We start from the raw sequence: 69,495 nt of genomic DNA on the forward strand, positions 1-69,495 counted from the left end.
ATTATTAAAAAAAAAAAAAAAAAGCACCTGTCTGACAGGCAGCAGTACTGCTTGTCAGTGAAAATATTTATTCACAGGCACCAGATCTTTAGACTTAAGTGTCTCGTGGTGTCAGCTTGGAACAGAATTTCAACAATTCTGTCTTGTTTCTGCAGGTGTATTCTTACACAAAATCATGTACATCTTTATGTTTAGACTGACATTTCTAAAATGTGTCCATTTTACTGTTGCATGTTTGTTATGGAATAAGGTTATATATGCAGAATAAGGTTATGTTATGCATAAGATTATGTAACCTTATGCCTGTTTGGTTTAGTAAGTCAGCCAGGTGATTTTGAAGGACAAAATTGAATTCTCCACTGCAGGAGACTTTTCTTGTGCAGTGTTTAAAAAGACTGAAGGAACTGTACCCTGCTCCTGTAATATGGTCACATAAGGCAAGTTCTTACAGGGAAACTCTTCAAATAATGAAAATCAATGTGCATCCAAAAATAAGAAGATTTTGATTGTTTAAAAGAGACATTTTTTAGTAACTTTGTGAGTCATGTTTTCTTTAAGGCTGTTGTGACTGTCTGAATTGTACTGGTGGTTATTTCTTCCACTTCATTCTAATTCCTAGCTGAAACTTCATTGACTTATTTCTATATTTCATTTAACAACCTGATTTACTTTATTTGTAAGTTTGTCTTCTAAAGGAAAAAGGGGTACCCACATAAGCAAGATTGTGGCTCTTGCTTCAGCTGTTATTGCCTGGAAGCTTTTTACAAAACATATATGATTAAACATGACTTATTAACATAAGTCATTAACATAACTCATAATATTACTGTTTACTTTCTTAGAATTGCAAGACAAGAAGCAATAGGGGCCTTTTTCCCTGTCAGGATTTACTGTCCACGTTCTCTGTATACCTCTGAAGCCATGTGCAAGTATCAACTCTTGAAAAGAGTTGGAAAAAAGCATAAGTATTGGAAATTAATTATAAAAACTGTCAGCTTTTCTGTGTGTCTTTTTTCAAAGTATTAGATACTGATCGCTGGAAAAGCCTGGTTAATCTGCTGAGTGAGATCAAAAGGAAAAATAAGCTTAAGTTTAATTTAGTGTTGCCTGAGATTTATGGATCCTGTGCTGCTCATTTGGCTCGTGTCAGTTTTTTAACCTGTAATTGTAGAATTTGGCAGGCTATTTTCTCCATAGATGTCTGCTTGCTGTCTGCTGAAACATAATTTGGGCAGCAATAAAGTAGATGGAAAAGTAGAAGTGCAATTTCCCTTTTTTAGTTTCTTTTCTATACAAAATGATAAAAAAGAAACTCCCAGTAAAAGAAGTGTTAAATGAAACAAGGGATATTTGAAGTCCACCTCAGACTGGGAGAACTCTGAAATGTGGTGTGTGTCCTCTTTGCAATATTAGTGTGTGTAGTTTTTTTTTCTCCTGTGGAAAGACTACTGGCTCAATTACATGTGGGTGTGTTTTGAGTTTAAGGCTCTTATTACTGAAGATCTTCCTCTTTTAGTAAGGGCCTGTGTTTTGGAGCACAATATGCTTTGTGCACAGCTGGTCTCTATGAAATAATTGACAGTTCTATAGCCCAATTGTTACATTACTGTTTCCTGAAAGAGACAGATTGGGTTCACCAGCTTAATCCTCAAACATGTGGTCTATATTCAAATATGAAATGAGGCGTAACTGTGAACAAGCTTTATGTTTCGTTGGATTTATTTTGGTGTATGCCAAATATATATACCATGCAAGTGCATCCCGTGGGTTCTCTTCATAAGTTGCTACCGCGACCCTTTCCATCGGACCGGTATCTCAATTCCTCTTATTAGGAATGTGTTCTATACTGGGCTAAACCTTAAGCTTCAAGCGGATTCCACTGAGAGACAGCATGTATGAAAAGACAAATAAAAACGGTTTGACTGTTTTCCTTACTCATCTGTTGTTTCTGCTTTCTGTGAATCATCAACTTTCAGAGAAAAAAGTAAATGTTAATGGCAAAGAGTTCATTTCTGATTAATGATTGAAATTATTTTCTTCATGTTCTGTGTATCATATGAAATCTGTAAAAAGGATTTTTATTATATATTCTAATAGCCTCTACAGCTCAGCAAAGAATGAGAAATTGTATTAAAATTAATTTACAGTTATCTATTTGGTGTAGGGTGATTTAGGATGGATTCAGGAAGCTCATCAATAAAACTATGTAGATTAAATTAAAACCAAATCCACATGTTTTAGTCTGTAAATGCAGACATTTATAAAATAAATTGGTATATCATGTTACTTTTGTTTTTCTTTAAGATGACTTCATGTGAATTAGACTCAACTGTGGAGTTACGAGATGTGTTGGAACATGTTGAAAAGTACTAGCCTTACACACAACATCACCTCTTTTGAGTTGAGTAGATAGGCAGACTGGGGTCTTGTGAGTTGTTTCTGTTATGGGATAAGCTGATGAAAGCAGCAGATATTTCTTGTCATAGTCTAGTTTCTTTATCCATGCAAAATCTGATTTCTTTTCCTGAATAAAGCATAAAGCAAGCAATTTCTTTGCTCGCTGTTCCAAGCCTTGTAGGTTTTTCTACAGGTTCTTGCAGTTCTATCTGCAGCTTTTGGATCCTGCCCAAGGGTCTTCCACAGGGTGATTTCCATCACCTTGCCTCCCCCGCCCCTCCTCTCTTTCTCTGTCCTCCTGTTGCTTCAGTTACCTATTCCATACTGAAACTTGAATATAGTTTGGTTTTGCTGCATAGAGATTTCAGCAGTCTGCACCTGAACAGTGTCTGGGCATTTTTGGCGTGGAATGTCTGCACAGGAAGCTGACAGCATATGTAGCAGCAGAGCTGAATTTTAATCTTCTTTTATCTTTGAATCTTTCTTTCATAATTCTACTTGTGATTAATTTTCTTTTTTCCCAGAGGACACTGATGTTTTACCTTTTCAAACACAAAAAGAAAAATTTGTATTCTGTTTCCTAGTGATGCTCTTTGATCAGAAGATTGTGTTAACAATTTCTTTTTTATTTTGAGACCAAGAGAGAAATGCCGAAGGGTGACATAAATCATCTATGAGTTCCAAGAGCCTTTCTTTTAAGTAAATTTTCTCCTTACAGGATTGAAACTTGTGATCTGTCATCAGATCTTGACTTACTATTTGAGATTTTAGCACCACGTTCTGTCTTTTGCTGAATTTAGGGGAAGCTATTTACTCCTCTTAACTAAGGGCTAAATATGTAGCCAGGCTTTTCATTTTTAGATGAAAATTTAAAAACCTCATGGTTTTGCTCACTGATAGCAACTACTAACAAAACAACTTCAGATATTTGCCAATATTCAGAAGCACAGCAGCTTAAGGAGATTGCTTGATTTTACTGACAGAATGCACAAGCCCTTTTTTTTAAAGCTTTTTTAAAGTACAAATCAAGGTGTATTGGGTCTGGCTGGGGTGGAGTTAACTTTCCCCACAGCAGCCTGTATAGTGCTGTGCTTTGTATTTGTAGCTGGAAGGGTATTGATAACACGCCGGTGTTTTGGGTGTTGCTGAGCAGTGATCCCACCGCACCAAGGCTGTCTCTGCAACTGCCCTCGCCCCCAGACCAGTAGGCTGGGGGTGGGCAAGAGTTTGGGAGGGGACACAGCCAGGACAGCTGACCCCAACTGACCAGAGGGATATTCCTATGGTGTTGTGTCATGGTCAGCAATAAAAGCTAAGAGAAAGGAAGAGGGGGGGCATTTGTTATTAAGGCATTTGTCTTCCAAAGCAGACACCGTGCTTACTGAGGCCTCACTTCCCAGGAAGCGGCTGGACATTGCCTTCTGATGGGAAGCAGAGAATAAATCTCCTTTTTTTTTTTTTTTTTTTTTTTTTAAATTTGCTTTTGTGTGCAGTCTTTGCTCTTTTTTTCATTAAACTGCCTTTATCTTGACCCATGAGTTTTTCATCTTATTTTCTCCCCCTGTCCTGCTGAGGAGGGGGAGTGAGAGAGCGGCTTGGTGGGCACCTGGCAGCCAGCCCAGGTCAGCCCACCACACAATGTCTGGACTGCCTTGTAGTTGTAGGACACAGGCCAATGTGTTGCAGGACAATTTATCTTGTTTATGAAAAGCAACAACAATGGCAAAGTAATATGCTGTAAAAATCTCATACTTTGCTCCAACTGTTGAAAATGAATTATAGTACAGGCCCACATAGTAGCATATAATACATTTCTATTTTTCTGCAATTACTTTAAAGCTGCAGGGTTCATTTGCGGTCCAAGGGCTCATTTAGGAGCAGTGCGGCATTGACTGGATTGACTGAAACTGGTTTTGAAACTGCACACTCAGGAAGAGCTTCAAACGTAAACATAAAAGTTCTTAGTTTTCTCTTGCATTAGAAAAAACCTTGCTTTCATGTTTCTGTCAAGAGAATGGTTTATTTCAACGAAATATTTAAAACAAAAAGGACATTCTTGACAAGATTATGGTTTTTAATATGAAATAGATTTTGGATTTTAACTTCCGTTGCTATTTTAAATATTGACATTTAAAATTGTTGTTGGATTTGTGAAGCAGCTGCAATGCTAAGGATATCTTCTGATTACAGCTGGCTAATGAGAAATTATGTTGAATTGGAGAATAGCAATTGCTTATGTTGTTATTCTTAGTAAGTTAAGAGAAGAAATTATGTCTAGAACAATTTAGAACAACAAGACTATGGTGACAACAGGTGATAATACTGAAAAAATCACTTAGTGAAACACTAAGATGCTGTCAAAACTATGCATTGTTTGATTTAAACAAAAAGAACATTGACCCAGACCTTTTTTCATAAAGGGAAGGAATGAAATGCATGACATATGCTTAAAAAGCAAACCTTTGTATCAATGTTCATCACTGGAAAAACTTCACCTGAGATTTTAAAAGTTGCCACCCTGTGAAAATAACATCTATTAAAACACAGCAATCCAAGAGGAACATGTTTCTATGTACCCATTCTTCTTTCATAGTACTTCTGACTTAAAATATTTAGTTTAGTACCGTAAACATTGAGATTCATTTTTAGTAAACGTCTACTGAAGCTAGAGTAATTTGCAATTTCTATAAAGTTTCATCATTAGGAAATGCATGGTTTGTAGGAAGGAAGCATGATGTTTTTTAACTTGAGTAAGTTGATTTGAATCAATGATAGCTATCCTTGTAATCTTTTGTGTGGCTCAAAAGATAAACTAACCCCTCAAGGTACATATCTTTTTATTTGAAATAAAAAATTGTTAACTAATTCCATAACTTATAGTTTGTATTAATGTACTTCTGCCAAAAATACTTAGATCATAAATACGCTATTTTCTTTGAGCTACAATGAACATTTTGTTATCAAAAGATATAATTAGCTTTCTAAGATTTATCAAAAGAAAGGATGAGGTTTGAATCATTTGTCATGGCATTGATCTTAAAAGTTTCCTTTTATTTATTTATTTCAATTTGTGTGAAGGGGTGATAGGTCTCATGTTGCAGCAGAAATGAGATAATCCAGGTCTGATAGTTGTTGTACAGCATACGTATTATGTTATTTTGAGCTGTTTGACTGTTAGACTGGGAAATATTTAAACAGAATGCGAGGACCAGAACAGCTGTGACAGCATAGGAAGTTTCAAGTTTTCTCCTTTTTTTCTTTTATTCTTTTTTTTTCTTTTCTTGAAGGCCTTGTTATTTTCCTATCCTTTTCTTTCAAAAGACAGCTTGTTTATTTTATGTTCCCTAAAGTAAAACTGTAAGACACACCCTTCCTTCATTTAATGAAAGTTCCAAGTATAAGAAGGAATATTTGAATTTAAGTGTTATGTGAAAGGCAGACTGCTGTCTGCTGCCATGCCATCAGTGATCCCACGGTGAGTTGATGTGGGAGCAGGCACTTGAGAGAAGATGATGGGATGGGGGGCCAGCGGGGCTCGGTGGAATAAGCAGGGCAGATGCTAAGGGGAGGGATGTGCAGAAATTTGTCTGGACTGATAGCTTGGAAGTTGGAAACTCTACAACTTGGAACTTGAGAATAAGCCCAGCCTGTCACAGAAATATCAAAAGTAGTATGATAAGGCTGAGTAAAACTTGTCCAGCCATCTTTTGATGGTGATAAAATAAAAGTGTCTGATATTTTGCTCTGTGTGTGTGAAAATGGGAGTTTTTTTAATTGCAGCTGTGCTTTAAAATATTTATACTTTCTTAAAGTCTTTCAGATACACTCTTGATGTCCGAATGACCTGGTGTTTGGACAAGCCATTTTAGAAGGCCTCATAAATCAGCAGAAATGCCTTCCGTTCTGGGTATGTTGATGAGGAGTTTTATCCCAGGTCAGAGTTTTATCCCATTCAAAGATGAATTAAGTTTGCTGACTCATTGATCTGATTGGAAGCCGTGTGTCCAGGCTTGGCATGGCACTACGCCTGAACTAACATACCTCCTCTTTCCGAGAGAGCTTATGTCTGCCTGCAAAAGATCTTGTAGATATGTCAGAAATGTATTATGGGTCAGAAGGTATAAACATTACATCCAGTTATGCACGGGATGCAGTAATTCTACTGAAGTCAGCGAAGGTAGTCTATATTTTCACTGATATAAGTGGAAACAGAAACATCTTCCGTTTAACTTAAAATACTGTACAGCAGCTTTGTGTAATTTTTTAACTTTACATTTTGCAGATACTGTATATAAACCTGGTTTATGTCTTTTCTAAGTGGCAGTTGGTATAAACATAGTATCATTGTATAGAATGAAACATGTGAGAAGTTTCCCCTTGGAAATGAAGGGAAGAGGTTATTAGAAATAACCTAATTCAATTTAAAGTGCCTGAAGTGTCACACTTGCTTCAGTGCTAAAAAGTTGGCACACCTGGTGCAGGGAAGCAGCTAAAGCGTGTGTATGGGTTAAAGTAAGTGTACTTCCCCGATTTCCTCCGGTACTTCTATTAAAAGGGGGGTGTGTGTCTCATCCTGGAGGATATTTTCTTTCCTCATCCTCCATGGCCGTCGTACAGTACAAATAGCAGCAAGAACATACAGCACCATATTCTCTAGTTTTTCTTAGAATTAAGATTTCTCACATCTCAGTGAAGTAGAAAAATAAATTGAAATTTTAACTGAACAGGACATCTTTTCATGTTCCACGAGCTTTAAAGAGCTGATGTCTTCTCTTCATTTTCATTAGCAAGCTGGAACACTTGCCAGTCAGTATTATTTGCATATTTAGAAATGATGTTGCTGAGTTTGAAGGTTTGCTGAGTTTGAACAGAGAACTGCTGTTGGGGTTCCCCCTTTCTTCTTTGGCTGGTACCTCGGTGACCAGTTGTTGCACTAACACAGGCTATATTTCATAGGTCCAGCATTGCTGTCATTTTTCACAGGGTGTTGGTTGAAGCATGCCAGAATAACAAGTCCTGAAGGTATTATACCTCATTAGTTTTATGGTCTTTTGGCAGTTTTTGAAGGGGAAGAATATGTTTATTATCATGAAACTCGGTGCATGGCTAAAATCCTTCAGCTGTTTTTGGAAGATCACAGCTTGCAGTTCTTTCGATGAATTCAAATGAGTAAAGAAGACTTGTTGCTTGTAGAGAAGATATGAGTAACCTTCACAACATAAATGTAGCTTTTATAGATGAATTGGCATATTTTTCAAGATCCATTTTTCTTTTTAAAAAGCTGCTTTTTTTCTTCTTAGAATTTTGCTGGGGCACAATAACACGTGTGCATGTGTGAAAAATTGCTGTTCGTAAGTGTCTCAACCTAGCTAAATATTTAAACATATGCAGCTTGCCTATGTATATGCTACTAAAGCAATGGTTTCCTGAATCGGAATTTAACAGATAATTTCTGAGGTTATGCTGGTTTTGGAACTTAGACCCCATTACTGCAATATGTGGATCCTTCTGGTTCTATAATTTATTTTTACATAGGATTTCCCTGTGAAGTGGTGCAATTTTGAGAAGGGCAGAGATCCCCACTTCCAAAAAGAAGTTATGGTGCTTATGTTGGGTATTATTAAAGCAAACACAGGAGTCTAATTCCCAGTGTGTTAGATTTGCCGAGTTTCTTATGCAATGCGGAGAAGATTATAGGTGTTTCTGAACTGGATTCAGAACAGCCAGAATTGCCTGAGCTGGCCAAGAGGAACTCGAACTGAATGTGTTCAGGGATACTGCCGAGCAGGGCTGCCTTAATTCTAGCAAGTGCTTTTTTTGGATCTTGCACAGGGACTCAGGGCTTCAGGTTTAGAAATCATTTATGTTGTTAATTAGAAGCTTAATTTCTCATAGATTTCAGTGGATATCTAGAGTCAAAATAGTAGTTAGAAGTCATAATGTCTTAATGCAACCAATATGAAGAATAGTAAACATTTTATAAGAAATAGGAATAAGTATTGTTGATATATTGATTGTGCTTAATACAAAGCTAAGTTAGATAAAGCCTTATTGGGAGATCTGATTAACGCTCTTACTCTTTTTATTTTTTTGTTATGCTGGCATTGTACTTGAGCTTCAAAGTTACAGTTGTTTGTCACCATGAATTGTTCACCATGCAGAGAAACTCTTTTCTAATAATTTGCATCAACGATTATTAGAAAAAAATGTAGAGAAAACTTTGCAGAAAGTTCCTCTTGGATTGCTGTGTTTTATCTTGCTTTATTTTTTTACAAGTAGCATGTTCAAATGTTCATGACTAATTTCATAGAGTTTTGGGAAAATTATCAAAGATTTTATCTAAATTTTACAAAGTAATGACAGGGAAATTAGGATTATTAAATATTTTTAAACAGTATTTCTAAGATGCATTGTTATTGTGCTTTTGTGTTTTACACTACCTTTTTTCAGAGATTTGAAACCTCATTTAAATCTTAATCATTTTTAGCAGGATGTGTGTGACAAACAAAGGTGTTTATGTTGAGTGACCCCTGAAACTTTCAAAGATATAAATCAGAAGAGTTACTTAGTAGATCCTTCCCATCTGGTGCTATAACCATATTTGGTTTTCAGTATAGCCAAAACTGCTGTTCTGTTTTCAAATTTTACATTAAGTGTGATTCTAGCATCTGTTTTCTCCACTGATCTTCAGCTTTTTGACGGCTGAAAAATCAACATTGTCTTTTCTGATTCGGTTGGCTTCTTTTAGATAGTTATTAATATTTTTTCTTTGAATTATAGCAAGAGCCTTTTTGCTGCCTTGTTTCTACGATGCCATTACTATTTACTAATAATACATGCCGAGTGCCAGATCGTACATGTCTACTATCCTTTTAGGTGTAAATATTTCTGCAGGACAGGATAAGGAAAAGGTATTTAAAAAGAATGTAAAAAATCTTTTTCATATGTGTAGCAGAATTTACTTCCTCTTAATTCTTTGAACATCTTGGTTTCACTTTGCTTATTATCAGATTCGCATAGCATACTGAAGGATGTTTTTAGAGATGATTTCTTATTACAGAAATTCATTTAATCAATTTGAGGATAATTATAATAGTCTGATTATAGGAATGTATGGATACATGAGGCTTAGGTGGATATTCACCAATTTAAAGATGCTTACCTGAGCCAGTGAGTTTAGAAGCCTCATTCTCTAGGAGCTCCACTGTATTCATTAGAGATGGCAGCAGAGATCTTAGATGAGTTGAGTTGCTCCATGGTAGAAATTCTTTATGGTAGGGAGGACCCGTATTGCCTAGGCTGCTTGCTTATACATCTCTGATTTAGGTTGAATCTGGGCCCTAATCCTGGTTCTTTATTGTTGATTTGTATTGTTCTAATTGGAGCATAGGTGCCTTGAAGCTAATTCATGCCAGCCTCCACTTGGACGATCTTAAGCTATTTATTACCTTCTTTCTGATAATTGAATTCTTGAGACTTTGAAAATATTTTAACATGCTGGATAGATTGAATGACTGACTGACTGAATAGTAACTAATTCAAACCAGTGACAGGGAATGCCAGGTTTAGACAGAACTTAACATAGGAATGAATGTCAGGAGTGATGCATACTTAGAGCCCAATTTCAGAGATATATGACATGACCTTCAAACTACCCATGCTATGAAAGTTTTGGTTATAGAGTAGGCAGTCACAAATAAAAGGAAATGTTGATCAGATTGTTGGCTGGGAGGCAGTGAAAGAGCCTACAAAATCAAATCCCACATATAAACCCATCAACAAGTTATTAGGGAGGCTGAAACAAGAGAATGCAGATAGGAGGGAAAAGCTTTGTAGTACTCTCAGCTCTGTTTTTTCTCAGACTTTTCCAAGTTGATGGGCGCTTAATTTTTATTTCTGCATATTCTCAGGATTGGTTGAGGTCTTTCCAGTTTTGTCTTCTGCACTGTTGAAAAACAAACTGTTGTAACAGATCACTGGGTTCTTGACATGTATTGGGTCCCTTTCATTATCAAAAATGTATGTGTGTGTAAAAACTTTTGCTGAGGTATTGGGTTTTTTTTTTTCCCCTTAGTTAGTATATATCATTATGAGAAAGTGTATTGTGGGGGAAAAGATTTGAAACAGCGTGCAGAAGGCTAGTATTAGGCCATTTATATAAAACAAAACTCTGAGAAGAGTTTCATTTCCCCCCCGTGAAATATGTTGCATTACTGTTTCTTGCACTAGCAGTGAAATTTATTTTTCTAAAATAATTACATAATTGATTTTTATTTTCTGTCTTTTCTTTGTTCTCCCATTCACAATTTTGAAGTGATACAGAATGCAAATCAAACGCTTTCGGAGCACTGGAATGCATTTGGAACTTTGATACCCCCCAAAGACTTGTGATATGATGGAAGACATGAGGGAGAGATTTAGGGTAAAGTTTACTTTGATTTCCTGAAGAAAACATTCTACTATTGCAGTTGTTAATCAAATAATCAGAATCTGTAGTCTAAGATCTGATCTAGTTTTTCTCTTTTTATGTACTCTAAATGTTAAAAGCCTATAGGGGAAAAAAAACACACAAAAGAAATACCATTTGTATTGAAATAAATACAGCAAGTTTGCATGAATATTTAATACTTCTCCTGTGGATGTTTTGCATGTACATTAGCACAGGGCTAAACTTTGCAAATTCAAAAGTGATCTCCTTACCTACAATTCTATGCTTGTTTAGAAGATGCTTGTATTTCTTTCATTTAACTGAGGTTCATATATCCCCCCACTTCCAAGTTGCATGCAACTTTTATAACATGAACATTCATTTGAAAAGGAGAATCAGTGAACATTAGTAGGTAGGATATGTTATGCTTTTGGATAAACCTGAACACTCACAAATATTTCATGTTTCTCTCTCAAAATACCTGCATTTTAAAATTTGCTGAAGTTGAGATTTGCCAGGAGATTTATTCACATATCAGTTGAACATTAATTTTAGAAGGTGGTATGTGGAAAAGTTTCATGTGTTGCTTTTTATGTGAATTAGTTTTCTTCTTTACTAGCAAGTTTTAGAGAAGCAAACAACTGATTGCTTTGTTAATTGTGGACATAACATCATCCGCTTTAAAAGGCAGGATAGTCTTTTTTTTTTTGCTACACACCATGTAGGGAGATGAAATTGGAGGAGACATCATCTGGAAGATGGGTAGGAAAGGAGAAGATTAGTAAAATGCTCAGCCAACAGCAGCATATACTTCCCCGGAGCTGGCACTTACCACTGAAGCAGGAGATGTTCCTCAGAGGTAACAGTTTGAATTCAAAGAAAAGAGGATTTTCCAGACCATTGCAGGGCTAGCATGATTATCTTCATGCTGTATATGTTGTTATCTGTTAAATATTATTTAATAAGTTACAAACATAGCTGATGTTTTTATAGGCAGAAAATTAATAATACTTACTTTCAAATAATCTTCTGAACACTACAGATTTGATAACTCTCTATAAGAGTAGAATTGTCCTATCATTGCAAAAAGGACATTGAAGTCATCTTTTGTTTTTCATAGATCTTTGAAATGAAAATCGCTGTGTAAATATATATTTTGTTGTAATAACTTAGAATATTTCAGTTATGTTACCTTCATTTGGGTACAGTCTCAAAATCTGAAAGACCTATTCAGTCTTCATCTTGCGAAAATACTAAAGGACATGTCCAAAAGTCAAATGGAAACATCATTTTTAAGACTTACTACATGAGCTCTGGTCAGTGTTGCTTCCCAGCAGATTTCTTGTTTGTTCTAACCACAATTTAGTATTTGCTAATAAGACTTTAAGCATATTGTTTTCTTTCTTTTGTGGTAAAAGCTCAGCATAAACAGCAAGCCAAGTAGACAACCTCTTGGTGGAGAATGCTTCGTATTACTGGATGGAGTAATTCTTCTATTGTAAATACTTGACTCTTTAAATACTGGAAACTCTCCAAGAATTAGAGAGACTTGTTAAGGCATGGATGTTACAAAGACCACTTTTAGCAGCTTACAGACAAGAAAAAAAGATGTAAGACATGCTAAAATCATACAGGCTATTCCATTTGCATGCATCTATTCTTTTGGTTTCAGCAGTAGGTTAATTCATCGTCATTAGTAGATGAAAGCTCTGAAAAAGACTAGAAGAATGGCGCTTGCTACTGGGTTTTACTAGGAGCATTCAACTACAAAAAAAGAGATATTCAGCAGTATAGTAAGCTCTCAATTATCCAGCACAATAAGGCTGGCATGGGCTAGCTCGCATAAAGCAAAACCACAGCTAATTCAATACATATGTATTAGACTATAAACCTAAAGTTAATATATTTACCTTTGGAAAATTTGTAAACAGATTTCCTTTCAGCAGCAGATTAAAAAAGAAAAAAAAAGAGCTAGATAGAGTGCAGCCTGATATGGTAAGTCTTTACCCTGCATTTCATTCTTTGTGGTGCTCTGTTGTAGCCAGACATGTCAGGAGGAGGTGATGCCATGTTAATACACACCCTCTTACTCATTTCAGATGGTGGTTTCACATCCAACAGTGTAGAGACTTGATATTAAAATTTTTTATAAGATAGGGACTACTGTTTGTATAGAATTTTATGGTTTGGTGTAGTGATCAAACAGCTATAAAAAGGACTATCATGTTTTTCTTAAAGTGAATGGCCTGGTGAAAAGCACTAAGAATGTAATAAACTGTGAGGGACAAGGGAGTTCATTACAGCAGTTCAAACAAATCCAACTTTTTTCTCTGGGCACTACTGCTCTCCCAGCTTTCCTCCCATTACTGTCTTCTGCTTACATCATGAGAACTGGAAGTGTTGGGATGTAGGGAAGTGGGGAGCAGGGATTTGTATGAGGGATTCATGCATTATGTCCCTCAAGATTTAGGTATGCTTTAGAAAGTATTAAAATATACTGTAAATGTTTTAATGAACATTTTTTCTTTTCGATCTGCGTAAAAAGATAAAGCAAAAAGCAAACATCAGCTTTTCATGTAATAACATTTATGTCTTGGTTAACCTTCTGGGTTTTCAGGAAAACAGCCTATGTATGAAAGTGAACACTTTCAAGTGTTATTATTTAGCCTATATAACTAAGATTCTAATAACTTTGAATGCAGAATTATTATTTTTTTAATATTTATGTATATTCTGGCACTCCATAAATCATGTAATACTTTGTTACGAAGGTATTCTATACTATGCTATTGACTGGCTGCACCTTTGAATAGACTTAAGACTTTTTACATATATTTCAAAAAAGTTAACTGTCAATCATACAGTGGCTGTATAGGTAAAAGTATCAAACATAAATTATTATTATTACTACAGTTTGTACAGATTTGATCATTGGACTGTATTTGTGTGGAAGATTGACCAAAAAGAGAGAGATATCCCTTAACTTTTTTATATAAAACCCTTTTTTTTATTAGTATCTTAATTTGAATCTCAATTAAGTTTTGAAATGTTGGACGGGATTCTACTCAGAGGTGTAAGAGAACATCTCTGCGGTGCAGTACACCTACTCTCCAGCTATATACTGAAAAGGGAACTAGCTGTATAATCTAGTTAGTTGTTACAGAAAATAAACAATACAGGTTCCTTCAAACAGTGGTAGGAAACACTAGATAGAAAAACAGATACAGCAACTGAGAAAGCATCATCTTACAGCTGCTCTGATGCTCTCTGTTTCCTGCAAACTGTGAAACATTTCAGCCTTCATTAAGGCTTCAAATCCTGAGGAAATCATGTGGAGCTGTAGGTCATAATTTTTCCAGAATCAGGACTGGAATACCTTCTTGGAGGTGCTGAATGCTCTCTGCTTTCACTGGCATTAGCAATTCTCAGGACTCTTAAATTCTTTTTGATTAGTTTTGTTGCTAAGTAAAGTTTGGGATTGTGAAGGTTAAGTAATGCTGATTTTTAGTCAAGCCTGTACCAAAATTACTATGTATATATCAACCTTTCAGTATGGAGAGTCATGGCATGTTTTATTTCTGAAATGTACTTTTTGTTGTGCCAGATCCCGGCTTCTTCAGAGCAGGGATTTTCAGCTAATGTTGAAGCATGCAATGATTAGGTGATACAGGCAATTATTTATATAGGCATAGGAAAGGGTTAAATAGTTCAGTACAATGTAAACTAACTGAATGTAATCCATACCAGATTGGGTGTTTAAGTTCCTTAAAGCTTAGTAAAGTTTTTTGTAATTTTTTTTCGTTTTTGTTTTTTTTTTTTAAATCTTATTTGCCTAATACTTTTTTGAAGTAGGATAAGGAGTCTTTTCTTCTTTTCCCTACCTTCCGTACCTTTTCTGTCACACTAATACACACATCTGATTCTGGATGTAAACTTGGTAATCTTCAGTAATGAGATCCTGGTACATTCACTGCTGAATTGATGCACTGGTATGTTAACACATAATTTTTTCTAAGTCAGGAGTGATGTCCTTTGGCCTATGGTCTGCCTACAGTTCACAAAAACATCATGGCCCTCCGCCATGTTTTTTTTTGTTGTTGTTTTCTTTCACCTTCTAACGTGTTAATGTATGACCCTGGGTATTGGAAAGCTTTATTTATCATCACATAAGAGATTGATTCTAATCCTTGATCTGTGTGGATATAATTTTCATAAATGCTATAGCATAAGTAGAATTAAATGTGTAGTGTATTTTGGGGAATTAGCTTGTTACATTGGAAAGCAGTCTGGGCCCTTGATTAAATATGTTGCTCTTGTGAACTGCCTGGTTTCCTCTCTGTATTCTGCATGACATAATGTGATAAGGTTATTTCACCATCTGCATGTATTCTTTTGGCACATTGCTGTTAGATTTTGATTTGCTGATTCAGGAAATAGAACTTTCCTTGAAGAGTTACTATAAATACATGAATGCTTTTCTCAGTATTGGAACTTAAATTTTGTATTGAATGCTGAGATGATCTGAAGTGAGCATCAGTGAGGACCAGAATTACATGTGCTGTTGACAGCTTTGAAACACAACAAATGAAAGTCACATTATCAACTCTCTATATTCTTCAGATTTATTTTCAGAGAATCTCTGTAATAGTTGAATGTAATTCGATAGCCAGTTAGCAAGAACAAACCAGAGTAAATCAGTTTCAATTACTTGCTACTTGATCCTTGGAATAAAACCAGATAACAATAAAAGTTCTAAATAATTTAACAAATACGGTGCTGAAATAGCAGCCTGTCTCCATCACCTGGAAACTGATGACAATGGATTCCAGTTTGTTTATGACAACACTGTGTTCTTCAGGGATTCTAAATCTGAGCAGATTTATACCATCTATACCATTTATTCATCTACAAGCTCTGTAGTTAGTTTTTTAACAAATTGGTTTCATTCAACTAAATTATATTTAGGTAATCTTTACAGCATACAGTGTACTGTAATTAACGACAACTACTGTTAAGCATTATTCTTCTAATACAGCTGTGTGTGGAAGGTTCACAGGTCCAAACTGCTTTCCAATATACTGAATTAACTCCTCGAGGAGGACGGAAAACCCACTGAGGTTCCAAGGTGAAACACAGGACGTTTGTTGGGCAGAGCTGGAGAACGTTTGCCAGAAAACTAAACATAGCAGTTGCGAGCGGCATCATAATTCAAATTCTGCTTTTGATTAATTTTCAGATTAAGGCTAGTGTGTGCTTTTTGCTTCTCTTGTTCCAGTCCACGGAATCTAAAAGATTTATGGATAAAATCTTGAGTGGCAATCTCACAAAGTGAGAAGTTGCAATTTTTATCCCAGAGTCAGCCAATTCAACCATTTTTTAACACCTTGGCAAGTGTGTATGACAAGTGTAGGCAAAAAAGAAATCCAGAGGAGACTTTCCCATCTGACTAAACCAAGCTGAAATCTAGAATTTCCAAACTGCAGAAGGTTGAGGTTAGGTTTTTTTTTTTGTCTTGAAGATGAAATTTCAAAGGCTCTTGAAGGTAGCTTTCAAAAGTTTGGCAGATGCTGCACTGTTTCAACACAGTTGTTTTTAGGAGTTTAGTGTTTTTCCTGAGCCAGTTCTCCTCCCATCACTGTAAGTATTCAGACAGAGGGTGCAGTTTTATATTACAGCTGGACTGATTAACTGTGGGCAATGACCAAAAAGGGAGGTCTTGTTTTCTTCTCCAAAGCTTGTTCATTCCCCCTCCAGTATGTCAGCAGTATTGCTAGTCTGACCCCACAGTGAACCCATTCAGAGAACTAAGGCTATAGAAAACAAACACTAAAAAAAGAAGAAAATAATAGCTTTCTTACTGATGTAGTGCTCTGATCTAGCTAACCATGGGGTCAGGTGAGTGCAATGCTGTTATAAGTGACTGGGATGCATAGCCAGAGGCAGGAGGAGTGGGAGACCTCTTAAATTAATATAGACGTACTGTAAATCTAGACTTTGAGCATACAGTTCCCCCCATCAGGTTAAAGATTATTTATGGGTTATCTATACTGCTGCTGAAAAGAATGGTCTTGCTGTCCTCACTGTGTTTGGTGCCCTGTTTTCCTACATCCTCCTTTGTGGTAATACTAGTGTTTTCGTGGTTGGTTGGATCAGGGAACAGATCCAGCTGAAAACTAAGCTAACAAAAAAAAAAAAGAATTTCAGCTTCACAAGTGTTATTGGTAGCATAGCAAGGTACAAGGTAGCATGGATTTGTCCATTGTGTCAGAAGCACAAATTGAAATTTCCTGAAGTTTGTTTTGATGTCGGATTATAAATATTCATATAGAAAAAGCTTTTTTACCAATTCATTGACTCTTAACTGGTGTACTGTTCTAGGTTCAAAGACTTTCTTGAAGGATAAGACCCTGAAATCATTTGTGGCAATCCAGCCACCTCATCATCAGTCCCAGTTTCGTCTGTGTGATTCCCCTCTAGCATCTTTTCCGAGATGGACAGTGAGCCATAGAGCACTGTTTGATTTAGGAAAGACATCAGTGTATGCAGTGTGTGGTGGTCTACTATATAATCATTATCATATCATCATCTGTGTTAACAGAAGTGACATTTTGATGTTTTTTTTCTTTTCTCAATGTTTCAAGTTTGTTCTATTTGGTTTCACTTAAGTATATACATCAATGGAACACGGATTATCTAAGATATTTGGGATGTATGCTCTTCGCACGTGAGCATGACTAATTACAGTGAGCTATGTCTTTAAGATTAAGTTCATTTATGTTCTCTGATGAACCTGGCTGTGCTGAGGAAATGGTATTATAGCCTCTCCAAACCCATTTCACGTATTCCAATAGGCTCAAGGCTTTCTTTTGAAGATTTTCTTTCATTCAGAAATGAGATTCAATGCAGTGCATTCTAGTCTAGCTTTTCTCCCTATTGTTGTTTTCTTTTGGGATTACTGTTTGGTCATTGTTTGGTTCAGGCCATACTCAATTGCCCTTGTAATTAGTGTGGAGCTAATAATTATGTACTGACTAATCATGTCTGCTCTGGTTTTCTTGGATTGTTTTGACTCTTTCAGCTCCCACTGACTTTTTGGGGGAGTTTTTGACATTTAGCACCTCTGAAGCTAGCGTATTTCGGTTGTGAACAAGCTGCTAATGTGTTAAGTCATAGCCATTAAGTGATAGGATTATTCTGACTAAATACGACTGCCTAAAATTTAAGTGTCTATATCGAGATGAGTCACCCTAGGACCCCTTTACAGACAGTGAAGTTCGTCATTATGTTCCTGGATTTAGCATGCAGTGTGTTTCACCCTAAAGTGGATGCCTGTGTTTGGTCAGATGATTCATGCCATAAGAAAAGTGGGAGTAGATCACATGTTGAATTTTGATTAGATTTCTAATCTAATTTGCTTGTAGAGTTGGTCTAAGTGTCTGTATAGAACTGAGTGTGTAAAATTTGCACTTTAAATCCATGTTTATCTGTGGAAATTGAAGTTGCCAGACATAAGAACAGTTTAAGGAGCTCCATCCCAAGTTGAAATGAAGAGGAACACCTTTAAATTGTAAATGCTTAGATGCACGTGATAAAATTTACATTCATGCACTGATGTTTAAAAATTTCAACGATACAGGAATATTAATATTACCACTATAGCATGCTATGAAATCATCTGCTCATAAGATCAGCATTTTCATTAGTGTTTGAAGACTGGCAGTAATTGTGAGGTTTCTTTCTTCTGCCTTTGTAAACCAGGCTGTGCTCTTTATTTCCTGTGTAGTTCTTGGAAGCAGGCACAGTCTCCTGTCTTAACTTTGCACATTCTGTTTGACAAGTTCAGTCTCTTGTTTGGCTAGATACTTCATCTTGTAATAAAAGAAAAAACCAGTTTACCTTCCATAATCCAGATTCTGGTTTATTTCATGGTTGTGTTTACAAGAAGTTTGTTTAAAGCTGCAAAGAACCATTTGTATAGTTCTTGGCTGTCACTAGTCAGGAGGATGAAATTAATAGCCACTCCCTTTTCAGTCCCTAAAGCATTTTCTTTCCAACAACCTTTTAAGGTAGGTACCACTGGGTAGCAAATCCATAGTGCTCTGGTAATGTTTAAAATAAATTGCATCTTACTTGTCCACGCTTGATTAAGATTTAAGTGTCTTTGGCAGAAATAAACGATCAATGAAAGTTCCTCCTTAATACATGTATAAGGAATATAAAATGGAAAATCAATGCACAACAATTGTAGGGTTAAGTTGAAGAACTTCAACTTTTTAAGATTCTTCTCAATTCATTCACTTCAATATCAACATCGCCATTATTAATAGAAGCGTCATTTCCAGTATACCTCTCTAAATTTGAAATAAAGTTTGAAGTACTCTGCATGTGTTGCAGCTTATGATAGAAGAGAAGGTTATGAATTATTGGAATTCGTATGGAATATGAAGCAGGAAGCAGATTCATCTGTTGGGCTGTGACACCTCAATGGTGCTGGTATACACGGCATTTTAAACACTAGGCACATGATAAATTTTAAGAACTTACATTTCTCAGTGCTTAAAATTGCTGAGTTTAAGTATAGCATGTATAGCATGAGTATTTGCAGGATTTCAGGTGAATGCGTAAGGTCTACTTTGTTCCCCAACAGATGCTGGTTTTGACATTCTATTAAGACTGGCTTTCTTCACCTTTTTCCTAGGTATTTACCTCCCATGGACCTACTGTGATCATGCCAACCTGGTTCTGTTCTCGAGAATGGTTTTTTCACGTGGGAAAATTTGATGAGGGTGGAAAGGTGAGTGCTACGGCTGATATGTAGTCCAGGAACCATCTCTTTGTCTAACAGCCTTTGAAAAGCCCAAAACCTGTTATTAAGAAACACTAGGCAAAGGGGTATAGATAAAAAATGAGGTCTAAAAAAATCTGGGTCATTCCATATACCTGCTTTTTTTAAAAAACAGTTGTTAACCAAGTACAGCTGTTTTGGGGGTTGTAGATAAGTCTAACACATTAGTTAGGTATGTCAGCATAAAAATTAAAGAAGGAAGAATTAAAGAAGGGTTCAGACATTCAAGCTCCTCTTCAGTCCCTGAAATAGATGCAGCAGATCTGAAAGCTAAACCAAAGTCAGCTAATAGTTTCATTGTGAACCTCTCTGAAAGGTAAGGTACATTTGGTGAGATTGGAAGGAAGAAAGGTGCAGGATGGCAAAGAGATGGTAATACATTCACCTAAGGGGAAAGATTTCTATCCCTAAGATGAAGAAAGAAGGGAGGAGAGGAGGTCACAATGTGCCATAAAACTACTATCATTAAATCTCATTTATCCACGTGTCTCATATCCACTTGTCAGTCTTAGTTCTCAGGCTTGTCCTTGGAACATATTAAGTAGCTTTTCCTCAAGGATCAGGACTGAGAGGTTACAAATAAAATGACTGTTACCTGAGAAGTGTTCCTCCACTGACAGTTAGGTGTTCTTTTTCTTTATAGATTTCCTGTACAAGTTCAATTTGGTTGCATTAGGCTCATCAGCATGTTTATGGAATAAAATCCAGGGATGTCTATTGGCAGTATTTATTGTGGTAGGAGTAGAAATATGTTGGCAAATAGATCTAATTCAGACACATTTGGATCCATTCGGTGGATTTTGGACCTGAGGGGTTTTGCTTCCAGTGGTTTCGGTGAGATTTTAGGGCTAGAATGGGTGAATTTTTTTTCGAAAGCCTTCATTTAATAGGACTCTAAAAAAATCTGCTAAGACTATTTCCTATTTTATTATTTAAATTACAACATACTATGATTCTTATTCTTTTTATAGCCTCTAAATGGAGCCCTCCTGTGCCATACAGTGTGTATATATACATATAGACATACACAAACATGTATATGTATGTATGAGGATATACAAATATTATTCTTCGAGCTGCCAACAAAATTATAATTTAAGGAGATGGCAGACAGAGAACAGAATTGTTTAGAGTGGTGAAAAGATTTGCCCTTAATTACATGGCGGGTGAGTGGAAGAGCTGGGAATGGTGCCTGGCACCCAATACAATCTACATTCGCTGACCCATGCTCTTTATTTCTTTTTTATTATTATTCCTTATCATTGTATTTTCATTCTCTGAAGAATGTCTGATTTAACTTCTTGACCATTGTTAGCAAGCTCAAAAAAGCAAGCAAGCAAGCTGAAACATAATCACAACAATAGAACATCAAGCCTAATGATAAAGTTCAAGAGGTTAAGTTAAACAGACCATTGTTCTATGCTTTTTAATTTTAGTTTTGATTTTTTTTTTCTCTTTGTTCTTTTTTTGGTTTTTTTGTTTTGTTTTGTTTTGCTTTATATATGTAATTGTGTAGGGACTATGCCGCTGGTTATTCAGATGTAATACGCTGACAGTCTTAATCCTAATGATTTTTCAGCCACAATGCATGATATGTCCTTCTAGTTTTAAAAATTATCACTGATAAGTTAAACTTTTTGTTTGTCCCGATTGTGAAGTGTCCAACATGTCAAAACTCAAACTCTGGCTGATACAGAGGACCTTCAAAAAAATACCCTACGAATAAGGGTGACGACAGATCTGAACAAATCAATGAACATAAGCAACAAAGTCAAACCTTTGTCCTATGTAGGTTTAGAGGACACAAAATCAAGTCCTAAATCTTTTAGCATTTAGCACTGTAAAGTATTTAGCATTGATCTAACTCACTCATTTTCATTTGAAAAAAATTCCTTTGAGGCAAAGAAAGATTTTCTCTGTGTATCGATAGAGCTGTTATAAACTAGTACTGAGTACTCTTAAGGATCTTATCCATGTGTGTATGTTTTGACTTGACCCATGATCTGACTATCTTAATTTGATCACTTCCATCTCCATTTTTGGGTTAGTATTTTACAGTGCGACCTGTAAGTGTCATATCGCTGCAAGTAAACACAGAAACAGGTCAACAAATCTCAACATTCCAGCCTTCTCCATTTGCTAAACTGTTTCCATGCCAAAAAGCTGCATTTCTCATTTGGAATTAAATCCAAACACCTGTTCTTCATCTTTCAGTGCTTAGAACAAATGGAAGATAATTCTTCCATGGAAGAAATTGTGATTTGATGTTTATGTTAATAGTATGGGTGGACTGATAGAATACAAAAATATGTTATGATGTAATCTTTTTTTTTTTAATTACAGGTAGGTATGCATGTATGCATGTATCTCTCCGTCCATCCAGGTTTTATGTGAAACAGATTTTTAAAAAATATTTACAAAATGTTTTTAGAAATAAATACTTCTTTCTGGTCAAGAGGAAAAAATGTACATCGTCTTGTATAATATGAAAAGCAGATTTCGAAGCTATGTCGTGTTAAAGTAGGGAACTTATAAAGTCATGCGCAGTGGTAGTTGTCGTATCTGTAATTAGCTAAGCAAAGTTATTGCTTCATATGTTTGACAGTGCACTTGAATTTGCATACAAACCCAACATTTTGCAATTGTAGCCGACTGACCTTGTGTACTTCTACCAAAATGTATTCTTCAGGTGGACAACAGATTTTGTTTGCTATTAATGTCCAAATGGAGATCACTGGGAAGGCACATTATTTGTCTCTTTCAGCGTATTGTCCTTTTGTTCTAGTCACTTGTGTGTGATGCCACTAAGCTAAAACAACTAGCTTGTTGTTTTAGATAAATGCTCTAAGAAATCTTGAGTATATTAAGAACTGTATAAATGAACATTGCTAACCTGCAGACTCCGCTCCTTGCGAATGTGGCAAATTGCAGAGTCTTGGCTTTATTAAAACAGTATTATTCTTAGATCACAACTGTAGTATGCCACACTTGTTTCTTTCTCTAGAGTTTTACCACAACTTGTTCCCAAATTTCCTGTCACTTCTGTATTTAACCTTCCTTTTTAAGTGTATGAAAACTAAAAATGGAATGACAGCCTTAAAGTTCTAAACTAATCTCAAAGTGTAAACAGGGGGAAATTATTCTTAATGAGCCACAGATGGAATAGTGTATTATAAGCCACTGGCCTTTCTGAATACAAACTGTGGCTCCGAACAAAGTGTCTGGAGCTCAGTTTTGATCCATTTTTGTGATAAAAGGTCACAAAAAACACGAATTGAGGAGGTGTCAAAATATCCTTTGGTGCATAGGAGACTGTGGCACATGCTGCAAAGCTCTAAGATAACTTTGTAGGCTATTAGGTGCTAACTAATTCATTTTTCCATTTTTCTCTGCCAGAGCACACAAATGTCATTCCCTCCAGAAAAGCAAGTAGTTACAATAATGCCTGAAAGGTAGAAGGCTAACTAGGAGTTTGGTTTTTTGGAACATGAACTAAAATATCGTCAGTCTGCCAAATAACCTATCAAGGTGCTCTGGGAAAAAATCTGGATAAAACACAGGCACTAATGTTTTTGGCTCGGTGTAGTTAAGGCTGAACAGAGATCAGTATTTGATCTAAAAAGGAGAGAAAAAGTGGTGGAGCCAATGATTAATTACTCTTTATAAGCTAGTTGAAAATTTACCCCATACCCCATGTCTAATGACATTTTTTGCTAGTCTGTTAATAAATATCATTTAGAATTTACCACCTCCCTTCCATCTGACTTCTCCATCATCTTCATTTAACTGAATTTCTCTGTGCCGATACATTTGGATGAAAGCAATAATTTGGAGTTTCCTCTAACATGTTATTTCCCATACAACGAAGTAAATGTTACAGGCTTCAGGTCTTATCATCAAGGCAAAATGATGTAAAGACATGATTTGGATGGGAGCCAAAAAATGAAGTGACAAATCTGCAGAAAGAGAGACTTAAGAATATCTTGGATAATCCTGAAGAGAAGCTATTAATAGCTATTTAGTACGGAGTTAGCTTGTGGTTAGTCTGCCTGCATACCTCTGGTGACTATCCTAAAGGAAGTTAAACTTAAGAGTATTTTCAATTAATGATAATTTCTCCTTGAAATAAGTAATTTCAATGAGAAGTTGTTCATTACAAAAGAAAAATACAACTGACATTTAATACAAAACTTGTCTTTAGGGAAAAACTGAAGGATGGATAATTCTTGATAAATAACTTTAGTTCCTAATTTTTTTCACCTTTACATTTAAATTGGAGAAGAGCTGCAATTTCTTATTTAATTTTAGCTTCCAGCAGCTCAGTAGCTGTTCCCCGTTAGCAGCACACTTTGAACAGCATTTTTTGGTGAGTTTAATGCCTGGCAGAACAGCATTTGTTTCTGAGGCAGGAGTACTTCCTTTAAAATAGGGTGTCTTTTGTGCTCACTTCCATGCAACCAACCCCTCTGTATGCGTTATTTCTGTAAGTTGAAGATTTAGCTCAAGACTTTGAGGAAATGCTGTTGGGCAGCTGTTGGCATACGTATTTAAAAAAAAAAAAAAAGTACTTTGATTTTTTTACTCAACACCTCTGCTTTGTTGCTAAATGACTCTGAGTTTAGAATTTTTTTTCCTCTTTAATCTTAGGTGTTGTGATATAACACCATTTGATCCACTTTTTATGCAACTCTAGCGTAATATTAATACTGAAATGCTTTTCTCTTTTAATGAATGTTCTAAAAAGTGCAGTATGAGATGAGATAGTTTAAAAAATAGCAATGAAACAAACTCTTTCCAAAGTCCTGTAAGAAACAGTTAGTATGGAATCAAAAGTTACTGCCTTTTTTGGTTCATTCTTTCCATTCACCAACTTTAGGCTCCTCTGAGGAATTAAAGCAATTTGGCTTATTGTGTCCAACAGTTACCCTGATGTTGCTGTCTGGTTTCCAAAAAGTGTAGCAAGTTATGGTCCAATTTTCTGTGATGCCTTCGATCAAGAGGAAGGGCTAAGCTTTCCCAAACCTGAAGGTTTTTTTCATGCGTGGATAGATTTACTTCCCTTGTCTTGTTTGTCATCACTTTTTGTTATAAATGCATGTATTCTTGAAATATAAAACATTCGGTGTTAGATTTCCCATTTTCACTAGTTAGACTGCTCTGCGTAGGCTGAATCTCCACTGGTTTTGCTCACAGGGATCTGCCACCTTTACCAGAGTGCCTGTCAGCTGGAAGAGGACGGGGGAAGCTTACGTGTCAAAGGCTGAATGGAGGGAAAAGAGATGGATGAGGAAGTTGGGACAGATTGATTCTGTGGCAGAATCGATCTCCTGTATTAGGTTTAGCAGTAAAAGGCAGCTTTTATATTGTGTTTATGCCTGTACAGCCTAATGGTAAGTTCTGTCCAAGTGACCAAAAAAAAAAGACTTCTGTCAGCCTGAAGTTCTGCAGTAGTTACTGTTGGTTGTCCCAGGGCTACAACATGATCTCTCACCAGGTGTTACTAGTTACAGCATTGCACAGAGGGCCACTCTTTCATTAAAAGTCCTCCAAAAATTGCTGGTCTGTATCTTCATCCCTACTGATGCTTCTCACCATTACTGATGGTGGAGCTGCAAAAATTGTTGCCAGAATTGCTTGCTGTAGTGGCTGGTGGCTTGCACCTCCTTGCCAAATATATATTTGAGGACAGCGTAGCTGGAGTACTGTTTCATGCACAGTGATCTGGTAGGAGTGAGAAACAGTGAGCAATGAGAAGGTGACAAGAGAAGAATCGTGGAATATTTAGTTTGGTCCCTGAACAAGGAATTACTTTAATTAAAGTTAGGTTCTGCTTGATATCCCATTGTGTATGTAAAATCAATCCCCTTATCTGTGCAGCCAACCATCAGCACAGCAAGTGATACCTGCCCAAAATACTGGGTAAACACAAATCCTTCACCTGTTCAGTAGTAATATGTTAAAGTGAACGATGATTTTGCACATGGCTAGTGCATGCTGGCTAGAACAGAGCAGGTGCAGGCTGTGTTTTTCACTAGGAGTTGTAATCAGCAGCTGATGAGCACAACCTTGAGTGAGGCAGGCCAATGAGTTTATCCCTTAGTGCAGCAGAGCATATAGGGTTGCGTTTTTGCCTATAATGTGGAAAATTCTGTATATAGTCCAGTAAACAAGTAAACTGTGCAATTTAATTGTGTTTATTAATGCTGAAAACTATGTGGTAGCCTATTGCTGAAATGCTGGATTGTTAATTGTTACTTTTAGCTATGGATATTAATTTTAAAAAAATATATTAAAATATCCCTTTAGTGGTTAAACAGCTTTTTCTTTGAAAGCTCTGTGGTTTGACAAAGATTCCTGGTGTTTAAAATGCCACCTGGATCCAATAATATGTCTCAATTGGGAAGAAACTCTTGTATTTGAACAAACTTACACGCTCAAGAGCTATAGGAGTCCCATCCCTGCAGGACCTATAACACAGTGAACATCTTTCCTTCCCTGAAAAATGCATGGCAGTGCTGCTCCTTTGTAATGTGAGAGGCCACTGCTGAGCAATACAAGGCACCTGCTCATTCCTAGGGGTGAGTGTACTTTATTTCAAAGTATTTCTGCCAGCTGAAGTAAAGCAAAAGAGCACTCAGAACCAAACAGCATTTTGAAAGATCCTTTTACTTTTGCAGTAACTCTCTTTTTTAATATACATATTAACAGTTATCTTGAATAATGTAAATGCTTATCCAAAAGAAGATGAATTGCAGATACGTATGTGATGTAATCATATATCTGAATCAAAATATAACTACTGCAGTAAGCTGATATGTGCTACAAAATTTGTGCCCTGCCTGACAGAGTCTAGTGTGTGACTGGAAAAGAGAAAAAGCTTTAAACTTTGCTGCTGACTCTCAGTATTTCCATTAAAGTCCAGAATAAGAAAAAGATAGAAAGGGCTACAAGATAAGTGGAAAGAATTTGAGTTTGTGTTTTTCTTATATTCTTGATGACTGTGGTTGCTGTCTGCTGCTCCAACTTCCCCTGGATTTCTTTTGTGGCTTTCAAAGTAGGTTCATATAAAGCATAAATTGTATGAAGTTTTCTAAAAGTTTTCTTCTGCATCGCAGCTCTTAAACTAGAAGTCAGACAAATATCTACAAAGGCAAACAATAGCTACAGGTAAGCTGCCCTTAGCAAGCAGTCAGATCAGAATCCGTTTTATTCAGAACCTGGGAGTGTGGCCCAATTCAGTGTCTTAAATGTCAATCTGTCATATAGTGAAGTCTGGAGCTGCAAAGAACAGAGCTTGATTTGGTTGATTTCTCCCAAGATACATATGTTCAATTGAGTGTTTTGGATTTGTTTTCCAGGGTTCAAAGCTTTTTTTGTCTCATTTCGCTTCCCCTCCCCACACCCCCTCGGCTGCTCAGTCTGGTGGGTATGAGAAACAGTCACTGAACTGTATTGCTCTTGTAACTAGAAGGCTAGAAGAAACCACAGAGGGATTTTGTGTCCAGCACTTTAATTAGAGAATCTCCTTTTCTTAATTATGGAATAAACTCAGAAGCTGTGGTAATGGTGAAAAAATTCAGTTTGTTTTGTTTTTTTTTTTTTTAACTTGTGCTTGCATTTTTTTTCTGTATTGAAAGAGAATACCTAAAATTGAGGTTGAGGTTTATGCCCCTGTTATTCATATATGTGATACTGCCTACAGAAATAAATGTATTTCAATATCTTTCCCTTCTTTTACTTTTCCTTCTCAACTTTGTCATGTTATCGTTCAGCTTTTTATTGATGCTACACTTAAATATTTTGCTTGGCCCACCTGGTTTTATGTATCAGATTTTTAGCCTGATAAAATCATGCGACCTTTTAAACATAGGGTTGGAGGAAAGAAAAATCTGTATTTAAACATAGAAAAATTAAATGTTCTAGCCATATTTCAAGAAGTTGCATCATTGCAAAATGTAAATAGATGCTACTTTTTTACCTATAGGACTGTATCTTTAAAGGTGGATTTAAGCTTTCGTATGCTATGACATGTAATTGAATACTATGTGCCATAAGATTGCCCTTCTGACACTGTATCTCTGGTATGAAGATTTTCTGATTTTAAGGTGGGAAATGTTGCATATGATCATGAAATCTCTAATATTTCCCAGAGCCTGATAGATCCACAATTCTAGAGATTTTTTTCTTCCAGTGTTTCAGCAGTATTGCTTGCAATCCCATTAGGAAGAATATACCATGGAGATAAGTTGCAAGAAAAGAAAAAGTTTGTTTTCAGACGTTGCCTCGTACTGACGTTGCTTTTATTAAGGTTTTTATTAAGTTCTCTCATTATGGGGCATGATTCACCTTTCCTAAGTAGACACCAGTACGTATTTGTATGGCAACCAAAGAAAGAACAATAATTCTAGTAAAACGAAAAAACACTCTTCTGAAGTCACTGATCCTTTCAGTAAACTATTTGGTTACATGGCACTTCAGGCTTCGTGAACTGTTCAGCAGCTGGGTTTCTCTCTTTTGGGACTAACCTATACCAAGCTTTACATCCCTGTCAAAATGAGATGATGTTTATTTTTCCACCTCTGTCCTTGTGGTCAGCTGTACTTCATTTTTAAATAGCACTGCTTGCTTTTTTAATAGCTTTATCTTTTCTACAGATACGTTTAATGACCAATTAGATAACTTCATTGAGACATACAGAAATAATATGAATAAAATGATGTTAAACCTTATTCATTTGGCAGAAAAACAAAATGTATCTTCAGATGTAACTATGAGTACTGGTCACTTCCTGGTTTGAAATAACTGCTTCTTTTCCAGGGTGTTCCAGAAGATTTGTTGTTTTTTTATAAACATATCCAAAAGGGCGGTGAAGTCTTCCGAGTAAACCATTGCCTCCTGCTGTACCGTTACCATCCACAGGCTGCAACTCATTCCGTCCTAGAGTAAGTTGCATTTTTTTGCTAGAACTTAAAAATTAGCTTCATCGTGGATGTTGGGCAGCAAAGATGCTTAATCTCTTCAAGACATCACACAGCAAAATAGTTACCTAATTGTGTTTAATTGTTTGTTGGTTTGTTTTTTTTAAAAAAAAAAAAGGCTAAAAAGCAAGCATAACATAATATATTGGTAGTATCCTCTTTTTATGGTGGAAGGTTAGTTTTCTGTTTGTTCTTGCTGTAATTTGCTTTTGAGTAACATACTGTAATGCTGGAATTGAACTTGTGAATTGAAATCTTTGGTTTGGATACTGTTGCCCATATACTGTTGGTGTACCTGTGTTAATGATTTAGTGAGGCAGGGATGGGGTGGGGGCCCTTTAACATTTGACAAATATTCTAAGAAATTGTTTCGTCTTTGCAGCTGTTTTTGAAATAATTTCACAATAGGTATTGTAAGAGCAATGAAGCTTTTTGGGGACCGCATTACAGCAGTACTGTTTTCTCAACTTCCAGTTACCATTCCTGAGGCTGAGTCTCTGTAACTGATCATGTGAGATCTTGTAATCTGCCTGAATAACCTCTCTGGTTATCTAAAGCATCTGAGTTTCTTACCCTCAAAGCGGATTAAGACTACTTTGTATGATTATGTATCTCATCTGCTGAACATGGCAAAAACAAGCAGTGAAGCAGTAACTTCTTCAATACTTTGAACGCGATTGCAAGGATGTGTTTGAAATATATCCTAGTGGTGAAATTTTATTGGGATTTGTAATATGTGAGGGTTTGATTCTCATATTTTTTGCCATGTGAACCATAATGTAAAAAATACTTTTTTAATCTTAAAGCTTATTTTCAAAATGAACTGTCTCAATTTAAAAAAAGTAAACAGAAACTTATAATACCAACAAAAACCTTCTTTTGAAAAAAAACACTAAAACCTAAACCTTTCATATGATAATGTGCTGTATTTACATATATTATTTTCCTATTTTAAAAGGTTTAAACCATCTAAATCACATAATGAGGTTTGAAAAATACCTGAGGATGTTTAGGAGTAATTATCTCAGGTGCTTCCTTGTAAGCTGTTGCCTACTGCTTTCCCAGTGCTGGTCTACCCTTAAAGAAAACGTTAAGTTGTCGATTGCCGATTCCTCTACATGCTCATTTTACCCATCAAAGGCATTCTTCCTGATCAGAAGTCCTGCAAGCTGAGCCAAAGTCGTTTCTTTCTCTTATGCATTGTCATGAATGAAAAATTATGCGAGTTTTACTGTCCTTTAGGAGTCCCACACCAGAATCACAGTGGTAATTAAGTAAAACATTTTCTTACCGATTAATGATATAAATACACTTTTCAGTCAGTCCTATTTGTATGGCTTTGTAGAACTGACTAGTAAAACTAAACATTTTTATGTGCATTTTAGTTGTATATCACTATATTACTGTATTACTGTAAATACTATAGTATGCTAGCATAAATACCATGCTCATGGTTAATGTCACTATAGATCTTTATAAATGCATACATATATGTATGCATATGTATATAAAATCATTTAACTTTTAATTCTGAAACAGTCATTCCAAGCAAATAGAAGATATTCTTTGGATTTTGCAAACAAATACAAGGTAAATTATTTTGCTTTTTATTGGTGTTTAAATGTAAGAGGTTTTACTCTCTTTTAGTGTGTGATCATTTTGGCAGTTAGTTACAAATTTTTCAGTCACGCATTATGGGATGCTAGAACTCTTGGAAGCCTATTGCTTCTATCTGTGGGAAAACATCTTATTCTTGGAAATGAGTTTGTTTTGAATTTACTGCAAGCTGTTGCTTATTCAGATCTACAAGGTTGTGTGGCACAAGCACCCTGAATTACAACATACTGTGAGAATGTGGAAATACTGTAAGCTGTTTCAGATGTGCAGTTTGCATGTCCAAATTGGCGCCTTTCTTGTCTCGTTCTAAGAAGTCAGGCTAGCCATTCTTCCTGTTGGCTTTTGCTGGTACTACTGTTAATAATATTTTGTGTGAACTTTCAGATATGAAGTTCTGTAATTTCTCTTCTTATTGGCTTGTTCCCCTGTTTGTTACCTAAGTTGAGAAGGGTTGACCAGCATTTGTTTCTAAAAACTGAGGTGTGCATTGAGCAAAAAGAGGTTCATGGACTCATCGCAAAGCTTTAAGTTAGTAATTTAAATTGGGTCTTTCCTAATTTGCCTTTTGGTCACCCCACCTTATTTAATGTGTGTTCTACCTTTTCTAGAAGTCTATTTTTTCTTTTTCTTTTTTTTTTTTAAATGGTGTGTTTTATTTGAGAAGTTTTCTATGGCATTTTGCCTTTTGCCATTGGCCTATTTTGTCTTTGAATTTTCAGAGTTAGCCTAGACCTGGATTTGGACGTAGTAACTCACCAACCAGATTAATATCTTGTCTGAGATCGAAACAATGCTTGTAGGAAAGTTGATTTTTTTTTTTGTTTTTTGTTTTTTGTTTTTTTTTTAACAGTTTATGCCTAGTTTCAGTCTTAAAAAATAGTTTGGAGCTTGTTAATAGGACTTGTTTATACAAAGATGCGTAATTCAATCTTTTCAGCAAAGACAACAGTCGCTTGTAGCCTATTATGGGCTGATTTGAGTTTATACGGGTGTCTTTCATTACTGCTCAGGGGAAAAAAATGCCTGATTTTGCGTTTTCAGACTTCCTAAAATATATATAAAACTACTTGGCAAGCGACATTTAGTTCTTTTTATTTAGTATGTATAACTGTAAACACTAATGATTTTTAGGTCATTTCCTATGATTAGTATCCTTCTGGAACAAATATCTAGAGGTGAAAGTATCTGTGAAGCAGGAAACAAAATCTTATTTGCATTCTCCCTTACCCCGGAGGCATCAGGCTGCGTTATTAAATGTTTTGGGTGTATGACAGAATCTGAATGAAGTACAGTCTATATTTAGATTTCATTAGGTGCATACAGAAATATAAACGTTCTCATTGTAATTTAATCTAAAGTCTATGATGGATACCTGCTAAATGTGAATGAGCAATACAAGTTTTGAGAAACTTTTCTTCAGCTAGGAATTTACAACACAAAATCCCACGTATTGTATCTCTTAGATCTAAATCATTTTATCTCACATTACAGCTTGTATCCTAGGGCTGTGTGTACTTTGTGCTACATGGCTACATTACACTGATTTGGTACAATATCAGAGCTGGCTTTATAGTGAGAAGTACTGTAGTAAGAAAGTTTGGTGTATAATAAAAACATTGTAAAATTCATAGATTTTTATCTTGCCAAAAGGGATAAAAAGGAACTGTATATAAAACAATGTACCTCATTGCAAGATAAAAGTCAGCTTGGAGGAAGATGAGCAATAAAACATTGTACTTGTATTTAGGTAGTGTTGCTCATGAAGACAGGCAGTTGGGGCAGGTAGCTAATCTTTGTAGCAATTTACAAGCTTTTGGTCAAGAGAAATTTAATATACGCAGAAAGTAAGGTACCTTCCCTCTGAGATTCAGGCGATTCCCTTTTATGCAGAAAATGCAAGGCTTACAGTAACTTCATATGCCTTGTATTCAGAATGAGTATAATATTGTAAGAGCTTGTTCTGCAGAAATAACCAAAATTACGTAATCTATTGAAACCATCTGGTTTCAGGCACTAGAAGCTTCCAGTGTCATTTAAGCAAAGGAGAACAGGCACTTAGTCTGAAACACACATTTGGTTGTTTTAGAGGTACTCTGAGGCATGGGTCTCGTATCACTGATGAGCGCAGGAAATTTCCTGCAAAAACATATGCATCCAAAAATAGGCAGGAGGGAGGAATAGCGTAACATATTCCTCTGAAATAAAGATGAGGTCAACTGCTTTTTTATCTTCTGTGCTTGCATTTGGCACTTCAATTAAACATGGAAACTAATGACCTCATTAGATTCTTGAAAAGTAATTGGCATTAACATTGATAGTCTCTGTCTTTCTTAATAAGCCTTTCATGAAAAATAGGCCACAATGCAAACCATGCCTCTGTTAATGACCCACGACCTGAAGATGAACTCAGACATTAATAGAACCTATTAACAGTGTAAATGTAATAACTCAGTGGGACAATATAGTCCAGCAATTAATAAGTTCACATGAAGTTCAACAGAACAACAACGACAAAAAAAATCAGTTTATTCACCAGTATGGTCAAGGTTCAAATGGGATTCATTTCTGAGTTTCGTGTGGATTGTAAGGACCTTGAGTTCTGCATGCAAAAATAGCTATAAAGAATCTGTTCTTTCAGCTCTCACTGTGATTAAAAAGTTCTCTGTTCTTCTGTCTCTGGATTATCTATCAGGTGAGTTTTAATATAAAACTCTATTATCCTGCCATGAATGAAAAACCACTGGAAGAGGCCGTTCACTTGAATAGCTCCTCTTCCTGTCTGGTGTTACCTGAGTAGCAGGCGGCACCAACGTATATAGAAAAGGTCAGATTTATAGATTTATAGTATTACTGTGGATGGTAATCAATGTCTAAAATTCCAGTACTGTTTAGGATATTGGGCTTGTATTTGTGCATTTCTCAAGTACTTATACATCTGTCTGCTCTGTTGATTCACTTATGTAGCCTCACTGGGGGAAGGAGGGGAAAGACAGTCAAATAGTATGGCGAGGTTTAACTGAGCTCACATTAAATCATATAGCTTTTATTGTCACATTATCTTTCATTTCAAAATAGGAGTAGAGCAGATGTTTCTTGACTCCTGTATTCAGTCAGTAGGTCACCACACATTTTAACAGAGCTCCATTGTTATATTACTTGGGTGGATGGTATGGTAATAACTACTTGGGACTGAGGAACACCCTTCGTAGTCATTCTCACCCGCTGCATGAATACCCTCATTTCACTCCTGCAGAATTTTGGCTCCTCTTCTTCCTTCCAGACTACATAACTGATGAGTATTGAGGGGCCACGGCAAGTGAGATCTTAGGAAAATTAAGTAAGCCTCTAGAATGATTTTCCAAGTAGAAAAATGTGTACTACTTACATTTCTTTTGTAAAGTAAAGAAGTGACAAGAAAATGAAAGAAATGGGGAAAACAATGTACTTTGAGAATTTGGGTCAAGGAGGAGCATTAGGATGTGGGAACTACCTTCTACAATCAGAAGAATTTGTATCCCACCTTCTGGGTGAGGAAAATCTTGTTAACTGAATACAGGCTAGGAAATGATACTAAAGGCTACTGGGAAACTGCTTACTTTAATCCTTTCTGACATGGGTAGGAAAAGCAGCCTTGATTTGGGACGATGCAGATTAATAATACCTCCTAGTTTTTGCTGGTGGCTATGAATATGTAATAATGCAAAATCTGAAAATAGCTGTGAGAATCATCTCTGAGTAGTGGTTTGTACAACTTCTACATCGTTTCAGGCATTTTCTTTAATCATCCTTTGCACGTTGCTACAGTTCCTGTCTGTTGCACCTGCACTGGCTCCTAAAGGATGGGAAAATGGCGTTCCCTTATCCCTCAAGGCAGGAATCCCAGTTATCTATTCTGGAAACATCAAAAAATGTGGCAAATTAGGTGAACCGGAAACCTGAAGGGGATAACTGAAACTCTCTCTTTTGACACTCTGTAAGCTACCTTTTGCTTCAACATGTGAGATATATTGTTCGTGCAGAGCATGTTTTCACAAAGGTTAAGCTCAGTCTAAAGCTCAGTCACAAATTCTCCCCTCAATTCTGTATTTTTCTGATGATCTCAGCTTGCACTGTTAGAAGTATTTCAAGGTTAACTCAAGACTGCAGAGTGTTCGATATAACTGAAAATTTTCATTAAAAAGGGCACATACAATATGGGGATGTGATTTTTAAATACTTTTCTGTGAGCATTTTCATAAGAGTGCCTCATAGTGATGCAAGCAAAAAATCACAAGTGCCCGAGTATATTGGCTTCATTTTCACAACCCAAAATAGGTACTTAAGAAAGCCATATATTGGTGTTTTAATGAACCTGTCTGACAATATTCTTGTATTTGAACAATGATCCAATTAATTTGGAGTTTAATGAGTTTCATATACTTTTATTTCTGAGTGCAATTCCCTTAAATACTTTCTGCACTTGCATTTCTCAATATAGCATTCATAGATAAGATTGGGTCAGTAAATCTGCTTCCGTCTCAAATCTTTGTGGGTGATTACCAACAATGAGATTTGGTCTGCTTGAATTTTACCTCTATAGGGACTTCTGTGGAATATAGGCACCCGTCACCTAGGCAGCAAATGCATACTGTCTGGAAGCAACCAATACTAAATGTACCGGGATATTTCCATGACTAATAGAAACATTTTCTGTGTGCCTGGACGTAGATTCCAGTGTTTGCCCTACAACTAGAAGTTAGTTGATAATTCTTTTTATGCCTTGTAAGGTTGCCTGTTTTTTCCTTAGCTTTCTTAACTTTGAAAACTCAAGCGGAAAAGAAACTTGCCTGTGTCACTCAAGTCAACAGAACAGATTCTGAAGTACCTCTGGAATGTAATACAGTGTTATCCTTTTGAAGTCACATTTCAAAGTAAAATCAGTTTTAAAACTTTTCCATTTACATGTAAAGCAATAATCTTCCTTTTTAGAAGCTAGCAGAAGCTCTAAAATTTCCAGTAAAGTGATCCTGGAAAAATACTTGACCTTCATATTTCTTTCCTTTAACTTTTCTTCTGGGAATATAGTATACTCTAATGAACATGGAAAAAGGCAAGTGTCAAAGGATGCCAGCAGCAGCTAAAGCTTTGCAGCAGGAAAAAAGATTTGCAGTCAAATCCAAGATTTTTTTTTTTTCCTCCATTAGTTGAAGTGCTGTAGTCTTCAAAACAGTGCGGAAATTTTATATGGAGTTAACTCTTCTTCTTGGGTACATTTATTGGTGTGTCAAGTTCTTTCCAAGTTATCACACCACAATCAATGATGAAGTGCTAAGCAGGATTTGGCTGTGCTCAAAAATTGCACGCTGAAGTGAAGTGGGCTCTTTGGAGCTAACTAATAATCCCTGCAAGAATCCATATGTCTTAGTGCTATGAGGGTTTCTTGTTTTTCAAACCATCACTCAGGGATGTGAAGGAACAACACAAAATTCCTATCAGTAGAATATTAGAAAAATTTGCTAGCAAACTTTTGGGAATAAATTAGGTAACCTATTAACCTCAATAACCTCAAATGTAATACTTCATAAGAATAATTTGGAACAAAAAATTTGGCTTTGTCATATTTGATAATCCGTTACAAAAAGGAAAAATTTGAAAATGTTTCATAGAAATCAGATGTAACTGTAATGTCAGACATGTCTAGTGATCATACTCATGTATTTACAGTTTTGTAAGAGAAAATTGGTGTAATGCATACAGGATTATGGATAATCAGAACGGCAACTAGGAGACAGAGCAGTCTGATGAATGAATCAGCTGCTGTAGCAGCTCCTGTTCCTGACTCTCTACCCACCTGGACAGTTTAGATCCTTAACATCAAGGAAGCTTGAACGGATTTTGATTTTTCTATAAAGTGGCAAGCTGCACTTGCAAACCAGAAATAACTTGCTGTAGTTGCCCAATGAGAACCTCTGCTGACTCATGAATCAGAAGCCTTATTTGAAGCAGAAGAAATAACATATTCTTTGAGTATTTTGATGTTTAAATTCCATATCAACTTGATATAGTCAGAAGACTATGGAGCTCAAGGTTGAACTGTGAAGAAGGTATATTAGTAGGAAAAAATACGAGCTTCCCAAGACAAAGAAAACCATAGGCAGATTTAGGATCTCACAGGCAAATTACTGGTTTTTTTCCGTTAATACTTTAACTAATTTCAGCTTCTAATTTCTTGGATCAGAAGAGGTATTACAAATTGTAGAACAAGTTGTAACAATTGTTATAAAGTGTATTGTGTTCTGTCATGATAAAGCAAATGGAAAAACTTATTTGAAGAAATGCTTTCAGAAAGGAGAGACAATTAGGTGTCTATCAGAACTTCCTATGAAAGAAATTTTCAAGTCAAGGTGCCTTGTTCAAGAGATATAGATTAGGAAGATTCGTCCACCAAGCCATAAATTGAGGAAGTCAATTTACTGTATCTAGAAAACTGTTTATTAAGTATGAGATAAGTTCCTAGTTAATGAATATTAAATGAACCCTGGACATAAAACAGATGTTCTTAACAGCAGTTTTCTTTAAACCATTGTAAATGATGTAGTCTTAAATATTACATTATAGGGTGGGAATTGCTGTTTTAAAAGCATACCTGATTGAAAGTGATAGGAAATGTGCGGACGCACACACACAATAAAAAAGTTGTGGTCGTCAAAGTGAATTTGACAGCTGGGAGGAATGGTCCATGAACAAATGCTTTCTGTGAAGTTGTGTTCTCTTTCCGAGAACCTACCTTGAACTTGTTGAAGATCTCAACAGGTCTTAAGTATTTAAAGATGTTAGGTGTTCCCTTGTTACTGGTTCCAAAGCCATGCAGTTCATCATTTGGCATTAGTCTCACAGTTGTTTACCTCAACTGCTTGGCTTAAATTATATTGTGGAACTTATTACAAACATGAAGACATAAAGGTGTAATTGGACACAGACATCTGCCAGCTTGCTTTTTTTCTAAAGCATATTTTAAGAAGTTTTATGAGGAACACCACTTCTTCAAAAAAAAAAGAAAAATAATTTCCACTGCTCTTTGTTTCTAGAAATGCTATTTCTTATAAAAGTCGTCCTCAAATAAAGGCACAGTCACATTTGTATCACTGCTGAGTAATACCTGGAACCTTTAAAATTAAATCGCTCTTATTTGGTCTGAAGTGGGTATGTGCACATTCACAAGTGTGAATTGTGTGTGTAACAGCCGGTCGTTTCAGTGTTGCATGTGACTTTGCAGTTCAATGATTATTTGTTGCTCTATGGGTGTCTGCTGATTCAGAGCTTTGAAAACTGACTTGTTGAAGACTTGAGCCAAATACCACAATGTAAATGGACTTTCATTGTAGCATTGGGCTGTATATTTGGGTCGATTGGAGTACTGAATTTGTGGGATTTCAACTTCACGTTGACAAAGGAGAATGAATGCATGGACAGATGGAACATGACGAGGTCATCTTGGATTTAGGAGATCGTTTGCCTGTATGCACTGCAGGGTTATAGAGCAGTTCATACGGTGAGTATGGGTATGGGCAAACTGCGTATTGGTGGGCAGTTGGCGTTGTTGGTATGGGATTTGATTACCGTAGCCACAGTTTTTCATCTTCTTGTGATCTTCTGTTAGGGTTCTTGAAAATAATAGTGGTTTATCTACAGCTTCAAATCTATCCTAATGATTTTTACCTGAGAACTTCCACAGAATTTCTTTTTTTCTAGCAACAGTTTACATTTCTCTTGGAAATTTCTAATATAATATTTTGGTGTGACTTTTTGTATCATGTGTGAATCAGTTTGGTCAGGTTTATGTGTATGTGAGTATGTACATATGCATATAGGTATATAATAATGCTAGAAGTTCTAGGGGTCAAAATCCACCCTTTTTCTAACTCTTCAGGGGAACCATCTGGAATCACCGAGTCAGGTTTCTTGAAGACAGAGTCCTGAGCTCCTGGGCATCATTCACCATTTGGAATGCTGGCAAGCAAGGCAAGAAGCTCTATAGAAGCTTGTCACCAGCTAATCAGAAAAAGGTGAGCTAGTAAGAGTGGGTAACATCTGTACAAAAACATTTTCTTCTCTTTCATATGCCTCCTTGCTGCTGCTAACATAATGTAGCAAAATTCTCATAAGATATTTTGTTTCCAAACTACTAGTTGATGATTAATATAAATTGGGGAAATTCTCAATATTCTGCATAATGTATTTCTTCTTTTAAAATGCTATCTTATTTTATTTAGAGCATACGGTGTGTATGTAGTGCAACATATGCACCCATGCTTGCTGTTGACTAAGCATAGTAATATGTTAGACACACTATATAACTGTTTATGGTCTGCTACTGTGTAACTAACCATGTAGTAGCCAGGTACCCAAGGTGAGTACAATAGCTCTTTATTTGGATGGTGTAATACTAAACTACCTTGTCCAGGATTATTCATACATGTATCATATTTGCCCAGTTCCTAAGTGGATACTGGACAGGTCCCTATTGGATGCTGATGAACCTGGTTTGTATTATGAGGAGTAATTGTACTGTAACTCCCTTTTGAAAAGCTTGATTGTTTAAAAATAGGGGTGGGATGCGGGGTGAACAGGCGAGTAGAAACTATTGTACATGACTATCTAATTCAATTTATAATTAATTAAAAATGTGGAGGTTACTTATATTTGCAAATGACATATTTCTCAGGAGAGATTTGTCTGAGAGTTTAAATATGTTACTTTTATAGCATTTTCTTCTGTGTAATAACTTTTTGTTAGATAAGGCTTTAGGGCTAATGTCAAATGGCTGTTTCTTATAAAGAGCCACAGAATATTCATTTTATTACTGAACGTGTTTTCTTTTCTTAAAAATATGGATGGGAAGACAAAATGACAAATATATATGTAAACTTGATTAATGTTGTGGCCCTCAGACCACACACACATAAAAAAAAATAGAAGAAATTTGTATACCCATAGTTGAAATTACTGAATAGACATGGGAGATACTCATGCAGTAAATGTACAACACAAGAATTGAACCTGAATTTCCCGCTTGATATTCCAATGCCATCCCTCTTTCATTGCCATCACGTCGCAGTGGGTGAACTGTATGAAGAAAGAAGATGAAATGCTATGTGTCTCCAATCAGTTACTTTGTTCAAAGAGGACAGAACTGTCCACTAAATGTATTAAGTTATCTTGGTCATGCAGTGCAGTGTGCACATGACTTTGGAGGGTTTATGAAAATGTTCTCTCTTGTAAGAATTTTGCAGAGCACTTTGTGAATTCCACTGACTTACTAGCAACCATTGCACTTTTCTGTCTGCAAAATTATGAGAATTAGAAAATAAGTTCCAAGGGAAGAGATGGCAGCTTGTCTGGTAGATTTTTGTGATGTTACGGGAAATATAGATTATATTGGTTTTGTAGCAGTGTCTCACCATCTTAGGTGTTGGGTTTTTTTGGTTTTGTTTTGTTTTCTAGCTTTTTTTGTGCCAAGCCAAAATGGATATTGATATTAAGATAGAACACCTCTCTAGTTGTGGGTTACGTTTGCCACCTACTTCTATAGGTGACTCATTCGGGACTTCACATCCTGTTCAAACACAATGATAATTTGAAAATGTCACTGCAGAGATGATAAAAAGGGCAAGAGAAAAATAATATTGGTGTTTTTTTGCCATTTTTCTGCCAAAGAACCAAAGCTTACCTCTCTTTCAGTAAGGAATAACCTTCATTCCCTGGGATGCTAGCACTGACAGTGTGGTTCTAATTAACTGAATCTTGACTTTCTTTCCAGCTGACCTTTACATAACGTTTGCTTTGGCAGTGTTGCAGGCCATGATGCTATTTTGCTTCTGTCAAGGTTACAATTGCACATATTCTAGTATGCTTTAGTTTGATATTGAAATGTTGCATTGAGCATTAACCCATTAATTACTGGATACTATACCAGACATATTTAGCAAGCTTACATGCCATATGCAATTGCACATGCCAGGTATGACTCATTTTGCAAATGTACTGCAGAAAAGTACTGCTAAAATGCAGTCACAGTCTGAACCTTAATACCTTATATAGAGTAATCAAACTTTATCCACTAAGTCTGACATGTTATCTGAAGTATTCGGAGGTTTTCTCAATAACCAGCGAAGATAAATAGCTTCAGAAAGTGACTTGTATCATCCTAAGTGAGAGCAGAGGCCTAGCTTTTAGATAGCTAATTTCTGATTAAATTAGTGTTAACTGTAGTGATGAAAGCACTAGTTTTATGTAGCTGTTCAGGCTCATTATGATTGCCATTGTAACTTCCTAGCTTTTACAAAAGTGAGATCCCAACTCTATCCATCTCAGTCAGAACTGAAGTTTAAATGATATCCTAATGTTTCATAGTAAGTCATTGGCAAAAGGCTGTAGAAGTAGTTAAAACATCTCACTTCTCCAAGTGCTAATCAAAGGATTATGCTGCTGGAGTTTCAGGAAATAAATTCATAAAATTTGCAGTAGGTAATTCATGGCAGTTTTCATTTTATTCTAAATTTGTAACACTAAAAGGAGGGTAGTTAAACTCCATGTTATACTTTTCCTCAAAAATCCTTCAGGTATTTTGTGACTAATCTTCAACTCTTGCCAAAGATTCTAAAATCCCATATGAACAAAGGTTGTAAATAGTTGTTGCTTTGTCCTTTCCAGCCCTAAAAAGCAATAAAATACTTTTCCTGTCTCACCCTTTAAAGACTACCTTAAGATTTAAGCTTTCATATGTTCTGTTGATTATGAGAACACTAGCTATTCAGTATCATTTTGAATCTACAAGTAGAATCTAGTGTTGTTCTGTAAATGGAGGCCCTGGGATATGAATTCATCAATTATGTAAAATAGACCACTTTAAAATACAATTCCAAAAGCCCCTTAAGACAAAATATGGTGTATTACATCAATACAATTACCATTTTCTCCTCTGAAGGTCCAGTTGTATAAAACAGTGTGATCTTAAAAGGTATAATACTCTTTGAAATGCAGGCAAAATTGCCAAAATAAGCTGCATAATTTAACTAAGCTGTATAATTTAACTGTCTAAATTTAATTTCAGTTGTTTTTATACTTTAAATCAGTTTAGACTCTTGAAAATTTCACCTATGCTCCGTTTCACTGTTGCTGCATCCATCCTTTCATTGAAATTCAGAATTTCATTAAATGTCATGAGACTGATTTCGATTGGAATGTGGAGTCATAGCAGGGTTGTTTTCTAAATGGGCACTAAGTACCTGTAGAAAATTTGGGGGACATACTCCTAGAATAAATAATAAACCCCCCCAAAAAAACTATTGCATACAGCTTGTATTATTTTGTAATTGTGAAAAAACCTAAACTCTACTAAATCTTCAGGAAGAGAATTAATTAGTTTGAACTGTCAAGCTTAGGGCATGTAAGAAAACAACTTTTCCAAAAATTAATGTTTCTAGTATTTTTAGAATCTGATAAGCAAAGCAATTGTATTTCTTATACTGATTAGGTTTTTGTGGGATGTTTGAAAAGTGTAAGTATGTTGCATGCCGAACAGCATTGTTTCTTAGAAAACAAAATTTTGGCAATTCTAGGAAGCAGCAATCTGTGTACGTTCATACTCACTAACAAATTATTACTGTAGTCTGTTTGAAAAACAGTATGAATTTGAATTATGGCTATGTTAAAAGAGAAAAGGACACCTAAGCAATATTCTCTCTTTTCCTTCAGACATCTGTATGGTGAATATTAAAATAATGCTTTGTCTCCAAAGAGTTCAGGCAAAAATCCAAGGCTCAGTATTTTTGCTAAACAGCAACACAAGAAAAAAATTATTCAATTAGTAGGTTTTTTATGAATTAATTACCAGGATCTCAGTATTCTTAGGGAAATTCTGTTTCCTGGCTGTCCCCTTCTTGATTCACACAGTTGACAGTGGTTCAGTATTAGCATTTCTGCAAGAATGAAGTCGAACAGACCTTTTTTTGTTTAAAACACATCCGTCTTGTCTATAATTTGCAGCTGAAGATGGAAACCAAATGTTTTTGGGATGCTACATATGCCTGGAGGGTTTCTGAGCTGTCTTGTCTGCTCTTTTATTCTCCATCAAACTTTAGCTAAAAGGAGAACTTCAGCATTAACATTTTGTGTCATTTCCGATAGCTGAAAATAGTGCTCAAGTAGCTAACAGAAAAGCAGGGGGAAAGGACAAAATAAGCATCAGCTAATTAGTGGCATGGAAACAGTACTAGTACGCAGCCAGCACATGAAGATTCTCTATGACAACCCTATCCACCAGTGGCAAACTTGAAAGCTTCAAGAAATTATTCTGTACACCCTTTTTCCTAGCTCATTAACCATTTAAAATCATCTGTTAGTTTCTCTTCACCTTTTTCTAAGAGCAACGTCACTAAACCATGTACTTCAACTATGATCCTTCAGCTGTTTCACAAAAGCAAGAAATATATAAGTTTTGCAGCATTTTAACTACTCTAAAGTATATGAATGGCAGTATGAGAGACTAAAGTGGGACATGTAAAAGCAAAGAAACATAAATAAAGGGAAGAATATTACGCCCACCTTGACTGTGGAGCGAAAGATAGAATGACAACGTGAAAGCGAGTTAAAAGAGAGCCTACAGAACAAAAGGAGAGAGATTAAATTTGAAAGCTTCCGTTAAATCCAGGTATAAAGCATCCTAAAATAACATGGGGTAAAGTAGACAGAATTGTGCAGATTTTTGGACTATAGTGAATACTTCATGCTGAAACATGGCAGGGAAATCTCCCTGCTGCTTTTCTTCGGGAAGATGTGCTTTTTGCAATGTCTGTTTTGTCAGTACAGAGGCATGCACACTTGAAAAGTTACTGGCATTACTAACAGAAAGTTACCTGTTCTAGAGAAATGAGACACAACTAGTTCCCACACTGTTACGTAGAAACATAGTTGTATGTTTTATGTAATAACAGAAATTTTATATGTACAACATTTAGCAGCTGATTTTGCATGTTGGATTCTGGTATTAAAATTCTCTCGAGCAACTTCGTTACGTATATGTGCAAAGAGGAAAGATGCTGCTATCTTTAATGGAACAGTGTCTTTAAATGGAGTCATGAAATGCATGCTTGGAATTTAAAGATACCCACAGCTTCTGTCATGGCTGTAATGCTAAAGAGGTGAAATAAAAGCAGCACCCTGATACTGAAAATCATTCAGATTGTGACGGAGAGTTGCTTGCTAGTTTCATGGTTCTGCTTGTGGTGTACTGGAAGATGTTTATGCCTCTGCATGTCTCTTGTTCTGTTTGTCATTAACTGTATCTATTTAAACTTGCATTATAATGCTTTCAGTTACTGTGTTTTGACATGAATGGCCAAAATTGATTTAACTTTTGCAGAGATGTATATTAACATGCTTCCGAGGCTTTATACAAGTTTGAATGAAAGAATTACAAACAGAAGAATCAAGAGGGTCACTAGAAGTTTAAAATGGGTGAAGGATTGCATGAGATGTGGAGAGAATGCAATAGGGAAGATCTGCTCATACAGGATTTTGTAGAGAGTTTGCAGGTTGCCTTCTTTAAAGATAAATTTTGTGAGACCAATTGATGTAATGAGGAGGGCGAGGAGACAATGTGCAGGTGACCATTTATCAAAAGGGTTGTCCATTTTTTCTATCATGCTCTACTAAGTTACTTGCTCTCCCTTGTAAAACTTGCCTCGTATCCTTCTAGCTAGAACAGATCTTGAGATTTTGCTGTGATTACATTTTGTTGCTTTCTGTAAATGATCATTACAGACCTAAAGCAGACCACAGGTGAAAATAAGATGAGGGAATAAAATCCTGTGAAGATCATTCACCATAAAAGGACATTATTAGGCTGATGAAATCTTTCAGTTTTTCCATTAGGATATCTGAGTGGAATAGGAAGTGTAAGGAAGCATCCTCTGCAGTAGCCAACAAGGTGGTAAACAAGTCAAGTATGAAACAAACTATTAATTCTTGTGTAATAGTTGCACAGCTAATTACAGTTGCACCCCAAGCCCACTCTTACTGACTTCTTAGGTTGTACATTTGGAGGAGGATTAATCTGCTGCCCATTAATCTCCTTTTACCACAGGGAGGTCTGATAGTCCCAGCCTGCGTGTCCCTTCACCCAGCTGCTGTGTTTATTAAAAAGAACCAGCCAGAGAAGTGCTTTTATCTTCTTCAAACATGTCTTCCCCTAGCAGAGATTTTTTTTTTGAGTAAATATCTTATCTTTTGAGCCATATAAACTTTCTCTTAGGAGGCAGAAAACTATTTCTCCTTTTTCCCTTTTTCCCTTACACCGTTGTTATCACATGTGGCAATCTGTATTTATAAAAATTACTTACAGTAATTATGTAGCTTGTATATAATAGATACCTAGGTGTCTCTTCCAATTTTTAGCTGAGAGAAATAGCAGTCTTTTTTCTTTGTTTTGGAATTGTGCAGATTTTCATACAAGTGATGTTTAAAGCAAAAATATGTAATCATTTATATATTTTCTTAAAACTGAAGTGTGATCTGAGGACTCTGTAAGCTTCAATGGTGTCATATTGTCAGAGGCATTGTAAAAGAGCCATTTTGCTAGAAGGAGGGGGAAAAAACCAACTTGAGACTGCTTTATAGCTTTATAATTCATAGGTTCCTCCCTGGGAGACAGTAGTTCATGTATGGATAGATGATCTTCATAAAAGATACAAGAAAGAAGCCCATTAATGCAGGAAAATAAATAGGTAACTCTGGGCTTATCTTAATAGCGTAAAGTAAATAGCTCATATAAGCCTGTTGCCTTGAGTTCTCCTTATAGGATAAACAACTGTGCGTTAAGTCCTGTGTTTAGTCTCCAGCCATAGATTTTCTTTAATTGGAAAATAATAGTGTGTGTCAGAAAAATAGTTGACTTACATTTTGGCCACCCACATGGTGTACAGCCTGGCAGAAAACTTGCACATTCAAGTCTGACCTGTTTTATAATACTGTAAATATCAGATTTAAGCTGGCTGAATCCATTGAAAATTATACATGGAGTATAATTTACTCCACGTTACTTAGTGGTAACTCAAAAAAAGGTTAGAGTCATTTCCATGTTCCAAGGGAAATTTGTCACAGACTTACCTGTCAAGTTTTTTTTTTTTTTCACACAGCTGCTGTTACCAGGAGTTTCGTGTGCTAGATTGTCTGGGGGCTGGGTGGTTAGTGTGGCAAAGACAGTTTGCAGAATTTTCTACACATGGTAGTATGAGTTACGGCACAGGATGAGAGGAAGTGTTGTGATTGTTGGCAATCTAGTGATACAAGAACTATCTTTGGTTCTCTAATACCATTCATGTAAAGAAGAAATCTATGCAGCAGTCAGGGGTTTCTGTTAACTGTATTGTAACATGCTGAAGGTGAACAGTGTGATACTTTCCAGCACAGATCTTAGGGCTGAATTCTCAGTTACTGACATTAAAGTGTAGATAGAATTTCATTTTACCTTCTGTCAAAAGTTTTCGTGAGTTTTTTTGGTTTTTAAAATCTATAGGAGTATGAGCAGCTGAAAAAATAGCTTAAATGATTGGAAGATAAGTCAATGTATTGGACTGTATTTATTCCCAGAACTCTGTTGGGTTGACAGTGAAGACATATCCTGCTAAATTTTGTTTATAATGATCACAGCTTCTAGGACAGTAAAACATCAGTGGTGGAACTGAGATTTGCAGAATATTGGAGAATTTTAAAGGTTGTTAACACAGAATGAAAAGTATACAGCTAAGTAACCTCTCTTTCCACAGTGGCTTCTACTTGCTTTCTTTCATATATATACATATTTATATATTTGTGTGTGTATGTACACATACAAATAAGATAGGTAGAGGAAATCTTGGGATTTAGTAGTTTACTGTGCTCAGTCCACACCATCTGATTTTTCAACTACAATAAACCATTGCAGTGATCATGGAAATAGGTTCAGGGATGTAAAGTGTATTAACTTGCGTTTAAGAGAAAAAAGAAAGCCTAAGAAAGATCCTCGTTCTTAGTCTTTGTGCTTGAAGGAGTTGCTTGTGTTTGCTACTGTCTAACCCTGCCTGCTTCAGCCACAAAGACCTTGTACAATGTCTAGTAGCTTCCTAGTACTGCCCTGAATTCCCTTATTTCTTTTTATTTCCATTGTAATGCCTGAAACGGGAGGAAGTGTCCTTAGTGCAATCCCTGCATCAGGATCATCGAAAGCAAAAGTCTGGATCTGCTGGGATGTAATGTGATTCCTTTAGTCATACAGCCCCAAAGTGAAAATTTAGTGTTTCTTTAATGTTCTGTTCTTTATTTCTTTTGGTGCCTGTTTTTAAGCAATCTATTTTCCAGGTATGAATGTCTACCTCTAAGTGGTTCCAAGGACTATCCCTGCTCACCCCCTCCATTTTATTAGCTGTATTTTCCACACTGACTTTGCCATATTTGTAGTCCCTTGATGTTTTTGTTTGTATTCTCTTTTCATTGATGTTTAATGGAAGAACTGATATTATGGTGTTTAAGGATTTGGATAGAAAACTGTTCCATTGGATAGTGGAAATATCTCCAAAGATTTTTGATGTAGATACACCTTTTATGTTGCAAGAGAATGGAGCTCTACCTGGCCATTGCCTGAAAACACATGTAACACAGTTTTGTTCCTCTGCAGTTTTGCCCTTGGGCTGTAAAGGTGGCACTCTGTGTCGGGAGTGAGGTAGCAACAAAGAACACAGAAGTTCAGCATTATGACACCAATGCTCTTCTGTCAGTGTTTTCCTCTGCACAAACAGAATGAGGTCATTTTAGGTAAAAGAAAACTATCTTAATCATAGGAGGAAAATGTGTGAGAGATTTGTAGACCCAGAAAGCAAGCCAGCCTTTTGCAGCCTTCTCTAACTTAGTAAATTAATAAACAGCTGTTTGGCTTTTCAAATCTTCTCAGCAGTAAGTGTTGTTAATCAATTTTTAATGCAACAATTAAAAAGATAGGAAAACTGCTATCCAGCTTTCACCAGAATAATTGATTTCTGCAAGACCTTAACTATCTTAACTGTTCTGCTTCAGTATAAGAGTTCTGTGTAGATAATATGAATAGATCCAATGGAAGTCAGAGGAAAACATAGCTATGTTTATTTTAAAAAGTCTTCCCAAATGTTACTGGCAACCTAATGGTTCAAAAATGGGGCCACTGTGTTTTTTGGATTGCAGGCATTTAATCTGCCTGCATATTTATGAGGAATGCAAATAAAAAACCATCTGAAATATTTGGCAACTAGGGCTGCAAATAATGCTTCCATAACTACAGTAAGAATAACCAAAATGAAGCAGTAATTATATGTGTTTAAACACCAAATCTGCTGAATGTTTCAGTTGAAAAATACAAAGTCCAAAACCATAGGAATTCCCAAACTTGGTGTGTTATGACCTAGAATTGAGGCTGGTATTACCAGAGCATCCAAAGCAATAGTACAGCACTGTTATACAGAGGTATCTGGTGGTAGATTATATGCTTGGGGTGTGCAGAAAGAGGAAGGTTTGTATTATCTAATCCTAGGTGTTTAGTGGAAGTGCCAAAATGAGGAAGCTAATCTCTGTTTTTAGTTTACTTAGCATATCTCTGAGGATGAAGTTGATGATCTTACACAGTCAGTAGCTTCGATGACCTGTTCTCATGTTCATAAAAACATAACGTGCTCATAGAGAACTGCAAAATTTGCTCATCTCCTTAAGATACACCTGGAAAGGATTTAATACATTTTTAAGCTCTGTGGGTCCAGGGTGCATTGCCTTATTCCTGTGTTCATTCACATGCCTGCAGCATTACTTACATAGATAGACTTCATGTGAAATACCTGCTGGTAGCAAAGAATGGTATTGAAATGCTCTGCTTCTGTTTTGCCAGGTAACTGCGTTTTGTGATGTTGATGAAAAGAAAATAACAAAAGGATTCTACACGTACGAAGAATCTGAGGTTAGTTATAAGTACTCTTGCATTCTTTACTGTGATCTGGAAGTGTTCTGGGAAATGTGATGAAAGAATACATCACTGGTTTTAAATATTGTATAGCAACTCATTTTGGTAAGGAGGCTGTGACAGAAGACTAGGTAGCTGGGGATTGATACTGGAATGCGAACTATGGAGCCAGAACTATGGACCTCACACTCACTGAAGTCAGGTTAGAAAGACAAAAATATATACGCTCTGAAAGGATTCTGATGATGGGGTAAAACATCGCCTTCACTGACAGTTTTTTGTTTTAAGTGAGAGTAGAATTTGGCTCATGATGGATAAAAGTCAAATATCTATTAAAATAAAGAAAGCTTCTGTGATTAATTGTAACATATCTGTATATTATAGTTATACTATATCTGAGTAAAAGTTTAATAAGTTCCTTGGGAGCCTAAAATTGTAGGCAGCAATGTTTTATTCCCTAGACAAGGAAGCGTGATATTTAGATGGCAATAAACAAACCATATAGAAAAAAAAATGTCATCTTGTTGCAGTATTAATTTCATGAGAGCAATTAGCTCAAGACCTGGAGTAAAGTTTCATCCAGATTCAGTCCCTACAACAGTTGGTGAAAAGACAGTTCTTAGTTTCACTGGGCATTCGATCAGGTCCTGTGAGCGCAGTCTTCCGAGAGCGCAGTTTGACATTACAGCTTAGCCAGTCTAGCTGCAGGGGTGGTCTGACTTCGCTCACGGGCCTCAGCCACACACTTCCACTGCTTTGTTTATAATGGGTCTAGCAATCTTGTGGCTAAAGGATGACTTGATTCAGTTAGCTGATCTGGCAGAAAAGGAACCCTCAAAATAAAAAGTTTTCCAGCAAGTTATCTTGTGAATCAAATTACCCTGAGGTTGCATGATCCTTGTATCTGATGGGAGAAGGACTGAGGGAGGGGTAGAGGGAGAGGAGGGGCATCTCCTCAGATACAGCTTGTGGTTAGACTAGAGTAACTGTAAAATCAAATTCTATACTGGGAAGCTAATGAGTGCTTTCAGCTGCATGAAAGCAATCTGAGTTCAGGATTTTGACCTGGAATACTGAGGACTCACTACCAGTGCAGTAATACTGTCAGCATATTGTTACAGATCCTGTGCATTTGTCTTCCTAAGACTTACCCATCCTCTCAGATCAGTCATAAAGAAGATTGTACTGCAACCTGTTGTGAATCCTTAGAAAATTCTACAGCTTGGATCCATGGTGAAGTTCTAGTTGGGCATAAGCCGTTTAACAGTTCCCACTGAGAGGGAAAGATTCTCCTTTGTATCCACTATTGTGCCTGTGCTGATGCTTCTCTGATGGCACAGTAAGCTGATGCAGCTCACTAAAGAGCCAGAAAATTAACCTGCCAAAAAAAGAAAGAACATATTTTTTATGGGATAGGCTATTAAAGCAGCATACCTTGCAATCAGATCAAAGAGGGAATTGTTTGGGAAAGGCTAAAAGTAGAGCTTGGAAGTAAGGAAGAAGCAGTGGAGGAGAGGAGCGAGACCTTCTCCTTTCAACAGCAGAAAGGTCTTAATTCAGATGTGGTGTAATGTGTAACTTCGTTCAAAGAAACAGAATTGCATTGAAAGATTATGGTAAGAAAATAAGGGGTATTTGAAACGACTGGCAAAATAATGAGCGGAAGCATGTGACCAGCTGGACTATTTAGCATGAGGTCTCAAAATGATTTTTTCCCCTTTCAGTTTAGTAGCTCCTAAAACTAAGCCAGCAAGTAACCATGTGTGCCTCTCTACTGAAGTCTACTGCTTTTTCCTGCAGGAGAGACCAAAACCAAAAATTCCTATATGTCACTTCAGAGACGCAACTCCACCTTTCATTATCTGCGTGAAGCTGGTGAGTGCCACCTTTCGCTTTATGTGCAAAATAGTATTTGCTCCTTATGAAAATGAATTTCTATTTACTGTAAGTAGCTTTTCCCAGAAGCTTTCACTATGCCGTTGAATGGCCTTTTTCATCAAATTGATTGTGCAGAGTATTTCAGGGATTTAAAACAGCAGTATTAAGTAAAGTAGTATTAAGAATAATAAAAGATACAGCTTCTGTAAAGGAGCTTGGATCTGGTTTACTCTCTTGCCCAACAACATTATATACACAAATGAGCATATACAGTCAGCCACCTGGCCTCGTTTATTCCTAATGTTTTGGAGCCCTATGTATGGCAAAGGCTTTGTTTTTTAAATCAGACCTTAAAAGCCGTTTTGTTTGGCTCTGCCAATTCTGAAGCCAATTCTGAAGCCTCTTCTGTGCCTGACTGTCGTAACTTTCTTATTTCAACTGGTTTAATTGACCTAATAACATAACTAGAAGATGATAACCAGCAGTTATTTTGCTGTTATATCTAAAATAGCAAAGCACAGTGTACGGCATAACACAGAAGTTTTAAAGCAAAACAGCAAATACATTCTAGTTGCAAACACTAGTAAAAAAAGTCTCCAACAGTAACTAAAACCTGTAGCTACATACAAAACACTGACATTCTAATGCTGTACTAGATCCGTTCAGATTGATTAGCTGAATCTCATCTCATCTGGTACAGTCTGCTTTTAACTTAGCACTCCCAACTTTACAATCAACTCTGAGATCATAACTATGAGTTGTAAAGCCAGACTGAAAGTACCTTAGGGCATTATCATGTACTGTTGGTTGATAAACTCCTGGATAAGCTAGTAATATTACAACTAATTTAATTTTTCATACTACATATAATGGTGGGTAGAAGTCCCTAGACAAAACATCTGTGCAACCTGTTATAAAGCACATTTAATTTGTGAAGCCCTTATAATGAGACTATTACACAACATTTTGCCTGAAAACTCTGGTCCATGACTTCAGCTGTGATTTCAGTATATTTTTCCAGTCATGGCCACTGAGCATTTTCCACTTGCTGATCACAGAACACTATAGGCCTTAGTATCGTTTAAGTAATATGCAGTATTTTCTTTGGAAATACAATTTGACCTACTTGAAACAGTTTCAGAGTTTGTAAAGTTGCTTCTAAAATCTGTCTTTGAAGCAGCTCACTTTTTAGGAGAATTTAAGAAAGTCAATAGCCATTCGTATGGAGCCAAATCTCTAGAAACTGCAGGCAAGTTACCTCCTTACCCCTCTCACTCCATGATTGAACTACACAGTTGGCTACTGTGAAAGTTGGTGTTATTAGAGTTGATGGAAAAAACACCCTAGTGCGGAGGTACATAAAGATCACAATGCGTATGGAGTTCCAGCAGCCTTATACACTGGGAGAACAAAATAGTGGCCAAACAGACAAGAACAATGCTGATAATGAACTTGCATAACAACATAGTGAAAGTCCATAACAGAGCTTACCTTTCTACAGATTTTAAACATCCTGGTACCTGTTAATAATAGGAACCTCACAGTACACCTATGTCATTATACCATATTATTATTTTAATATTATGAAGACAGAGAATCAGGTTGTTAGAAAAACAAATTTATAATAAAGAACTGAAACCAAATTTTTCTGTTAGTGGTGCCTAATATACTGTTATCACCTGAGAAACCACAGACAATGTAAGAGAGAAATAAAAACCATAAATGTGTCTGTACCGTAGTGTAGTGTAAAACCCAGTGGAGAGAGAAGAGGAATCAGAGGGTCTCAGGAAGCAAGCAGCAGTGCTCTGAGTCCCACTCCAGAACCAAGTCTGCTGGACCCTCCTTTTCTCTACCATTGGGTTTCGCAGATGATCTTAAGGAATAGTTTTTAGCAACCTCTTACAGCCGTTGTCATACTTGCTGTATTTTATTACTGTCTTCGTGGAGGCTGTCAGAATCTGTGAAATCCCACTCTTACTACTTGCGAGGTTGCGGGTGGATTGAGGTGGCCACAGTTTTCAGTAGTAGTTTTGTCATGGAAAGTAGTCTTCTACCAAAATGAAACAAGTTGATAAATGTCTGTGGTTTAAAATATTCAGGTATCCTATCTGCAGCAGCTTTCCAGCTTCTAGGCCTGACCACTAAAGGAAATGGTTTTTGTAAATGGGTTGAGAAGAGCAGAGTATTGAACTTTTTCATTCATCTGTGTTGATATTGTGCAGGCCAAGTATAATGCCGAGGGTTCATGTTTGCTGTATTTATAGGTTGAGTTTGCCTTGCTTTCTGTGTAGCCCACATCTGAAGGAACAGCTAAAACCAAAACTTCCCACTTGCTTTTCTTTAATCACCCTTTCTACATTTCTTCTTCCAACATGCTTTTTGAAAGTGGGAGCATAGTAGGATAGGGGATAAGTACGTAAAATATTAAGACTGCATCAAATGAAAAATGTTATCTTTTTTGCAATAGCTATTGCTGCCTCTCCGATGCTATTCACCGAGATTTATCAAATCAAACTGTGCAAAAAATGTTTCTGTTACAAGTTAAAGTCCCAGGCTGATGTGAAAGACTACCTCTGAGACGTAAAATTCCTCTGCAAAAAGGTGCTATCCCTGTGCATACTGTGGGGGCAAAAACAAAACTCCTGTGTTTGAGAGGTTACAAATGACCTGTATTTTCAAACTATTTAGGGCAAGTAGCTTTACCCAGCTCTGTGTTTCAGGTCATGCGGCAAGCCAACATACAAAAACCCCAGTGAACATACAGATGTATCTTGTGTAGACAGCTGTCAATGCAACAACTACAACCTAGCTCCATGTTGCATGAAACTGTTGGAAGTTTACGTAAGGCAGAATTAGCTGCAGATCCCCTTAGCTAATTTCTTAAACAAAAGTCATTAACAAATTCCTAAACATCCCAGACTTCCAAATTTAGCTTTATTATTTACCAACATAAGTTCATCACCATCCTTCTGAAGAAGAAAGTGTCCTGGGCCCTTACTGTCTTTTATTCTGCTGTTTATGGTAGGGGATTATTTTTAGTTCTGATACAGACAAAACCTGCATGTTTATATGCAGCTCTAAGAGGGTAATTTTGAAGATTATTAAGTGGGTTGTTTGCAAGAAACGACTCTGCTGGTCATGTACTTGGAGCAGCGTTTGCTTATTTATTTTTTCAGGCAGTTCCCCCCTTGCTAGCATTGGCATTACTTTGTTACCCTATAAAATCATTTTTGAAAAAGCAGTCATCCTATGTGATCTTTGCATTTTAAAATGGCTTCACAAAGGGCTGTAGCTGAAATTTCACTCTGTGTGTGTGTGAGTAAGTTTTTGCTGAAGAGAATAAAATTGTGGCTTTAGCTCGTCAAAATTGTGTAGCAGCCTGCAGTACCACTTCACCCAAGGGTTTGCACTGTGTATTTTCTCTCGCTTTGAGGTGAAAGCAAAACGCTTAGAAATCATGTATTGTGCCCTGTTTTGGCATGGATTCCAAGTGCTTGAAATGAAAGGGATTTTCTATTTTTCTGTCTCGGTAATTAAACTAGTTTGATTGTATAAAGTTTTCAGTAAATTTACTGTTAGACCAGTTACCGTAAAACCCTGCCTTGTTCTGTCACCTCAGTCTTGTTCTCCAGGAATGAAAGATTTGTTTTTAACTCTCCTGCTTAATTTAACATCTGGACTGTTTTGTTTTTGTTTTGTTTTTTTAACCCTTCTTTACAGCAGGTTGATTTTTCAGCAAGCTAAACACAATTGTTTCATACCCTATGTCCTAACTTGGGAAATCTTGGGCTTATGAAATCATTAGTAGAGGCTAAAGGTTGTAATCAAGGCCTACATTTCTGAGTAGAATTCCCTGTTGATGTGAGCAGTAAGTTTTGCAGATGGACCAGTACAGTCTGGGATCTTAACTGAATTGCGAAACCAGGACCCAGTCCTTCAAAGTATTAAATACCATCAAGTATTCTTGATTTCAAGAAGTAAAACAAAAAAAGTACTCGATATCTTTCACAATCAGGGCCTTATCGCTCAGGTAAGAAATTGGTTACCTTAGGTAAGTGGAGCCCTTGCTTAAAAAGCCTAGTGCCATGGGCCCTTTCCTGCCCTTCTCCAAATTATTCATTAGCTATTCTTATTTTTTTACAGTTAGTAAACATCAGAGCTCAATTATGAATTTTATGACTGGTTATGTTTTTTGTTAAAGTTTTGGATCAGATTATGTCACCTTTGTATTTTTTGGCATTGCTAGTGAAAGTAGAACATGGCAGGTAGATGAGAATCGTACAGGAGAAAGGGGAGTTAATCTGTGACCTTGAGGCACGGCATGCTGGTTTGGGCAAGAGGTTTGAAACGTACACATGCAGCGTTTCCTTTCCTGTATAAATTCAGGCAGCAGAAACAACGCAGAGGCTTGGAGGAGACAGGTCAGCTTGTTTTGTTATTAGATTCCCTGTTGATGGAGATGGCCGTGTTCCTTGAATGGAAGGCTTCCAAGCAACACCCCAATACTATCAGCATGTTTATAAGCAGTTCAGCTGATGGGTCCAAGGCGAGTTGAGAAGCCCCATGTGAGACAGACACCTTAGTTTCTGAAGGTTCATTAAAGATCCCAGAGCAATTTTTTAAATCCAGTTATTCTAGCCAAAGACCAGCAGTATTCCACCTCCTTTAATTCCACAGTTTCAGCTGAACTCTGTTTTTGTAAATTCCTGTCCTAAACACTTGCAGTACTGTTGTGTATTGTTAAAACTTCAATATTGCTGCTCTGGGCGAACCAAAAGAACACTAGCAATCTCTTTACCTATCTCCTATAGTATTGTGAGCTTTTTTTGTGTGTGTGTCATTCCTGAAGATCAGTAGAATTAAGGACTCCAGGAAGACCAAAGCAGAAATGCTCAGAAACGCTGAAGTTGGCATGTTTTCTTAATGACATCACTGCCTTGCAAGATTGCTCACGGAGCAAACCTACGAGGTTCCTGTTTAGATAACGTAACTAGGGCGCAAAAGCAAACACCTTTAATTATGCAAAATATTTCAGCTGCTTGATGAAAGATTTGTTTCATCAGACAAGCTAATAAGTTGTTCAAAATCTACAAAAATCACTCTTTTGTCAAGCTCATTCCCTTGGTCCAGTCTCTGAAAATGTCTTTAGAAAGTGCATTAGAAAACAAAATGTGCAGCTAGCTATCTGCAGAGCTGTGCTTAGCACAGCCCTTGTGTTCTACATGGCAGCACGAGACTGAGCTGTCTCATACTCCTCCCGCCCCCGCAGGCATATTAATTCGAACACTAAGTGTTCAACATACACTTAATTTTTGAATGGAAACATTTCTGAGCCTTGGTTTATTTATGTTTAGTTCTGGAAATGGGACTGTCTTCTGTGGTCTAAAGAACCAAACTACCAAAACCTGTTACAACCTGAAATGAGTTTGTCTGGTCGATCTAATTCTCTTTTTCTTCCCTCACAGGATTTGACAGGTGGAGCATTTGAAACAAACCTGAACATGCTGAGCTTGAAGGAAGGGATGGATTATTATCACTTCAACTAAAAACCAAGGTAAGGCAGTGATACTGAAGCTGTGTTATCCTCTATGTATCTGTGTGTAGGAAGACCGAAGTCTTCAGAGGTTTCGAATTTTTTGGTAATTTGTGCTTCATTAAATTAATCTTTGTGCTGAGTAACCCCTTTCTAAGGGAGGTCCTAGTTACACCACAGATAATGCTATTTGCTCATTTTACCATTGCACATCACTTGTTTACCAAACTCAGTTTGATTGTTAAATTGTATTTCTAATTTAAATAACCATCAAATCAGGCCATAAGATTACAAGAGGACTGTTACCATAGGGAAGCCTTAAAAATGCATCAAGCAAAGCCTATAACCACTGGAAGTGTAAAGGGAGGTTTCTGTCAAACACTGCTTGGGGCCCTCAGCCCTTCCCTGCGACTGGCTCACTTCCTGCCACCGGGAGCAGCAGCTGCCGAGGTGGAGCTCTGCGCGGCGCAGTACTGAGGTCCACGTGTGGCACCCGCCGAGTCGGGGCTCCGTCTGTAACATCATCTGGCCGCCAGATGATCTTATCTACAGATGCTCACAGATTTCACTGGACCTTCTCCATTTTTTTTTCAATAAGCAGGCTTTGCCACCACAACTCGTGTTTTTCTTGCAGCAGGGACCTATAGGTATAGCTTCACAAAACCAAGACCTTTGGAGAATGTACTAGAAAATTCCATTTTAGTGACAGTGTAATAACACAGGCTCTGGGTTCAGGACTATTTCTTCTGCAGTAAAGCCTGTAAGTAGCCCCTGTGGTGCGTGCAGCCACATGGCCACCTCAGTCTGCTGCACAGTATGTGACTCGAGTACTGTTTGTTTAATAGTTAGTCAGTGAATAACACTGATCTACATTAAATTTCATCTGCCAGTCCAGGCTGCAAGTTTACTTAAGAAGTATCGAATAATATAATTTATAGATACCGTCTTAAAAAGGACAAAGACTCTTAGAGTGAGACAGGTTGTAGTTTTGGAAATGAACACCTGCAGTAGAAGATTGCTGCCATTTGTAGCAGGTACTTCACAGAGAAACTGGCTTGTTTTTAGGTCCGCTGCCTCAATTTTTCCTTCCTTTCAAATTTTCAGAGGGGGTGTGTGTGTGTTGCCACTGTTGCCACTGTTCTAGTTGAAGTGCTGGGACACTGGGATTTAATTAGAACCATCAAGTAACACAGTGTAATTAGAATATCATGTTGCCTGTGCATTTGTCCTCCCCATCACATTAGTCTTACTAAAGATAAATGTTACAGCCATTTCATTTTATAGTCAATAAGAAATGGTCTAAATTCCTAGCAGTTGCTTGAAGTACTGAGTCACCTCTGTAGTCTTCAAGGGGAAAAAAATAAAGCTTCAGTCCTTAAAGCTAGTTTACCACAAAAACATTTGCTTGAATTAGTTATATAAAGAGCTATTAAGAGAGGCTTTGACTTTAGCTGAAGTGAAACCTGGAATTTTTGTTCGACTATGACAAAAGAATGACAGACATCCACAGAGATATTTTATGTTCAGGAAGATTTCATTATCACTAGGCGTTGCCATTCTTAACTCTGAAAAACAATTCTTTTAAGAGACTAATGCAGCAAGTCAGCTTTAATACTTCATGTGTGTACAGCAAGCACAGGCTGAATGGCTCCATTCAAAGTTGTAGAAGTATAAATCATTGACATAAAAAAAAAAAACCCAGGTCAGTTGTGACAGAAGTATGAAGAGAAACCGCCATCTTGTGGCTACAGATAATGACTTTAAGAACTGAAAATGTAATGAATCTTTGCTGCCTTCATATGGCATATCTGCACAATGCTTTAAGACGTAATCTCTGCCTCTTCTTTTGTTAAACACTGCACTTTGCAGCTCATGCTGAGAATCCAGTTTGTCAGGATGCCGCAGCACAAACTCTTCCAGTCCTAAGGGCACCTGAACCATGAGCTTCAGTTACAAACCAGCAGCCAGTGCCTGCAACTTCATTATGCTGAACTCTGCAAGAGAGAAAGAAAAAGAAGAGGTCACATGGAGGAGCATGTATCACTATTTTAACAGTACCCCACTCATGTAATTAAGTACACTAAATGGAGAGAAAATATAGACGTACAAAGCTGTAATATTTACAGTCCTTTTTTAACACCTTAATTTTTAACTACCCTTTAGCAAGTTTTATTTGTACAAGTTATAAAGGAATGATAAATGTTGATTTTGTACGAAATTAACTTCATTCACCTTTTCATAATGTTATGCTTGGCTTCCTCATTGTTTCTCCTCTGTTCTCAGGATACGTCAGCTCTTGAAGAAGAGCAGAGTGTTGTGCGCTCTTGTGTGAGCACAAACTGGCTGCTAGTAGGGACATCTGGACAGCCGTGAAAAGTCCTTCAAGTTCAGTATCGCATCGCTCTCAGAGTGAACTCCACCAGTTCTCAGGGCAGGTGCAGGCTTAACTTTTTGCTAAAAGTTACACTAACTGTTTGCTTATGTTAAAAGAGGATGAAAAGGTGAAGTTCCACATTCAGCCACATAACTTCCAGATTTCAGATGATACTATTTATAACAGTTCCATCCGAAATACCTGTATGTATATTTGGCTATTTCTTATTCTTTTGTTTATATCAGAGACAGTTTTCTCCTAACTTGTCAGGCTTCTCTCAGCCTCCAATAATTAAGGAGTTGAAATAAGTTTTTTTGAGATCAGTGAATTCATCTTGTAACATCTTCATTTTGAACATAACTTTTCTATAAGTTGACTAGAAAATCTTGAAACAGCAATGCTCAGGTCAACTTTTGCTCTAAAACCCATGCCTTGTATGGGCGAGAGGTTCAGATTCTTGTTTTCCAAAATTACAAAAATGTTAGTTGCAGGTTTCTTAAAATTGTACTAAAAGCAGAAAACTGTAGACATGTCTTGGTAAGAACAAGATGAGCAGAGAAAACTGCTATGGGGACAGCAGGGTGTCTTTGAAGGTTATTCATAGGTGTTGTAAATATTAGTCTTCTGATCAATTTTTTAAATATACTTTTTTTATAAAAATATGTATATCTCTCTCTCTCTCTCTCTCTGACAACTCAAAACATAGGATATACTTACATTAGGAAGCATCTTCAGTGTAAAGGATTAGCAGAATATTACACAGAAGAACTGGCTGACCTCAAAGACTTACATAAAGTAGCATCACAAAGAGCCAGTTCAACAAGCACTTTAAGAGTGCCATTAGCCAAGGTCACCTTTAGATGTTCTGGAGGAAAAAAGACTTGGTGACTTTCAGCCACAGATGCTGCAGCTGTGAAAAAGGCTAATGCAATTCTGAAATGGAACTCTGCAGGGCAACAAAATAATGCTTTGCATAATCCTAGTCATGAAAATAAACTTAATGGTGTCCAAATATTTTAATGAGAAAATGAAGGGAACGAAGATCCACTCTATTAGGAAAAAACTTAAGAAAGAAGACTGCACGGGTGATGTTTCTGAACTCTAAAATAATTACAAAGGACAAAACTTTCTAGAACTATGAAAGCAGAACAATAAAGATTACAAAGGCCAAGAATCAATTGAAATACCACTATTTTTAAGTTTAATCAGTTTACGGACTAGATTACATGCTGTGGATGCCTGTGGTACTAGGGCATCAAGTATTTTCACCTCGTCTTGTATTACTCAAACAGTAATAATTCATCCTCCTCATCTGTGGACAGAGAGGAAAGGAACCTCTCAGAAACTCTTACCAAAGCAGAAAATTCTGTATTTCTGAAATACTGAGCAAATGGGCAATTCCAAACTATCTGCATTAAAATGAAATGGGACCTACGTATGGATATATTGTCTGTCATCTTATGAATGTATTAACTTTTAGATTATATTCTTCCTCTTAGGCAGTGTTAGAATTCTGTGGCTTGTACAACCACGTTACAATTTCGTTGTTGAAACTGACTGGGAAGTTTTTATCCTTCTTCTTTCCCCAGAAAGGGCAGATGAACCGTTTTTGAAACATCTGTACTTTATTATTTCATTCTTGCGTTTTGTCTGAGTAAGATGTCACACTACAAGTCTGGAATGTTTTCAAGAAGCAAGACTGGAAGAGCTTAAGACAACAGTCTTCAGCAATTCCATATATTCTGTAGTAAGCTGTGAGGACATTGCTCCTGGTGCACATTGATACATTGATGAACCAACTTCTGTTGCAGAGAAGTATATAGTAGATTTGGTGGAATAATTGATCATTACTATGTTTCTTCAAAAAAAAACACCCTCAGGAGCACATTTCCATACTTTACCTTGGATACCAGCTGCGGTCTGGGCACGTTCATGAGATCACAGAGATAGTTGCGTTTCTCTCTTACTACTGGCAATTCAGCTTCCCTGCGTGAGGAAGTATTTTCAAGTTAACTCAAAAATTAAAACCTGAAGTTGGCTACATACATACAACTTCTTAAGCTATCTGTTTTATTATTACATTACTATGTATGCATCTATACTTTCATGTACATTTCAAATTGCAGAAGTTCTTGTTGTGTCACATTTTAAGAATAACGTAACATTTTTGTACCATCTTAAGCCAGATAAACCATAAATACACAGCAGGTCTTCCAGAAGTGACAGTTACTTGTAAAATGTCCAAGACTATTCTTCTAGGTTCTTGTATTTAAAAAAAATAACACTGACTCGTACAACCCTTTTGACTAGAAGTTCACTAATTTATTCTCTAAATTTATAGCTCCTTTTTGCTTTAGAAAACTTCACATCAAGAATTTAAGTAACTGTCACTGGATTTGGAGAACATTCGACAATCTATAGAAGCTTGTGAGTCTTAAAGTTTCTGAAATAGCATGATGTCCATGAGATAATTTCTTCAAGAACCATCAGTTACAAAAAGCCCCCAAATGCCAAAAATCCATACAGACAACATTCTTTTCCATGTTGTAAAAATCTACCACTCTAACTGGAATGCTGTGAGACTGCTAGCATTACTCACCAATTCAGTAGATTTATTTGTTTTTTTCTAAGTAACAACTGTAAATGGGCTATTAAAAATTTAACTCTTAGCACATAAACAGAGTCAAAAACTACAGAGAAAAAGCATGAAGGGCAAGTTAGAAATAACCTGAAATTTTTTTTTTCTTAGGCACCTTGGACAATTTTGTCATATTTAATACTGGAAACCTTCCTATGGCTAAACAAAAGTTATTATTTATAGAGTAATTTGTTTAAACTCTGAATTACACAATTGTATGATAAATTCTCTGTATTCCAACAAGAAACAAATACGCATATGCCAGTAATGATCATCTTCCCCAAGTATTAATTTTCTCATTTGGGTTCCTGACGTTAATGCTTATTGTAATTCAGAATTTACTATGCTTGTTTTAGCACTGAGAGAGCTTAAGAATAACAAGCAGCTCGCTCTGACACTCAGCAATGACTTCAAATATCTTCTTTTGTAAACAGTTCAAATCTACCAAGATAAAACAACTAAGTTTTAAGTAAACTAGCTCTCATCTTTAATCTTAGCACAATGGACATATTGCAACAGGGAACTTAAGAGTAAGCCCTGAACTAAGGCAGAATAAAACAGGCAGCCAGTCACGCCCTAAAAATGACAAGGTGAAAATAGAATATTAAGTTTTCTGAAGTGGGTTTTAGGAATTATTTTGCTTTGTTTTAGTAACCTGTTTATGAGTGGAGCTGTACTACCACTGCTTTTTCTGTAGCAATGTGGTGCGTACCACTTCTAATTTTGGTATTGTAAACATCCCTTTGTGACAGCAGTAATCTAATCCTACTCAATTGTTTCTGTTAACAAATTTTTTCTGTAAAAAAGCAAGCCTGCTCTTAAATTCAGATTTCATAAGCAAGCACTGAATCCCACTAAACATCAATATGCAGTTAAGCAAGTCATTTTAACAATAGGCAGAATTGTTGATAACCAATTCTTCAAATCTGAGACCGTTACTCTGATTTTGTACTGGAAAATTCAGAAAAATAGCATCAGCTACTCCTTACAATGACAAACTTAGTTTTCTTTTCCCAAATATAAGGCTCAAGCACAGAAATAAAGTAGAAATTAAATAAAAGTTAAATAATGTAAGCATGCAGTCTGAAAATATGTAAACCACAACCTTAAGGTGTATTTGTTGTTTGAACATACCTAGGTTAATTTTATTTCCATGAAATGTCAATGAAGACAAAAAGCCATTTAATATAATGACTAAATAAATGATTTTTTTTTTTCTATCTGTCTACTCTCACGTATTAACTTTGACTACTGTTTGAGGCAGGGTATTGGGCTAGTAGACCATGACCCAGGAGAGTCGTCTGTAACAAGGAAAAATGTTTAACATGGCAGCAAAACTAATAAACTAATTAGTATCTTAAAACTCCGTATTTCCTCAAATATCTGAGGCATGCAGTCTTTTATAAACTTTTCCAGGTGACTGTAATGCACAATGAGAAAATTTGCAGAAGAGGAAAAAAACAAAGAGTGACAAAATTATGGTGAATATTCCCTCCTCTTGTCACTTCAAAGGTGCTGACAGGATGAGGTCCTCCTGCGCTTGGAAGAAGCTAACATTACAGGTAACAGTAGGTAGTAAAAATAATTACATTATATAAAAGTTGTTGTTTAATTCATGAAATCATATGCTTGGGAAACATCTATGCTGTTCCAATTAAAGATATTTGCTTGAATACAACATTTGTAGCATTTTGAGCAATTACATTTCATGGGAGATTTGAGCTGTTCTGCTAATTCTGTTGTTTTCCAGCTTGCAGAGATCCTTCCTCTCCCAAAATCCTGCCAGTGCTCATAAATGCCAAGAAACTGTCTGTGCAATTGAAATTTGACTGTTTGCACAGCCCAGTCTCTCTCTGTTTCATGGAGAATTTCCAAGATCTCCTCCCTTTTCATGTTGTTAGAAAAATACAGATATTTTACTTTATCTAGTGATGATTTTATACATACCACTTCCAGTGGGACAATATACTAGATAGTTCTTTAGAACAGAAGAATTCTTTTCAGCAATGCCTTTCTGGCCTAAAAGCAATAAATAGCTAAAACTCCGGTATCGTTTCTTACGTCTTCCTTGCCACCAGCTTTCAAAGGCATTGACATTTTTTAAACTTCAGTGGTAAAAAATTATTTCAGCTCTTATTACTGTCTGGCAACAAATTCACTTACCAGTTGGTATCGCTGAGTATGGTCATAACCTCATCCATAATGGCAGGATCAACTACATCACTGTAGGTTATCAGCATTTCATAAACTTGACTGGCTGTCGTTTTCCGTATCTACGGGGAAGAGGCAGAGGAACCTTTAGTACAGTATCCAGCGTCCTGTACGGAAGAGCCCAGGGCCATGACTGGCACTGGTTCTTCACACTGACCATCGCTTCATGGTGGACACCTTGTAATGCTCAGAACTGCAGCCTCTCCTTGCCTCTGACAGCGATTTGTGCAGGAAGGGACTTCACTTCTGCACCTCAAGGAAATTCATGCTACTACAATCAGTGTATTTTCACTAAACTTTGCAGGATTTCAGATTAAGATCTGTCCCCCACAGGGAATGAATTCAAATGTTTGAGAACGGCCCGACTGGGCATGGTGGTGTTGGGTTAACGGTTGGACTTGATGATCTTAGAGGTCTTTTCCAACCTTAATGATTCTATGATTCTATGATTTCTTTTCTTGAAGTGACTCACTGAGCCAAAGTCTGGCTCTAACTTCGGTTGCTGTAGGCCCACAAAACAGAGAGGTTTCCCAGTCTGGAGATTGTAAGAGTCAGCAAAACTCTAAAAAACTGTTGGGAGATAGATGATGATATGAGTAACATTAGCTTTTTACACTCCAGTTTCTGGAAGCAGTTAATTTGCAAGTATTTTTCCCAGAGCACCGTTTAGTACCAATGTTGGTGTGCATACAGAAAAAGCTAGCTCGGCTGGTTTCTGAAGTATGATGCATAGAAAGATATTAAATGGAAGACAGCAAAATTGCAGTAAAACCAAATTCAGTTTGGTTTTTTTTTTTAAGAAAGCCTGATGATAACCAAAGGAAGGCAAAGAAATTATAGGGTTATTTCTGGAGTAGTAATGCCAAATTAAATGGATGCATCTGTAAAAACAAAACATACTTATGATGTAAAATACCAATAAAACATGAAATTGAAGTGATCTCTCTTCAGTTCTTTCATTGTCCCCTTCCTGCAAAGGATTCTTCATGTAGCAAGCACACACAACACGGAAACAGCTGGACTAAAAATCTGAAGTATCAAACTTTGCTGAGTACCATACGATTTTAACCTTATCAAAAAGTAATCGACAAAAGTAATCAATGTTAGAATAAACAATGTTGGTTTGCATTGGCCAGATGCCAGGCTATTCAATGTGTTCTCAAACCACTTTAAGACCTCATGGGTTTTCACGTTCTTTTTACGTGCTCTTGCAATTACTTCTGACAGCCTTTGTTTCGCCTATAGGTGCAGCTCAGCGGCAGCCTGTAGCAGCCGAGGTGGTGGTCCTCACTTACTCACAGAACATCACAAACGTTCCCAGGTGAAACCCTTGTATCGAACACCAAGGCCACAGAGCGCTGTTGTACGTGTTTGGTTGTCACAGCAGCTCTAAGTCGGGGCTCCCAGGTCTTGTACAGTGAACACAGCCCCTCTCTCAAAAACCTAGGTCAACAAAAATTTTAAAGGACTAAGCTAGTATTACCCCACATATGATCTTCTCTTATACATACTGAGTAATAACTCAGGTTTTTTGCCCTGCTTCAGTTAGTTATATGGAAAAGGTAAACTTCGGATAAACTTTCCTGTGTTGCACAAGCTTTCATCACACCTGACAAAAAGAACAAATACATTTTTCTTGAACCAGAACTGCTACTGTGTTGCTACTATCGGAAATATTGCAAAGCTAACAGTAATGTATCTGATTGGAGCTTTCAAGCACTGAATGGTGAACTTCACGACCTGGGCACCTAAATTGCTTCTAATTTAAAACAGTAAGGACAGAAAGTGGAAAAGCAGTACGGAACAGCCAGGTACACTGCAAGCATCCAGTAGGCGGTTTCAGGTGGCAGCACTGCAGATAGCAGACCCTTGAGAAATAAAACCTATTATATACATTAATATCTGTTAAAAAGAATGTACTTTAAATTATTTTTTACTTGTAAAGTATTTTAAATAAAACATTTGATAATACACTGTGTTCAATACTTACTACAGGAAATGGATGGCAAAGAAGGAGAAACAATTGAAATAAAACTTTCTCTCTCATGTCTCCTTGAAATTGAATCAGGCCACAAAACCTAGAAAACAGAAGAAAAAAGTAGCTCTTGTGTGATATTTGTGTTACAACTGCAAAAGGACATTCTGAGGATCAGAATGAAGATGTATATCAGAAAAAAGGGTGGGAGGGGAATTCTCAGTTGATGTTCTAAGTGCTGTGGGAAAGCAAACAGTGAGGGTAAGTGTACTGAAATCCTTCGGGGTTACTGAGATGCCACACATCTGTGCCAAGTACAAATACGGTTTTAAAGCTACTGACCGGCAGCACCAAAGCCTGCGCGCTAAAAACCACACGTGAATCGAGCTCTCACACAGACAAGAGGACAGGGTGGGCTCTTACATGATGCAGTGAAGAGTGAAAGACAAATTAGAAACACGGGCAACTTCTCATCTTAGGCTTTCTTGCACTCTTAAAGTATTACCAATAAAGAAATTAAAGTCAGTAAAATCATTGCTTGACAGTTATACCTGAGTAGTTTTGCCAAGTTTCTGCCAATGAACCTTTGTTCAGCTTTGCAATGCTTTGTCTTTTTTTTTCTTCCTCCCCTCACCCAGTGTTGTCTTTCCTGAGTGGTACATTTTGGTTTTGACTTCCCTGCTGTCTGAACAGAGGGCTTTTACCCTAAAGCCAGATAATAATTTTGCAGGTGTTTGCAGCTCTTTCTAGTGCATATGCAAGATCTAATCAATTACATGTATTTTGCATTGGCACCAAGTCAAGCTCTCTACAAGCAAAAAGCACATGATTCACTGCATCTTTAGGAATATCAACAACATTTTAAAAGTAGTTAAATTTTATCAGATCCTTCATATGTTTTCACCCCAACCACCCAGAAGTACCTGAAACTCTCACAACTTTATATTACATGTATTTGTGTGCATTTTTCATTTAAATTTCACATGAAATAGACCTAGTTGTTACATCTGATATGTACTGTACTTAAATTTTCTTCACTTTTTACGAGCAGAGAAAAGATTATTTCATCGACTCACACTCCTATGCTGGAACGAAGCTTCCGGATGTCTTTGGATCTTTTGATCTCTTCTTTACAAAGGGTAAATAACTTCACTGAAAAAGGATTGCTGAAAATGGGAAAGAAAAAATGAGAAATAGATTTCAGTAGAATTTCAAACACATTTAATGATTATAAAGATGCCAAATTAACATTCAAAGGAGAGGAAAGACAACGCAGAGCAGTACACGGTTCTTCCACAACAGCACACCCTGCTTTAGGTGGACCTTTGGTAAAGACGCGGGCGAGTTTGGCCACCACGTTACTGAGCCTTTTGGATTTTTATTAACAGGGAAGGGAAGAGATTAGTATTAGTTATTTACATTGCTACTACCTGTATGCTGAGGCGTGAACTACATTTATCCAAACCGATTCAGTATATGCATGATAATCGGCTAGCCATGGCTTGTGTTTACAACAAAGCATGGTATGATCAGAAATACTATGTCAGGAATTAAAATATTCCATAGCCAATAAAAATTATTTAGTCTGTGTATCATTGTGGTGCCTTGGTCAGTCCCTATGGTCTTCAACCAAACTTTACATAACAGGGGATGAATGTTGTTCTTAAATACTCCACCATTTCAGAGCCCAAATTCCTTTAGTGATTCCAGACAACGTAATTAAACACAGGGCTTACAGTTCTGTTAAGTGTACGAGTCATGAAGCCATCTTTAAATATATTTAGCAAATTCTTTTCTTTTTCCACAGTCTGGGAAACGTGATTCTCACAGCTCTTTCCCAGACACTCATACAAACACAAGTATTGTTAGTATATTCCAAGGATCTATTAAAGAAAAGTAAAGAGGGAATATTGCTTTTATTTCAGTACAAATTATTTAATCTTTCACTTGCTACACTCAAGGCTGAAGTGCCATAGATGCAAAAGAAACTATTTCATATTTGTCTAGCAAGCGCAATTACTTCTAGGCTGCATATTTTGGAAACCTCGCTGTATTGTGTATGTAAAGCAGAAAGCAAAAATCCTAACATTTATTTTCCGCTACCATGATTCAAAGCTGTGGATAAAAACTACTCAAAAAAGCTGGGTAGTGTAATCTGTTGAAAAACAGAACATTTAAAACAAGAGGTTTATAGCAGTGACAAGATGTTTTGTTAAGTTAATGCTCCTTGTTATATATCGTTTTCCAGGCGAGAGTTAGTGTTTTTTAATTACTTTTAAAAAATCCTTAACAAAATACTGGCATATACTGGCAAATATTGACTTGCTTAAAAAAACTGAACAACGAACCATGGAACCATTAAAGAATGCTGTCTACGGCTGTCTCAATGTAGTCCAAAAAACCACACTAAAAGTAAATAAAATGGCCAGGTTTTCAGTGTTGATATAGAGGCTTCATAAGACATTTTAAAAGCTGATAGTGCCTTTCAGGACCAAAGAGCCCGGGGAGGGCTGATTTAAAATCAGGTTAAACCACGACACCTCCATCAGATGCTGAAAGAGCAAGTTCCGTGCCATCCACTGCCTGCAGTCACGTCAGCACTGCTTCCACATTTTACGGAGTATGATAAGCAGGGAAAGCATGCGCATAGGAGACACGCTGTGGGAATGACAGACGCCCGCAGGAACGAGTCGGTGTGTGTGTCTATGGACATTGATTTGGCTGGGGTGGTGAGGGGAGAGGGGAAAAGAGGAGATACGTTTTTTCTTACCTTGGTGAAATTTCTCCTCCTCCCACCCCCAATTACACAAAGACATTGTGTAGATGACTAATTACAATACCTGCAATGCATGCCTGGCTTTCAGCACAGAACAACGGCAATATAGTGAATTAGGTGGGATTTAAATTGGTTGAACAACAGGGACATCGCTGAGAAGTATAGCAACAAAGAGACCAATTGGAACAAGAGCATCTGGAATAAATTTAATACACGTAACCTTATGTGCAGCATTTTGTGTTTAAAACAGATGCACTGTCCTTTCTGTCATTTGCCAATTTCACATTTGTAATAACTAAACCTAACCTATGTGTGATCTCAAATGACTCAAATAGCTTGGCCTCTTTAAAGGAAATTGAGAAAATTCCTTCTCCTGTGTGGGCACAGTGCCAGCAGAAACAGAGTCGGCATCTGGGGAAAAGGGATCAGTCTGAAGTCTTTACATGATGCAAATTGGGCACACGCGGTACTGCAAAAAGGTGCGGGCTTTTTCCTCCTAAAGGTGAACTGAGTTTCAACAGTTCAGCTGACATCACCTGGGGTGGCCGTGGAACCAGAGGACAGCCATCGCCATGCTCTTTACTTTATGGTTTATTACACAATAGCAGTATAATTGCTTTAAAAAAATCGTTAGTCGGAGATGAGTGGGGACACATACCATCTTAAACACTGTAAGACCACCAGAAAAATATTATACATAAACAATGCATGAACGCTTCTGCTGAATATGTAAAATATATACACATAAGAAAGAGAAATGCCACTTTTACTCATTACTCCAGAAAGCATTAGATCCTGAATTGTCATTCAAAGGCTATTCTGCTCACATGGTACTGAGTATTAGACTAATGTCACTGTACGTTCTAAGGAACTAGCAATCTACCCCGGCTCTTGGCAGACTGAACATCTCTGGTGATCACTCCCTCAGGAGACCAGCAGAATGACTCCTGCAGCTACAGGAGCCATAACCAGAAAACAATGCCCCAGGGCCAGTTCTGCAAGCGGCTTCCGTTCACTCTCCTTTTTTCTCCCTATCCCTTGTCCTACTACCAGCAGGGAGCTCACAGTTACCACTATCTTTTAAGAGTAGCCACAGGTGAGTTTAAAAAACCCCAATACGCTCTGCTTTATTTATGACAGCTCTGTTTCAAGCATAGTGCCCTTTACCTCCAGCAGTCTCTCTAATCAATTAACACTCCCTGCCTTATTATGAATACGGCTCCACAAATTCACAGCGTACGCCGAGATGAGATCAGGAGGCTTCAGGTCGTGCTACCACAGAGAAGAAATTAACATTTCAACTGAAAACTACCGCCCTGTTTGGGGCGGGAGGGCAGGGAGGAAATAGCAGGTGAGTGACACTGCAGTTTCACAAAGGATTTAGGTCAGTATGCACCTGCGCTGCTCCAGAAGACATGGTTTTCCCCCATTTCCCCCTCCCGACTTCCCTCCTTATTTTGGCACAATTTGCGAGCACACAGCAGAACAGATCGAGGAACTACCCCAAGCTGAATGTTACTGGAAGAAGGGTGTTTTTAACCGGGAACAGTTCTCTAATGCCACTTATCACGTAGCGATACAAACCATTCCTGCCAAGTTCAAGAGGGGGAAACTCTCATGCTGGATGTGCATGTTTCTGCCAGCTTCAGACGAGTAGGAAGTAACAGCCTGAAAAATGGCAGGTAGAGCTTTTCTTGTCACCCTAGAGATTCAAACTAAGCCAAGCACAAGAAAGAGAAGCTGCTTCTGATAGCCTTTTGATTACCCCGGTGATACTAAAGTTGATGCATTTCAAACCCCACTGGACAGGTCTTTACCCTACACTTCGCTTCCCTGCTGGCCGGTTC

General features: G+C 36.9%; 1 protein-coding gene across 1 annotated transcript; it reads left to right on the forward strand.

The window, feature by feature from the left end:
- Nucleotides 1-16,710: 16,710 nt before the first annotated feature.
- B3GNTL1 (UDP-GlcNAc:betaGal beta-1,3-N-acetylglucosaminyltransferase-like 1) lies at nt 16,711-55,687 on the forward strand. The gene is made up of 8 exons (XM_009587015.1): nt 16,711-16,720; nt 17,204-17,322; nt 19,524-19,619; nt 28,488-28,612; nt 38,175-38,310; nt 48,192-48,260; nt 50,064-50,138; nt 55,607-55,687. Exons 1-8 carry the CDS (start codon nt 16,711-16,713, stop codon nt 55,685-55,687), a joined length of 711 nt encoding a protein of 236 aa, XP_009585310.1.
- The last annotated feature ends 13,808 nt before the right edge of the window (nt 55,688-69,495 follow it).

Source organism: Fulmarus glacialis, unplaced genomic scaffold, assembly GCF_000690835.1.
Source record: "Fulmarus glacialis isolate BGI_N327 unplaced genomic scaffold, ASM69083v1 scaffold10821, whole genome shotgun sequence".
Lineage (NCBI taxonomy): Eukaryota > Metazoa > Chordata > Aves > Procellariiformes > Procellariidae > Fulmarus > Fulmarus glacialis.

What these genes read in the sequence shown, in the direction of transcription:
- B3GNTL1 (XM_009587015.1), top strand. An exon ending in GCAACTCATTCCGTCCTAGA is followed by an intron (nt 28,613 to 38,174) that starts GTAAGTTGCATT and finishes CTAACTCTTCAG; the next exon opens with GGGAACCATCTGGAATCACC. An exon ending in TCATTATCTGCGTGAAGCTG is followed by an intron (nt 50,139 to 55,606) that starts GTGAGTGCCACC and finishes CTTCCCTCACAG; the next exon opens with GATTTGACAGGTGGAGCATT.